At 37.1% G+C, this 72089-nt stretch overlaps 5 protein-coding genes and 1 pseudogene across 5 annotated transcripts; 5 read left to right on the top strand and 1 right to left on the bottom strand.

Moving 5' to 3' along the window:
* Positions 1-27969: 27969 nt before the first annotated feature.
* On the top strand, positions 27970-33205 carry LOC104219497 (chorismate mutase 1, chloroplastic). Its single transcript, XM_009770195.2, has 6 exons — positions 27970-28238; positions 30272-30494; positions 30570-30656; positions 31062-31205; positions 32415-32507; positions 32622-33205. The coding sequence occupies exons 1-6, from the start codon at positions 28066-28068 to the stop codon at positions 32856-32858; spliced, it is 957 nt and encodes a 318-aa protein (XP_009768497.1). The 5' UTR covers positions 27970-28065; the 3' UTR covers positions 32859-33205.
* A 6379-nt stretch (positions 33206-39584) lies between these two features.
* On the top strand, positions 39585-42239 carry LOC104219506 (early nodulin-like protein 17). Its single transcript, XM_009770204.2, has 2 exons — positions 39585-40077; positions 41607-42239. The coding sequence occupies exons 1-2, from the start codon at positions 39888-39890 to the stop codon at positions 41945-41947; spliced, it is 531 nt and encodes a 176-aa protein (XP_009768506.1). The 5' UTR covers positions 39585-39887; the 3' UTR covers positions 41948-42239.
* Positions 42240-43651: 1412 nt separating this feature from the next.
* LOC104219515 (early nodulin-like protein 20) lies at positions 43652-46105 on the top strand. Its single transcript, XM_009770212.2, has 2 exons — positions 43652-43928; positions 45494-46105. The coding sequence occupies exons 1-2, from the start codon at positions 43760-43762 to the stop codon at positions 45841-45843; spliced, it is 519 nt and encodes a 172-aa protein (XP_009768514.1). The 5' UTR covers positions 43652-43759; the 3' UTR covers positions 45844-46105.
* Positions 46106-51424: 5319 nt separating this feature from the next.
* On the bottom strand, positions 51425-52203 carry LOC138882371 (uncharacterized; annotated as a pseudogene).
* Positions 52204-57482: 5279 nt separating this feature from the next.
* On the top strand, positions 57483-62259 carry LOC104219523 (uncharacterized). The gene is made up of 7 exons (XM_009770220.2): positions 57483-57824; positions 57962-58056; positions 59050-59167; positions 59299-59417; positions 60575-60761; positions 60893-61036; positions 61629-62259. The coding sequence occupies exons 1-7, from the start codon at positions 57498-57500 to the stop codon at positions 61917-61919; spliced, it is 1281 nt and encodes a 426-aa protein (XP_009768522.1). The 5' UTR covers positions 57483-57497; the 3' UTR covers positions 61920-62259.
* Positions 62260-65894: 3635 nt separating this feature from the next.
* Positions 65895-70142, top strand: LOC104219535 (probable WRKY transcription factor 3). The gene is made up of 4 exons (XM_009770231.2): positions 65895-66381; positions 67187-67908; positions 68017-68169; positions 69496-70142. The coding sequence occupies exons 1-4, from the start codon at positions 66010-66012 to the stop codon at positions 69641-69643; spliced, it is 1395 nt and encodes a 464-aa protein (XP_009768533.1). The 5' UTR covers positions 65895-66009; the 3' UTR covers positions 69644-70142.
* The last annotated feature ends 1947 nt before the right edge of the window (positions 70143-72089 follow it).

Below are 72089 nucleotides of genomic sequence, written 5' to 3'. Positions count from 1 at the left end.
TATGCTTATACATCTTTTTCATTCTTATATGCTTGCTTTTAATCTAATAGGCCTAATTACTTGGTTAATTTATTTTAAGAAGATAGATAGGCATTCGAGTTTATAAGAAAGGAATTATTATACAAGCCAATTCAACAAAATTACCTTATATGCAACTTAGTTATATGTTGTAAACCTTCATAATATTTTAAACATCGTAACAAGCTATACCATGTCACCTTTCACCAAAGTTTATACACACATCTATTATCTTATCGACATCATCATCTTGACCTTATGTAACAAAAAATATCACTACTATAGTTATCTTGGCCCTTCTACATCACTTCTTACTTAACCAACAACAAAATTTAAATAATGAACAACATTCATACCATATTCCCTACTTCGACAATTTAATATGATTAAACTAATGAGATAATGAGCTAATGTTATTACAAATCTTTATACGAACTTTCGAAGTAAGACAATTAGCTCATAGCTATCAAATTGAATTCACTACTAATTAACTAACATAAAATAAAAAAAAATAAAAAAACGAGATTTAAATTGATGAATTTGGACAGATAAAAACAGAATTTCAATTCAATCTTCATTTATCCACCATATTGAATCTCTTTCCAACATAGAATTTAAAAGGATATATATACCTGAAAATGAAGGTAGAAGAAGTAAGTTTCAGCAGTTGCAGCAGGCAGTTGCAGCAGTAACAAAAACAGCGAAATACCAGTATTCCCTCAAATTTGAGCAATAAGAGGATCCGAAGAAAACAGATACACAGTACAGCTATTTTTAAAGCTGGACACTTCAAATATTAATTGAATCAATGGAACCAAGTAAGGTTGAACAAATTCAACAAAAGAAACAATATTTCAAATTTCAATTCCTTTTCAGTTTCAAAATCCCATTTTTTCTGATTTTTGTTTTTCTGTTGTTGTATATCTGTGTGTGTGTGTGTGAATGCTCTTTTGTTCCTTTTCTGTTTCTTTTTCCTCTTTTAAAATCTCTCAAACTCTCCTCTTCTGAAAACTGATCCTAAAATCTGAAACTCCCTCTCAATTTTCCTAAAATTTCTTCAAAAGGAACTCTTAAACTTTCTTCCAGTTTTTTCTGAAAATTCCTCAAAGACTCTCCTAAATTCTGCATGCAAAACTCTCTCTTAAAATTCTCTCTTCCTCACTCAAAAATTCTCTTTTTTTTCTCACTCAAAAATTTTGCCCTCTTTAACTGTCTGTCCAGCTCCTGTATTTATACAGGGCTGGTCCTAGGCAATTTAAGTGCTTCTTGGACCCCCTTCTTCTTTTTTAAAAAAAACAGAAAATCCCATTATGTAAAACCTTTTCCCTGATTTTCAGCAGCCCATTATCCCTTGTTCCCCATTAGTATTATTAACTAATAGCAACTAACATTACATTATAATATACTAGTACTAACACCCTTGTTTTTACTGTTTCATTCCCATAAGTGCCCCTGAAGTCCTAATGTTATTACTGAAAAATCAGAACCTTCAGCAAAACATATTCTAAAATCTGTACAGACTCAGTTATCTTTCTGATTTACAGCTAAATCAATCCTATTAACCTCCTAAACACAATTGTATTTGACCAACTTTTGTAAACTGGAATTCAAACTGGACATTACAACACTGAATTCAGAACTAACATCATAACAGCATATTTCTGAAATTATCAAAATCATTCAGACTGGACTTAACATTAAACCAAAATCAAACACACACAGGATCATTGTCAATGCTGACAATGCCCTGAAACTTTTAATGTTCAGACAATAACATATACAACATACATTTGAATTCACTGATTCACAGACAATCATGATTTAATTGACGAGCATTAATCAATTGACTATTTACAACATTTGTCAATAACTAGTCTAAAATAGAAGCAGACTGTTTTAGTCAACATTTTCAGAAATGAAAAAATTCGTAATATAACTAATCGACGAACTTAATCGAGTCGATTACACATATTGTAAATAACCGCAACCAACAGAAACAATTTACATTCGGATCAAATAGACAGAAATGACAGAATTGATGAAAAATTAACAAGCTATTAATACGGACAACAATACACGTAGAATACACAAAAATAAATAGAAAAATACCTCTGAACTTTAATTAAATTCTGACTCGAACTCAACTTGGACTTCGGATTTTTTTGTTTGAAATCAAACTAACCTTAGTCGAAGTATTTTCCACTGAAAATACTTCGAATAAGGTCGATTAAACCTCAATCTTCATCATAATCTGAACCGAATCCGGAAGTTTGGTATTTTTTAGGGTTCTTAAAAACTCGATTTGGGATTTAACCATTTCTGGTCAGATTCGAGAAGAACCAAAGATATTCTAGGCACGAGGGAGGCCAGGAGGGTAACTGGTGTGAGTTTGAAACAGATCTGGGTAAATTTTTGTTTGGTCCGAATCTTCAAAAGAAGATTCGAGAAGTTCCGAACGGATTCGAACCTAACAACCAACAGATCCATACTTAGGATGACTAGGGGAAGCCATGGTGTTAATTTGGGGCTGATTGGTTTAGATCAAGTTTTCAGGCCAACCTTCGATTTAAGATTCGAAGAGTTGTGGCCTGATTCGAAGGAAACTAAGGTTGGATTAGTGTAGGGGAGGTTCAGGAGGTCCTAGGGTGTTAAGTTGGTGACCGGCGGCGTTGATGCCGCCGGGTTTCAGGCGAAGGGGAATAGGGACGGCTAGGGTTAGGGGTCTGTTTGGAACGATGATGAACAAGAGCGGAGAGGGGGGTGTTCAGTTAGGGGCTGGGTAAGGTTTGGGATTTATATAGGGGTAGGGTGGATTAGTATCGTCCGTTGGATCAATTAGAATGGAGGGCTAGGATCTATTCACTTAACCAAACGATGTCGTTTGGTTTAAGTTGGGGGACGGGTTGAACCGGGTCAATGGATCGGGTAAGGGTCTTGGGTTCGGGTGATGAGATCTTGGCCGTTGGTTGGATTTAATCCAACGGCCCTTGATGAGAGATGACCAAACGACGTCGTTTGGTTCTGGCTTTGAATTGGACCGGACAGGGCTGTTTTGGATGGGGCTGTGAAAGGGATTCAATTGATTTGGGCCTGGATTTTAATCCAGGTCCAAATCTTATAACTTGTATGCAATTTTTTTTATTTTCTGATTTTATTAAAAAAAAATCCTAATAAAAAAAATCAAAATTACAATAATATTAACTATAATATAATTTTAACTTCTCAAAAATATATTAATCAATCTACAATAATTATTTAACACATAGACAAAACATCAATCAAACAATGAAACATTTGAAATAGAATTAATGCATATTTTTGTGATTTTATTTAAATTAACTTAATTAAATGCGTACTTAAATCCTAGATATACATGAGACATGTACTTTTATTTTTATTTTGTTTAATTATAACAAAACAAACATTTTACGGACATAAACAAATATTTAACACCACGCAAAAATTCAGAAATTACACAGTAAAAGAAATTTATTTTATTTTTTGATTTATTTTGGAGTAGTTTTTCGTAAGGCAAAAATTACGTGCTCACAGCTGCCCCTCTTTGTGCGGAAACTTGAAGAGTTTTCGTACAAAGATAAAGTGAGCGGACACGAGCGATTTCTTGCCCGTTCGAATACTCCGTGGGAAGCATTTTTTGAAAGATTTGACCGAACCTCTGCTTCAAAGGTTTTCCTACATATCCTTGGCTATAAAGGAATCAGGTCAATGTAGTTCGGGAATTTTTGGTAGCTGGGACTACCATGGGACTGTGATGTTACTGCTGCTCTGTGCTGTTTTTACTGCTTGCTGACCTCCTTATTACACCTTACTTTAAAGGAAATACAAAAAGCTAAATTAGACTATGGTACATGAATTATAAAAATCTTATCTAGATCATGCCCTTGCGTTTCTTGTTGTCTTGATATCTTGGTGACTCTTGGGCATTTGGCTTATTCCGTATTCCTTTTGGAACTCTTGTTGTTTCTTGCTGGGGATTCTGTTGGACTTCTCTGCTTTATTGATTCTAAGTGTGCTCCTTTATCATATGAGCGGGCTTTTGATTTCAACACTTCAATTGTATTCCCTCGTTCTTCAGGTGGGTGTCTTGACTGCTTTAATTCTTTCTTCATCCTCATTCTCCAGGTGGACGCCTGACTTCTTTAATTCTCATCCTCATTCTCCAGGTGGACGCCTGATTTCTTTAATTCTCATCCTCATTCTCCAGGTGGACGCCTGACTTCTTCAATTCTCATCCTCATTCTCCAGGTGGACGCCTGATTTCTTCAATTCTTTGTCCTCATTCTCCAGGTGGACGCCTGATTTCTTTAATTCTCATCCTCATTCTCCAGGTGGACGCCTGATTTCTTCTTTTCTCATTCTTATTCTCCAGGTGGACGCCTGATTTCTTCAATTCTTTGTCCTCATTCTCCATATGGATGCCTGACTTCTTTAATTCTCATCCTCATTCTCCAGGTGGATGCCTGATTTCTTCAATTCTTTGTCCTCATTCTCCAGGTGGATGCCTGACTTCTTCTTTTCTCATCCTCATTCTCCAGGTGGACGCCTGATTTCTTCAATTCTTTGTCCTCATTCTCCAGGTGGATGCCTGACTTCTACTTTTTCTTTATCCTCATTCTCCAGGTGGACGCCTGATTTCTTCAATCCTTTGTCCTTATTCTCCAGGTGGACGCCTGACTTCTTCAATTCTTTGTCCTCATTCTCCAGGTGGATGCCTGACTTCTACTTTTTCTTTATCCTCATTCTCCAGGTGGACGCCTGATTTCTTCAATCCTTTGTCCTTATTCTCCAGGTGGACGCCTGACTTCTTCTTTTCTCATCCTCATTCTCCAGGTGGACGCCTGACTTCTTTTAATTTTCGTCCTCATTCTCCAGGTGGACGCCTGACTTCTTCTTTTCTTTACCAGGTATTTCCAGACACAAATATTGTATTTGCCCCTGTTTTAAATCAAAGAAAACTTCGTTAGTTTAAAGCAGGGTGGCTGGTTGTGGTATTCTTGCCGATGGTGATGTTTCTCTTCGTCTTTCTTTATTGCCTTGGAATGATTGAAAAGACTGTTTTGTCTTTATAATTGATCCTTGACTATAGGATTTCCCTCTGTGTGTTTTCCTTCAAAATCTTTCAACTGTAATCATATGCTTCTTTTGACTTTGCTGATCCTCTTTTGATTTCATCTTTCTTACACCCGTACTTTTATCTCCCACCTTTCGTGGCCGTATTTTGTGGCCTTGGATCTTGGTAGTATACCTTGACATTTTTTCTTATTTGTTTAGAATAAAATTTATCTCAAAGCTTAGAGAAAGTAATATTATTAGTAGCGAAATACGCTGATTTCGACAATTATAGAATGAAAAGAAAAATCCAATTTTTGGATGACTGTGGGAAAAGGAATAAAGGACTTATCTGATTAGAATTACTGGTACCAATGATCAGGGTATGCATTTCGGATTAATCAACCCAGTCTTTCAATCAATCTCCTTTCAATTGTCTCAAAGAGTTTTCATTGATCAATATTCCTCATTTTTCACTTCTCCACTTCCCTTTCGCCTTATGGTGCCTGCGAAAGTTTTCACCAATAAGACTCTCTCATTTTACTTTTCTCTCAACTTCCGTCGCCTTATGGTGCCCGTGCGGGTTTTCACCTATAAGACTCTCTCATTTTTACTTTTCTCTCCACTTCCGTCGCCTTATGGTGCCCGTGTGGGTTTTCACCTATAAGACTCTCTCATTTTTACTTTCTTTCCACTTCCGTCGCCTTATGGTGCCCGTGTGGGTTTTCACCTATAAGACTCTCTCATTTTTACTTTCTTTCCTTGTTTGTACCACTTCATTTGCTTGCATCAGCATTTTTCTAAGATTGATCGAAAGGTCTTTTTGGTATAAGGTTAGGAATGGAAAAGGTATTAAAAGCTAAATAGCTGTGGTATGGGTTTAAAATTACAACTCTTGGAATCTTTTCTTATTTCCAATACAATTCCTGCCCTAGTCTCTTGATTGGGGTCTCTTGATATTTCTTTTCCGTGCACATTGTACATGTTGTGCACCCTATGACCGAGCCGTGAGGCGCCTACGTATCCTTCTTTGAGGAATCAGGTCAAACGTAGTTCATTACATAATAATGAAGATTTTGATCTTTCTTTCTTTTTTTTTTTTTATTGATTCCAAGAGAGGTTAGGAAAGAAACAAGTATGGCTCAAAGGGGAAGCAAATGGTATAGTGTTTGGACAGCAGAATAAATTGCCTTTGTCATTTCAATCTTTGAAATAGTGCTAAATACAAACATTCAAAAGTTATGCATAATATCTCTTTACCGCGTCAGAATTGATCGCCATATCTATGCATTTGCCTTCAATATCTGTTAAACATAGTGCACCATTCGATAATACTCTGGTCACAATGAATGGTCCTTGCCAATTCGGAGCAAATTTGCCTTTTGCTTCAACCTGATGTGGAAGAATGCGTTTCAGCACATGCTGACCTACTTCGAACTTCCGGGGACGCACCTTTTTGTTGTATGCTCTTTCTATTCTTCTTTGATATAATTGACCATGGCATACTGCGGTCAATCGTTTTTCATCAATCAAATTTAACTGTTCTAGACGGGTTTTGACCCATTCATCATCATCAATCTTTGCTTCGGCAATGATCCGAAGGGAAGGAATCTCAATTTCTGCAGGAATTACTGCTTCGGTGCCGTATACCAACAAATAAGGAGTTGCTCCTACTGAAGTGCGAACAGTAGTGCGGTATCCCAATAATGCAAAGGGTAATTTTTCATGCCATTGTTTTGAACCTTCTACCATTTTCCGCAGTATCTTCTTTATGTTTTTGTTGGCTGCTTCTACTGCTCCATTCGCCTTGGGCCGATATGGGGTAGAGTTACGATGTGTAATCTTAAACTGTTGACATACTTCTTTCATTAAGTTGTTGTTAAGATTAGCACCGTTATCTGTGATGATCACCTTCGGGATTCCGAATCGACATATGATATTTGAGTGGACAAAATCGACCACAGCTTTCTTGGTTACTGATTTGAATGTCTTGGCCTCAACCCATTTGGTAAAATAATCAATAGCTACCAGAATGAATCTGTGTCCATTGGATGCTGCCGGTTCAATTGGTCCGATCACATCCATGCCCCAAGCAACGAAAGGCCATGGTGCCGACATTGTGTGCAACTCGGATGGTGGAGAATGAATCAAATCTCCGTGTATTTGGCATTGATGACACTTGCGTACAAAACTGATACAATCTCTCTCCATGGTAAGCCAATAGTAACCAGCTCGGAGGATTTTCTTTGCCAACACATATCCACTCATGTGGGGTCCGCAAACTCCTGAATGTACTTCAGACATGACAGTTGTAGCTTGTCTGGCATCTATGCATCTTAACAATCCAAGATCTGGTGTTCTTTTATACAAAACTCCTCCGCTCAAGAAGAATCCATTTGCTAATCGCCTAATGGTCCTCTTTTGATCTCTTGTGGCTTGTGCGGGATATATTCCCATTCTGATATACTCCTTGATGTCGTGGAACCATGGTTCACCATCAAATTCTTCTTCAACCATATTGCAATAAGCGTGTTGATCGTGGACTTGAATATGTATCGGATCTACATAAGCTTTGTCCGGATGGTGCAACATTGATGCCAGGGTAGCCAATGCATCGGCTACCTCATTATGGATTCTTGGAATATGTCGGAATTCCACTGATTGAAACCGCTGACAAAGATCATGTAGACATTGTCGGTATGGTATGAGCTTCAAGTCTCGGGTTTCCCATTCTCCTTGAATTTGATGTACCAAAAGATCCGAATCTCCCATGACTAAGATTTCTCGGATACCCATGTCTGCAGCTAGCCTTAACCCCAAAATGCAAGCTTCATATTCAGCCATATTATTGGTGCAATAAAATCGCAATTGAGCCGTAACAGGATAGTGACGCCCTGTTTCAGAAATGATTACAGCTCCTATTCCGACTCCTTTCATGTTGGCGGCTCCATCAAAGAAAAGTTTCCAGCCAGGTTTTTCGATTTGTTCCACCTCGTCGATATGCATTGTTTCTTCATCAGGAAAATAAGTCTTCAACGGCTCATATTCCTCATCGACCGGGTTTTCGGCTAAATGATCGGCCAGTGCTTGAGCCTTCATTGCAGTTCTAGTCACATAGATGATGTCGAATTCCGTGAGCAATATCTGCCACTTTGCAAGTCTTCCCGTTGGCATAGGCTTTTGAAAAATGTATTTCAAGGGATCCAAACGAGAAATGAGGTAAGTAGTGTAGGATGACAAATAGTGTTTCAATTTTTGAGCTACCCATGTTAGGGCGCAACATGTCTTTTCCAGATGAGTATACTTAACCTCATAAGCTGTGAACTTCTTGCTAAGGTAGTAGATGGCCTGTTCTTTTCTGCCAGTGAGGTCATGCTGCCCCAATACACAACCAAATGAATTTTCCAAAACCGTCAAGTAAAGAATCAAAGGTCTTCCTGGCTCTGGCGGGACCAACACGGGTGGGTTTGATAAGTACCCTTTTATTTTATCGAACGCTTCCTGACACTCATCGGTCCATTTGACTGCAGCATCCTTTTTTAACAATTTGAAAATTGGCTCGCAGGTTGTTGTGAGCTGAGCAATAAACCTGCTGATATAATTTAACCTTCCCAACAAACTCATTACTTCAGTTTTGTTTCTTGGGGGTGGCAGTTCTTGGATGGCTTTGATCTTTGACGGATCTAGCTCAATGCCTCGTCGACTGACTATGAATCCCAGCAACTTTCCGGATGGAACTCCAAATGCGCACTTGGCAGGGTTAAGCTTGAGGTTGTACCTGCGAAGTCTTAAGAAGAACTTCCTCAAATCCTCAACGTGGTCGGCCTGATGCTTTGATTTTATGATCACATCGTCCACGTATACCTCAATCTCCTTGTGTATCATATCATGAAACACTGTGGTCATTGCTCTCATATAGGTTGCTCCGGCGTTTTTTAAACCGAATGGCATTACCCGGTAGCAATAAGTTCCCCATGGTGTGATGAATGCCGTCTTTTCTGCATCTTCTTCATCCATTAGAATTTGATGATATCCGGCATAACAATCCACGAAAGACCCTATATCATGCTTGGCACAATTGTCGATCAAAATATGGATATTGGGTAATGGGAAATTATCCTTTGGACTTGCTTTGTTGAGATTGCGATAGTCGACGCATACTCTAATTTTGCCGTCTTTCTTTGGTACAGGAACGATATTAGCCAACCAAACAGGATATCGAGTGACTCGAATGACCTTTGCTTCCAATTGTTTGGTGATTTCTTCCTTAATTCTCATACTCATCTCAGGCTTGAATTTTCTCAGCCTCTGCTTGACAGGAGGCACTGTTGGATCGGTGGGCAATTTGTGGACCACTAAATCAGTGCTCAAGCCCGGCATGTCGTCATACGACCATGCAAAAACATCTTTGAATTCTATGAGTGCTTTAATTAACTCCTCTCGGATCTTTGGCTCCAGATGGACACTTATTTTAGTTTCTCGGATATTACTCGTGTCCCCTATATTGATGTCCTCGGTATCACTCAAGTTAGGTTTGATTTTTTCCTCAAAGTGAATTAACTCTTTACTAATCTCTTCAAAAACCTCATCTTCATCATATTCTGATTCATAATCACAATATATTTCTTGAATTATTATTTCGGAACCAGATTGATTTTTAAGACTGGGCTGAGGATTCCTCATGCATGCCATATCACTAGAGCCAGCGTAAAAGGAACTGTATAGGAAAGAAGAAAAAGAAAAGAAAACTATCAGGAACGATAATAAAAAGGAAACTGCTTTTTATTGGATGATGAAAGATAACAAGGTTTGCACACTTCAAACAAACTGTAAGATAAACTTTGGGATTACAACCTTGAAATAACCCAAACAAACTGAAAGAAAATCAAAATAAACTACCAAGACTCCTTTCGAATTGGGAGAGGAGTGGCTTTCCAATTATTGAGCTTTGTTTCTGGTCCAACGAATTGAACTTCTGCGTTGCTACACCCTTCTCCGTCTTCCAGCATATTTACATCACTAAACAATTTCTCGAACCTTTCAATTAATTCCTCCTCAGGATTGACCTGGGATTTAGGAATTGTTGTTATCGGGCGATTTTTAGCACCGGTCTTGACAAAAGACTTCGACAGCTGTGGTACTGGTTTTGGAAGAACCCATGCTTGGTGTTTCAACTTCCTGGCCCTTATCACGTCATTGGCGGTAGGTGTGAACCCTAAACCGAATGTTCCCCAGTTCTCGGGGAGAGATACTGGTTGTACAATTCCTTGCAGAGATAAGCCCAGACCTTTGCCGGGTATAAAGCCATTCTTCAGCATTTCATAAGCTACCATGACTGATGCAGAGGATATCTTTGGATTCGAAAGGTGTTTCCCCTCTGGAACTTTCTCTACCGACACTGTGTCTGACACTTGGTATACCCATGGTCCTTGATCAATTTCTGCTCCCTCGACTGGTACAATGGTACTGTTGTGAGCATTTAAATTTTCTTCCCCATGCACGACTATTTCTTGATGGTCCCATTCAAACTTGACAACCTGATGTAATGTTGACGGGACTACTTTAGCAGCATGGATCCATGGTCGACCCAACAACAAGTTGTAAGAAACAGTCATGTCCAAAACTTGGAATTCCATTGTGAATTCAACTGGCCCTATAGTTAGTTCCAACACTATGTCGCCAAATGAATCTCTACTTCCACCGTCAAATCCTCGTACGCAGATACTGTTCTTTTGAATCCTCTCCTCTTTAATTTTTAATTTGTTTAAAGTGGAGAGAGGGCATATGTTTGCACTGGACCCATTGTCGACCAATACCCGGGTTACTACGGAGTTTTCACATTTCACGGTGAGGTAAAGAGCTCTGTTGTGCTCGGTACCTTCCACAGGTAATTCATCATCAGCAAATGTAATCCTGTTCGTCTCAAAGATTCTGTTGGCTATTTTGCCCAAATGATTTACAGAGATCTTTTCAGGAACATGAGCTTCATTCAGGATTTTCATCAATGCCAGACGGTGTTCCTCTGAATGGATCAGTAATGACAACAATGAAATTTGAGCGGGGGTCTTCTTTAATTGATCCACAACAGAATAATCATGGAGCTTCATTTTTCTTAAAAACTCCTCCGCCTCTTCTTCCGTCACAGCTTTCTTCGTGGGCATTGGATTGTTTTTAGTTTTTCTCAGCTCTTCGGGAGTAAAACATCTTCCCGAACGAGTCAAGCCTTGTACCTCACACACTTCTTCCTTGATTTCTTTGCCTTTGTACATTACGGTCACCCGTTCATAGTTCCATGGGATGGCTTTGTTGTTGATGATTGGCAGCTGAATTACAGGTGCAATAATAACTCGATCTGTACGTGCTCCTTCCACAATTACGACGGGTTTGTTAGCAACCCCTGGTACTATCACCTTTGTCCTCTCTTGTTTTGCGGCAACTTTGTTCGATGATCCCTCATCGACTATCATAGACGGTTCACCACCATTCTTGTTATGCTTAGATACCGGCTTCTCCTCCATTAACTGCTTATCTGGCTTGGTTTCATGAGACTTGATCATCATGACAGTTTGTGACGGCTTCTTTGTCTCCCCATCAGCTTGTATGATTTCTATCATATTAGCCTCTTGATGGGCTGGCATTGGATTTCTATTGATATTTGGAGCTTCGGGGGTTTGAACCTCGATTTTATTAGTGTCAATCAGCTCTTGTATTGCATTTTTCAAATGCCAACATTTCTCCGTATCATGGCCTGGTGTACCGGAGCAATATTCACAGCTAATGGTGTAATCCAGATTCTTTGGTGGAGGATTGGGTAGCTTGGATTGTATTGGTCTCAACATGTCTAACTGTCTCAGCCTGTGGAACAGACTAGTGTAAGACTCTCCCAATGGAGTGTAAGTTTTCTTTTTCTGTTCCCTTTCTCCCCTGAATGCTGGTCTAGGCCTGAAACCTGGTCCGGGATAAGCTCGGGGGTAGGTATTTGGTGTGACAGGAGCACGCCAATTGGTGTGAACAGGTGGCTGATTGTATGCTTGAGCGTGGTTAATGGCGAAATGAGGCTCTGAAGGGTGATAGTAATGTTGGGATGAATCATGGTGGTAAGCTGATTGGCGAGGTCGTTGCTGATTATAGTAAAGCGGTGAACCCCTGGGTCCTGGCCAAATTCCTGAATCAACTACGGTTGCTTCCTCCCTCTTCTTTCTTCCGATTCCTCCTACCCCGCCTTGAATAGCTTGAGTAGTTGCCTTAATTGCTGAATAGCTCATGATTTTGTTTGTCTTGAGGCCTTCTTCTACCATACCTCCCATTTTCACTACCTCGTTGAATGATTTTCCAACCGCTGAAACCAAGTGGGCGTAGTAAGTTGGTTCCAAGGCTTGGAGGAAGTAGTCTACCATTTCGCTCTCCTTCATAGGAGGATCCACTCTTGCTGCCTGTTCTCTCCACCGAAAACCATACTCTCTGAAACTTTCATTGTGTTTCTTCTCAAATTTGGTCAAAGATAATCGATCTGGGATGATTTCCAGATTGTATTGGAAATGGTATGCGAATGCCTGTGCCAGGTCATCCCAGGTGTACCATCTTCCATGGTCTTGGCGTGTATACCACTCCAAAGCTGATCCGCTTAGACTTTGACTGAAGTAAGCCATCAATAATTCATCCTTTCCCCCAGCTCCTCGCATCTTGCTACAGAAACCCCTTAAGTGGGCTACTGGGTCGCCGTGCCCGCTGTATAGGTCAAATTTGGGCATCTTGAAGCCAAATGGCAATTGTACATTAGGGAATAAGCATAAATCTTTGTAGGCTACACTGACTTGCCCACCTAATCCTCGCATGTCTCGGAACGACTGTTCTAGACTTTTGACCTTCCTGAACATCTCTTCTTGTTCAGCATTTTTGGCTGGCTTGTCAATTTCGGTTGGGAGATCAAACCGAGGAGCAGGTGAATTGATTTCGGAGGCTTTGAAGGTGGGCTCCGGGGGGTAATATTGGTTGTCTTGGGCCTGAAATGTAGGCTCACTAGGAGATTTGTGAAATGTAGCAGGGGGAGGTGCTACAAAAACAGGAGTCATAGGTGGAGGAAGGTACGGAACTGGTTTTGGAGGTGGAGACTGTGGTGTCTGAGAGGTGGTGCCTCGGTAGTGCTGATAAATGGGGAAACTCGGGGATAATTCAGTGGTGATATTATCCTGAGTTTGGATTATTGATGGAGCAGGGTTATTTGGGTAAGATGGGGGCAACTGTCCTGTAGACCAAGCTTGGTACATTTCTGCCATTTGCTGCTTGAGCTTAAGCATTTCTTCTTTCATTTTCCCGACATCCATCTCTTCTATCTCCATACTTGTGTCAACATCTGGGATAGACATACTTTCGGGTATTGGTCCTTTTGATCTTGTGTGATAGTGATAATATGCCAGTATACTCTTTAGAGAAACTAACTGGTTGAATTCTGAAAATGAACAAACTTGTTAGTTTTGAGAGTTTAACACATATATAATCACACGTTGAGATGCAATGCTCCTAGACAAATAATCCCTTTCTATTATGCATTCGCTCGGTTGCTTGTATCGTCCCAGCTTTATTGAAATTGAAAAATTGTCATTCGCTTTTATTTACTATAGATATCTTTATCGTGGTGGTCGACTCTTAGAGATTGCCTATGTATTATGTCAAACATGAATCAGACCTTGCGTAGTTCGGACCAAAGTCAATCATGTTTATTTATTACACAAAGATGGAATTACATTCGAAAACTTTAAGAAAATAGCTTGAAATACACACACTTAAATCAGAATAAAAGATACAATTCATAACATCTCACAAAATGCCCCACTTTCCACTTTTGTTCTCTAATATTGGATTATCTGCTCAATGTGGGGCTTGACCTGGATGGCCTCCCAGCGTACGATACATCCTTTCCAACTCCATTGCTAGATGACGAGCAAAAGTGGGCGCATGCTCTGTAAACCTTTCATAATCCATTCCTTGGCAGTTTACATAACTTTGAGATGTGAAGACTGCCAAGTCGTGGATTTGTGCCCTGAAACCTTGGAGACGTTGGTCTTGGTCTTGCAATTGCTGCTGACGAGTGGTGGCTATGTCTCTGACACGGTTTTCACGATCTAAAGCTGATTCTAATAGAGCTCGGAGTCTGGCCTGCTCTAATCTTGCTTGTGATCTTTCCCTGTCGAGGTCTGCTTGTTGGTATTCTCTGTTGCATCTTCTTGCCTCTTCTAGTTGTGCACGAAGCTGGTCTTCTGATCGCATCCAATAGTCTTTTTCCTTCTTGAATTGAGCCTTGTCTTTTTCGGATTGCCTATCCTGGCGTTCCTTGTTAGATCTGGCTTCTTCATTTAATTGTTGGATCCTTTCTTTTGCTTTGCTCAATGCCCTTTCGTTTTCTGCAAGAATGGAGTCAAAATCTTGCATTTTTTCGAAGAGATTGGCGATGGTTTTTTGATCTTTCCAGCTTCTCTTTGGCGTTTCAGAGACTCTTTTCATTTTTTGGAATCGAGCATGAAGATTTTCATTCTCACAAGCTAGACTTTTTTTCTCGCCTTTGGCTTCTTGTTCTTGCAAATCTTTCTCCAAACTGAGGCTTCTTAGATTTTCTTTTAGGGCATGGATAGTGGCTTTGTACCCTTTTTCTTTTTCTCCCCAGATTAACCGTTCTTGGAATTTTATCATTGAAATTTTGAACATGGGGTCTTTTTGTTGGCCTTTTTAGCTCAGGTTCTGGTACATCATCCACGCGGGACCGCTTTTCGAACCACCTTGCATATCCAGGATTTATCTCACCCTTGGTAGCGTCTAGGACTTGAGTATCACTTTTCAAGTATCGGCACCCATTCCACATCTGCTGAAGTAGAGCTTCGGGAATAGTGGCTTCTGGGTGTAATTCGATTACTTGCATACTCAAATCTTCCTCATCAGGAACTATTTGATATCTCCCTAGTTGTCTTAGGACTCTTAGTGGTGCATATGGCTGAATGCTTCTCAATCCCAATAGTAGTAGATAACTATTTGAGGTTGACATATGTATTACTTCTCTCATCGGGAGCCATCCCAGAGTCCATTCAATTTGATTTGCCGTTAAAGCCTTTAGATGAGATACCCATGCTTCTATCCCTTCTGGAGCTTGGTAATTTTTTGTTCTTTCCTCATAGCTCTCGATGCAATTAGCTCTGTTCGACCCATACTGTATGATCTTGGGTTGTTGTTGGAGATGTTCAATCACCCACATTTGCAACAAAATTTTGCATCCTTCGAAAACCTTCGCCCCTGATTTGCATAAAGTCAAAGCCCGATAAATATCTGACAGAATGATGGGGACAAGGGTGTGATTTTCTTTAGTGGTGAGGATTTGCACAATTTTTGCGGTGCGAATATCAATTGTTCGCTCTTTATTTGGGAAGACCATGACTCCTAGAAAAGCCACCATGAAAGCAAATCGTCGGTGTATCTGCCAAGTGTCTTTGTTTTGCTTATTAGTAAGGCCTTTCTCATGAATTTCGAACCCATCTGACTTTCCAAATCTGGAATACAAAAAGTTGAAGGAACAACATCCATTGATGACATTGCTTTTCCTGATTTGACTGCTGATGTTCAGAAGACCGAAGAATCGATGTATTGAAGGAGCCTTTGTGAATATCAAGCTTTGATTTCTTAAACTTCCGTCAAAACCAACATAGCCAGCTACCTCCTCTAATGTAGGAGTAAGCTCGAAGTCAGAGAAACGGAAAACATTGTGAACAGGGTCCCAGAAAGTTACTAATGCCGTAATCAGATCATCCCGAGGCTCAACTTTCATAATGTCCGTGAGATTTCCCAAATGCTTGACGACCCATTTTTGACTGTCTTCGCCCAAATCATACCACCACATTTGAAGCTGACATAGAAATTCCTCCGTACTTGTGGATGAGGGGCTTTGTGTGGTGCTCATTTTGTATCTGAAATTTAATTTTAATAAAGTCAAAATTTATACTAAAATCATTTTCGAAATTTTTTCTTTTATTTTTTTTAAAAAATTAAAACTATATTTTTTCGAAAATTTTAAGGCAACCCATTTTATTCCTTGCTTCTTACCATGATTTTATTTAAACTGGTCAACAAGCATGTTCGAGGCAAATGAATGCACAAGTAGCAAGTAGGATGCATCATGATGGTCTTTTAATTTTTTTGGGTTCACCTGTCCTAGACAGACCCAACCCCTGTGTTGAGTCTCCAAGGGCAAATGCATATGATGCAAATATTCGTTCCTACTAGGGATCCGGTACATGGCTGAGTTATTCTAAGTGTAAAACCTTAGGTTGATTGTTCTAAACCTGGCTTACCCAAACGGACAGTTTGAGCCGAAGCGGGGGCAACGTACCGGGAGCACGAAAGTCTGCCCGGCCTAGTTACTTGTCCCAACTCCGTCTTATTTGGTATGACTTTAACAGAAAGGTGGGTCACGCGCACGTGTACACCATAAATTCAGAAGACTCAGAAAGAAGGGGGTTTCGTAGCAGTTGTATATATGCACAATTCAAATAATATTAAAGCGGTAAAAAAAACATTTAGCATATTAGCATATAAACAGTTGAAAATTATATAGTAAGTAAAGCCAATAAAAACAGATATTTTAAGCTCGAATTCTTTAAACCCTGAACCTATGGTTCTGGGTTAAAATAACATGCAAGTCCCCAGCAGAGTCGCCAGAGCTGTCGCACCTCCCTTTTCCCGCGCCCGCGGGGCGCGTGTGGAGTTTTCTCCAATTAAAGGACAGTCGAAACGGGATTTGTTTATTTGTTTCAGAGTCGCCACCTGGGAATTTTGAGGCGTCCCAAGTCACCAATTATAATCCCTGAATCGAGGAGAATATGACTCTGTTTATTTTTCTGCGAACCAAAAATCCTGAGTAAGGAATTCTGTTAATCCGGAAGAAGGTGTTAGGCATTTCCGAATTCCGTGGTTCTAGCACGGTCGCTTAACTGTTTTTATTATTGGCTTAATCATCTTGATTTTATTAAATATATTGATGTTATCTGATTTTACTACCGCTTATACTTATCGTGATTAAGGACCCTTCTTCGAATCGAATTACGCGTACGTATATTCGTGTTACAAATTTAAAAATGCGGAATTGTGTCACGCGTACGTGTACACAATAATTTTTTGATAATATTTTAAGCAATCATTTCTCCGAGATTGTTTTGAATCAAGAATATTTATTTTTCTTGAATAGCGAACCGTACATCTCGGTTTTTTTATGAAATTGATTTAACGCCTTTAGAAAAATCCTTTTATTAAATATTCATTCGAAATTGCGCGTACGCATAATCCGAATTTTTGCTTTTAAAAATATAATCAGGGTACGCGAACGTATCCCTAATCGCGCGACATATTTATAATGATATTATGGAATTTTCACATATAACATGTTTATCCAAGACTATTCAAGTTCAAAAGAACAGAATAAAAACATGATTAGTACTATTTTTAAACATATATGACATATATATATATATATGCCAAAGAATAAATTGCATATGAAACTGAAAATAAATGATTCATAAAGGAAGGAAATATTTTCCGAGAATTTTCATTATTTATTCAATGCAAATTCTACTTCTAATTATCATTGATATGAAGTGTGGCAATTTATGCTTATACATCTTTTTCATTCTTATATGCTTGCTTTTAATCTAATAGGCCTAATTACTTGGTTAATTTATTTTAAGAAGATAGATAGGCATTCGAGTTTATAAGAAAGGAATTATTATACAAGCCAATTCAACAAAATTACCTTATATGCAACTTAGTTATATGTTGTAAACCTTCATAATATTTTAAACATCGTAACAAGCTATACCATGTCACCTTTCACCAAAGTTTATACACACATCTATTATCTTATCGACATCATCATCTTGACCTTATGTAACAAAAAATATCACTACTATAGTTATCTTGGCCCTTCTACATCACTTCTTACTTAACCAACAACAAAATTTAAATAATGAACAACATTCATACCATATTCCCTACTTCGACAATTTAATATGATTAAACTAATGAGATAATGAGCTAATGTTATTACAAATCTTTATACGAACTTTCGAAGTAAGACAATTAGCTCATAGCTATCAAATTGAATTCACTACTAATTAACTAACATAAAATAAATAAAAAAAACGAGATTTAAATTGATGAATTTGGACAGATAAAAACAGAATTTCAATTCAATCTTCATTTATCCACCATATTGAATCTCTTTCCAACATAGAATTTAAAAGGATATATATACCTGAAAATGAAGGTAGAAGAAGTAAGTTTCAGCAGTTGCAGCAGTAACAAAAACAGCGAAATACCAGTATTCCCTCAAATTTGAGCAATAAGAGGATCCGAAGAAAACAGATACACAGTACAACTATTTTTAAAGCTGGACACTTCAAATATTAATTGAATCAATGGAACCAAGTAAGGTTGAACAAATTCAACAAAAGAAACAATATTTTAAATTTCAATTCCTTTTCAGTTTCAAAATCCCATTTTTTCTGATTTCTGTTTTTCTGCCGTTGTATATCTGTGTGTGTGTGTGAATGCTCTTTTGTTCCTTTTCTGTTTCTTTTTCCTCTTTTAAAATCTCTCAAACTCTCCTCTTCTGAAAACTGATCCTAAAATCTGAAACTCCCTCTCAATTTTCCTAAAATTTCTTCAAAAGGAACTCTTAAACTTTCTTCCAGTTTTTTCTGAAAATTCCTCAAAGACTCTCCTAAATTCTGCATGCAAAACTCTCTCTTAAAATTCTCTCTTCCTCACTCAAAAATTCTCTTTTTTTTCTCACTCAAAAATTTTGCCCTCTTTAACTGTCTGTCCAGCTCCTGTATTTATACAGGGCTGGTCCTAGGCAATTTAAGTGCTTCTTGGACCCCCTTCTTCTTTTTTTAAAAAAACAGAAAATCCCATTATGTAAAACCTTTTCCCTGATTTTCAGCAGCCCATTATCCCTTGTTCCCCATTAGTATTATTAACTAATAGCAACTAACATTACATTATAATATACTAGTACTAACACCCTGTTTTTACTGTTTCATTCCCATAAGTGCCCCTGAAGTCCTAATGTTATTACTGAAAAATCAGAACCTTCAGCAAAACATATTCTAAAATCTGTACAGACTCAGTTATCTTTCTGATTTACAGCTAAATCAATCCTATTAACCTCCTAAACACAATTGTATTTGACCAACTTTTGTAAACTGGAATTCAAACTGGACATTACAACACTGAATTCAGAACTAACATCATAACAGCATATTTCTGAAATTATCAAAATCATTCAGACTGGACTTAACATTAAACCAAAATCAAACACACACAGGATCATTGTCAATGCTGACAATGCCCTGAAACTTTTAATGTTCAGACAATAACATATACAACATACATTTGAATTCACTGATTCACAGACAATCATGATTTAATTGACGAGCATTAATCAATTGACTATTTACAACATTTGTCAATAACTAGTCTAAAATAGAAGCAGACTGTTTTAGTCAACATTTTCAGAAATGAAAAAATTCGTAATATAACTAATCGACGAACTTAATCGAGTCGATTACACATATTGTAAATAACCGCAACCAACAGAAACAATTTACATTCGGATCAAATAGACAGAAATGACAGAATTGATGAAAAATTAACAAGCTATTAATACGGACAACAATACACGTAGAATACACAAAAATAAATAGAAAAATACCTCTGAACTTTAATTAAATTCTGACTCGAACTCAACTTGGATTTCGGATTTTTTTGTTTGAAATCAAACTGACCTTAGTCGAAGTATTTTCCACTGAAAATACTTCGACTAAGGTCGATTAAACCTCAATCTTCATCATAATCTGAACCGAATCCGGAAGTTTGGTATTTTTTAGGTTTCTTAAAAACTCGATTTGGGATTTAACCATTTCTGGTCAGATTCGAGAAGAACCAAAAATATTCTAGGCACGAGGGAGGCCAGGAGGGTAACTGGTGTGAGTTTGAAACAGATCTGGGTAACTTTTTGTTTGGTCCGAATCTTCAAAAGAAGATTCGAGAAGTTCCGAACGGATTCGAACCTAACAACCAACAGATCCATACTTAGGATGACTAGGGGAAGCCATGGTGTTAATTTGGGGCTGATTGGTTTAGATCAAGTTTTCAGGCCAACCTTCGATTTAAGATTCGAAGAGTTGTGGCCTGATTCGAAGGAAACTAAGGTTGGATTAGTGTAGGGGAGGTTCAGGAGGTCCTAGGGTGTTAAGTTGGTGACCGACGGCGTTGATGCCGCCAGGTTTCAGGCGAAGGGGAATAGGGGCGGCTAGGGTTAGGGGTCTGTTTGGAACGATGATGAACAGGAGCGGAGAGGGGGGTGTTCAGTTAGGGGCTGGGTAAGGTTTGGGATTTATATAGGGGTAGGGTGGATTAGTATCGTCCGTTGGATCAATTAGAATGGAGGGCTAGGATCTATTCACTTAACCAAACGATGTCGTTTGGTTTAAGTTGGGGGACGGGTTGAACCGGGTCAATGGATCGGGTAAGGGTCTTGGGTTCGGGTGATGAGATCTTGGCCGTTGGTTGGATTTAATCCAACGGCCCTTGATGAGAGATGACCAAACGACGTCGTTTGGTTCTGGCTTTGAATTGGACCGGACAGGGCTGTTTTGGATGGGGCTGTGAAAGGGATTCAATTGATTTGGGCCTGGATTTTAATCCAGGTCCAAATCTTATAACTTGTATGCAATTTTTTTTATTTTCTGATTTTATTAAAAAAAATCCTAATAAAAAAAATCAAAATTACAATAATATTAACTATAATATAATTTTAACTTCTCAAAAATATATTAATCAATCTACAATAATTATTTAACACATAGACAAAACATCAATCAAACAATGAAACATTTGAAATAGAATTAATGCATATTTTTGTGATTTTATTTAAATTAACTTAATTAAATGCGTACTTAAATCCTAGATATACATGAGACATGTACTTTTATTTTTATTTTGTTTAATTATAACAAAACAAACATTTTACGGACATAAACAAATATTTAACACCACGCAAAAATTCAGAAATTACACAGTAAAAGAAATTCATTTTATTTTTTGATTTATTTTGGAGTAGTTTTTCGTAAGGCAAAAATTACGTGCTCACAACACACACACACACACACACAACCCCGTCGCTTCCGCTGCTTTCAAACCAGCCATGAACGACCTCCAATAACATCATCCCCCAACCCCCAGCACGTCCAGTAAAGACCCTACTGATCCGTCCAGCATCTACCCCACGACCTGAAACAGTAGTCCCCCAGCTTCATCTCCTCGTCGTCAACCCGTCGTCTCCAAACATCCCTGCTGCTTCATCTTCTCGACGACCATGGTTGCTACTGCCTGTCCAGTTGAGCAGCATTTGTTGATGTTGCTTCGTTCTTCTTCTTGTCGAAACAAACGAACCAGCACCGTCACTGCTGCGTTCCTATTCGTCGAGTTATTTTCCGGGCAGATTCGAGTTATGTTGGTTTCAAAGTTTTCGGGCAGATTTGTTTCCGTTCGAGTTCGTCGTTGTTCCGATCCGGTTAGTTGGTTTAAGTTTCAGTTCTGTCCGTATCTTGTTTGATATTTTCGGATTTGAAATCAGTATATGTTTGATTCATTTCTTGATTATTTCTTAAGTTTGTTTTTATGCATTTGTTCTTGTTTAGTTTTAATATGGAAGTGTGTTGGTTATAATGTTGTTAGATTTAATTTGAAGATCAATTGATTTTTTGAGTTTAGTGTTCTTGTTTGTTATTGTTGTTGAATCTGAAAGTAGGTTTGTTGTTAAAAGAAAAAAAATAAAATAAAAATATTGTTCAGTCAAAGTAATTCCAGTTTGTTTCTTTGCTGTTCATCATTTAGTTTGAATTTGTTGTTTGAATTTGTTTAGGAATTGGTTATAACTGTTGTATTTTGGTTAGAATTGATTAGGCGGATTGGATATAGCTGATGGGTTAGAATGGTAAATTGCAGTATTTTCAGGGGTAAAATGGTAATTTCAATAAGTTCGGAGGGGTATTTTTGGAATTGAAAATTTGAACAATTATTTAATCTGAGTGCTCCGTCCACTAGGCATTAATAATATTATAATAGTACATGGTGGGGGACAAGACATAATGGAGTGGGAATAATGCATTTGTTTAATATAGTGGGGGACAAGACATAATGGAGTGAGAATAATGTATTTGTTTAATATAGTGGGGGACAAGACATAATGGAGTGGGAATAATGTATTTGTTTAATATAGTGGAGGACAAAACATGTAGGCATGGGGAACAAGGGAATTAAATAAGAAAAACATTAAGTAGTGGGGGCAAGACATGGAATTATGGGAATATTTCGGGTTAGTGGTTCAAGACAAGAGTCTTGGTTATAAATAGAATCATTTTACACATTGTAAAGGGGAGACTTTGAAGAAGATAGAGGAAAGAGTTGAGAGAGTTGACTGAATTTTGAGAAATCAGAATTTGAGATTAAAAGAGAAAAACAAGCTGAACTTTTACTTGAATAATTTCAGGCTGCTTTTCCTTTAGTGTTATTTAAAAATCAGTAAACTACTGCATCTTGTATCCGTTTCTCTTCTGCTTTAACTGCGATTGCATTCTGGTAATGCTGGTTTTCAATCTGTTACTGGGTTATTCCACTGGTCGTTACTGGTTTTGTTGTGTTGCTGAACCTGTTTGTTGCTGTGTATTTACGCTACTGCTGCTTCCACTGATCTTCATCTTCTTTCCTTGCTTTCCAAATACGAGGTACACAAACTGATACACTGGTACATCTTGTAAGCTACTCGAAGCATGAATGTAAAAAGTGGGAAAGATTTGAAGCTGTAGTTTAATGTAGTCTTTTCTTTCTTTTACGGTCTGTATTTAGAACATTCTATGCGCTGCCCATGTAAACTTTTTAAACGACTCACTTTCGAAACTCAACTGTAATAACTCGTGAGCATGTAAATAAGTTAGAACTCTTTTTCTTTCATTATAGATACGAACGGAATAGAAAACATAGTCACTATAGGTCGATCCTTTTAAAATAAAAATGAGGCGTGCCTTGCCAAACAAAAATACAAATTGCGGGGCTATCAATAATTGTTCATAATAAAATACTTAGAATTTGGGATGGACTGTTTAGTGAATTTCATTGCCTTCCCCAAAGATAATAACGCGTTAGACTCTTTAGGCGCGATTTAATTAAATTACATTCTTAAATTCGGGTGCGCATTTATATGACCCAAATCCAAATCTCAACGGAGTCGGAATGTATTAACAACCACGAGCACATTGATTGTGACGTGGTTCGAAATGCATTTTCTCGACGTTGCAATTCCATAATAAATAAATAATAATAAAAGCGGTTTAAACCTAATAAAAGCATACAAGTTATAACATGTATTAAAATCAGATATTTAGCCATTATAACAATTTAAGCGACCGTGCTAGAACCACGGGATTCGGAGATGCCTAACACCTTCCCTCGGGTCAACAGAATTCCTTACTTAGAATTTCTGGTTCTCATACTTCATTTGGAAAGTCGAATATTTTCCTCGAATTGGGATTCAAGATAAACCGGTGACTTGGGACACCAAAAGTCAAACCTTTCCCAAGTGGCGATCTGAATTAAATAAATAATTCCATTTCGAATATTGTCACTTAAATTGGAAAAACTCTCTCACGCATTTATCCTTCGGGGTAGGCGCGCAAAAAGGAGGTGTGACACCTATTGTTATACGTGCGAGGCACGTACATAAAGACTAGTACTATTAAAAAGAATGAAAAAATGTGGAGATATGTGATAGCCACAAGTGAAAATTGCTCCTCTATCCCGCTTAATATAGGCCATTGAATTTCAGAATTGGTTATAAACTGAACGTGGATGTTCAAGGCAGGAAAGCAAGAATGTTGATAGAAACGTGAGAAAGGTCGAACATGCACAAAAATGTTGCAGAAGGAAATACTTAGTGTACAGTGTATTGGTCAAAATCTGACCGTCACGATCGAACTGATCAACATCCCACCTAAGGGACCGAGCAGTGAAAGATAACATAGCCCACTCTACAACCTTTTCCCGACATCCGTCAAGCCGGAAGGAGCAGCACTTAAAGGGACGGCCAAGACACATTGGAGGCAGGCAGACGTCGGTCCAAGCAAAGGGCAAGGGTGCCTCGACTATATATAGTAAGGGAAAGCTTTCAATAAATGGGCGGCTCCTCCTATCTCTCTCTGAAGCTAAAAAGCTCTCTTCTTGTATTCTTGAGAGAGAAGAAGTGATCTCTAGGAAAATATGTAAAGCTGTCTCCCCATTGATCGATGGAAGATACAATATTGAATCTCAATAAGATCATTTATATTTCTTTTATCTTACATGCGATCCATACTGCTAGTTCTTTGATCTGGAATTAATTATGTCTGACTAAGATTTACCCCATCATCTTCTTTGATTAATTTGCCCAAAAAGGTTTCGATATCTTTTGAGTCAAACATACCAGGCATCCACTAGGAAATCTTTTGCTCCTGACTTGCTTTTCAATATCAAGTAAATGGTTATCTATAAAGGTAGGAGTCCAAATGCTGATGCTGCATCACAATGAGAGCACTTTTTCGTGCCAAGAGTTTTGATTCTTTCTTGGGACTGTTGTTTCCTCAACTAAATCCATTTCTTTTGTTGTCCTGTGCTAGGATCTTTATGAGTAAGTTTTGCATTATTATTACATCTTTTGAACAGGAAAGTTACGAGAAGGAGAGACCTAATACTATGCGCATAGTTTTTAATCCTTTCGGTCAAGGAGGAAACCTGAAATTTTCTTGGTAAGAGGAGACTGATTATTGGGAGGGGAAGTTATCTTTTAACTTAGAGCAGCAATAATGATAACTTTTAATTTGGGGTCACTGTTTATGGCATTGACTAATCTGGTTTCAACTAATATCGACTATGACCTTTCTTCCATCAAATGTGAAGAATCCCATATTTGTAATATGTAAATCGAGTTTTCTTTAATCAGAAAATTTGCATCAGTTATATGCTTGATTGATTTTAGATCATACGGAATTTTTAAGAATTATGTCACTTTTACTGGAGGAATTTTGATTAACGGATACTATAAACATAGTTCATCGTATGCTTATAGTAAATAACATAGTTGTATATAATTTGAGAATTTTTAGCACGAATTATGTGATTTTTCTCCTCCAGGAAAGCCACCTACCACATGAGTCCTGCCCTTGCCAGTGGGTACTTCTGTATTAACGAAAAGTTTATGCGTCGTGAAATTAGTGTCATAAGTTTCTTGACACATCACGAAACTTTCTCTTTTTCTTTGTTAAAGAGGAAGATGAAAATGAAACGAAAGCTCCTTGCACCAATCCTAGTCATGAGAAGAATTTATTAGTTCTCGATTAAGTACAAAACCGCCATATTTTTTATTCTTAATCCTCACTTTTTCTTTTTCAAGAAAAAAGCAAGGAATAAAAAGAAATGAGGTTATTTATATCAGAAGAAAATGTAATATTCGCATACGTACTGACCACCAAAGCTATCCCATCCTCGTCGGAATACACCACTGACCTAGTCACGTTTCCAAAGACTTTAGATTCTTCATAAAAGCACTTCAAATCCTCAATAATTTCCTCTAAGAAAAACGAAAAGTAAACTGATCAAGTTTTGAACTTTCTGTTTAACCTCAAAACCTTTTACGATTAAAACAACTAATTATAATGATAAGGTCAATCTTAATCAAGCATAATAAACCTTTCATTCATGAATAGAGGGAGAAAAACAAAAAAGCCCCCCCCCCCCCCGCCCCTTTCTTTGAGAATTCATCCCCTATATATAGTTTTGAGACCATGGCTATCTTCTTCAGTCGGTATGCCTTCACTAGGGCTGTGCACGGATCAGATTGGATCGGATTTAGTCTATTTCGGATTCGGATTTCGGATTTCGGATTCTGAAAAGGGCAATCCGAATTAACATTGGATTGGATCGGATTTTAAACTTTGGATCGGATAATTTTTCGGATTGTCGGATCGGATTGTCACAAAAAATTTCAACAATTTAAAGTTCATTCGGTGTCTCTATCTCATCTTCCATCTACCAAAACAAACAAAAAAATCAAAATAAAATCAAAAGTTGAAGAATAGAACATGAAATAGACATAAAAGACAGAAGAGAAGAGAAGAGAGGCGGAAGAAAGAGACATAAAATCAAAGTAAAATCGGAAGTTTGAGTCATTGAGACTCTTTTAGTCTTCACTAAAGAGAAGAGAGGTGCAAGAGAGGCGGAAAAATCTAAGTGAGTGAGGGGGTGTGTGAAAAATGAATAAGCATAACCCTAAAATTTTAGTGTGTATTTATATAGGTACATATAATTTCGGATATCGGATCGGATCGGATTAAAATCATACCAATCCGAATCCAATCCGAAAATCCGAAATTTCATAAAACACAATCCGTATTCAATCCGAAAATCCGAAATTTGAAATCCGAAAATCCGAAATAGAGTGGATCGGATCGGATTTCGGATATCCGATCCAAATGCACAGCCCTAGCCTTCACGCTATGGCCTTTTTATCGTTACTTAAGTATTGTCTTTTAACTTACTGTGTACTGTAGGTACCTAGGCCGGAGTAGGTCATGATAATCCTCGCTATCCCGCCCCTTAGGCTGAGTTTTAGCTGGGTCGGCTACTGTGGACAAATTTTGACCTATACACTTTTTATTTCCTGTTCCGTCCTTGTTATCCATTAATTACTAATTAAACAAAGTTGAATAGTTCATAAAGCACTGACCTTTGGGGTGAGGAGGCAGAACAAACAAACAATAATTACCTCAAATTGGATCGATTGTATGAATTCTTATTGGTCATTGTCGGTTCGTATAAGTTTCGTCTCTATTTAATATTATATCAAAACAAATATTAAAAATAGGACGAATTTGTGAGCTAAGTAGTACTAGTAGGTGCTGAATTTCCAAATTGTGAGCTGTTACTTATGACTTTTCCAATTTAGGACCTTCTTGTCTAAGTTTTCAAAATTTGTTTATTTTGATGATATATAGGAGACCATCTCATCCTAATTTTCTTATGTTGGATAATTTTTTCTCTAAAATTTAATCTAATTCTACTGCTAATTAGGATAATATATTTTTTTCTAAGAACTTGACCAAAATCTTTAATTCTTTAAAATAAATATTTTTCTAAAAAAAAAAAAAAACACACTTCTAATTTTTCGCTTGGCCTAATAAACTATTAGAAAAAGTTTAAAAAATCAATCTGTAAAAAATAATTTACTTTTTCTAACAACAACAACAACAATCTAGTGGGATCCCATTAGTGGGGTCTGAGGAGAGTAGATTGTATGCAAATCTTACCCCTACTTTCAAGATAGTAGAAATACTGTTTTCGATAGACTCTACGCTTGCAAAAGATAAAAAGAAGAATAACAACAAGCATATCAATCAGAAAATCTGAGTAAAAATACACAATTAACAGTAAGTACTGTAATTAGAAAGCTTGAAGGAAAGCAACAACCAGACGTCAAGGGATAGACTCCTGTTTTTCTAACATCGGAGCAAAATGTTGTTCAAAAACTAAAATAATATCAGCTTAAATTTTTCCAAAACCTACCAAAAATTTGCAGAACCTTTTTTTTAAAAGGCTGATATTTATTTATTTATTTTTGGAAAAAACTTAATTCAAAACACCAAACCAAGTAGTAGGAGGATATAGCGTGAGACACCTACCACCACACCAAACCCATTGGACCCCACAATCCTACGTACAGCCAAATAAAACTCACCTAACACTCACAATTCAAAAGGGGTCTTTTAACTACGTACTTTACTTGCCTTAACCAGACGCCATTCGCAGCCAAATCCACCTATCTCTCCTCTTTCTTCATTTCCACTCTTTGTAATGGAAGCCCAATTGTTAAAACTCCCTTCTCCTTCCTTAACAAGTACCAATTCTTCAAAACACAGTACCCTTTTACCCCGTCAAAAATGGTCAAATTTTTGTAAGTTTCAATTACCCAATTCAACTAGTACCATTACTATTCGTCCCCTTCAAGCTTCTGCTACTTCTCTTGGGTAAAAAAGCTACAATCTTTACTCCTTTAACTTCCTTTTTCTACTTTTATTTTTGAAGCATCATGTGCACTTTATAGGGGAATGCGTTCTTGAAATATTTAAATCTTTATTAGCTCTGCATGTGTTTAGGTTAATGCCTCAGTGAATTTAATTTCTGGGTTCTGCTTTTTGCAAGCTTCCCATATGAAATCACCTTGATGAAGCTTCAATTTTTTTTTCTTAACTTCCAATTCTACTTTGTTATTTGAAGGATCATGTACAATTTAGAGGAACACGTTCTTGAAAAATTCAATGTTTAAATGCTCTGCAATGCGTTTAGGTTAATGCCACAGTGAATTTATGTTCTGGGTTCTGCTATTTTTGCATGCTTTCTATCAAATTTACCTAGATGTTTGCGTAGTTTTGTAAGGCTATTTCACATTAGGGTGTTGAAATTTGCTTAACAGTGGAATCTAAACTTTTATGCTACTGAATTGGGATATTCACTTCCTTTTTCCCTTCTTAGGTTACGCTTTGCGCTGACATCTTTGTTTCGTCCATGTGTTAGTTCCATTAAAATTCGTGAGTTTTGGCGCACTATGCCAATTGTCTCGTGAGTTATTCTTAAATTTTGATTTTGAAGTGTTTATAATCACGTTTATGGTTGCTCAATCAAAAATTTCCCTTATCGGTTTGATTTGACCAGCATTTCTACTATTGCCATGGTTTTGCTGCAATTGGTAGCAATGGTTTTAATTGATCCACTTTCCCCGACATGACCTGGATCAATAGAGAAATCCCAATTCATTGAGCCTTCTTAATAATTTATGTTATCTACATTAGCAATGCAAGAAAAGTCCCCAGTGAATGTGAAGCTTTTGAATCATTATCAGGCTTATCCCGTGATGTAGTCAACCGTTTCCCAGTCTTCCTCCTTTGTTGTGTGTTTTCTTGGAAAATACATAGCATGCTGGAGACATGGCGCAAACTTGTGTGCCTAATTGTTGGAGCCTTTGGGCCACATAGTTGTAAACATTAGAATTATTAGACATCTAAATGGAGTTCAACCTTCGGATCACTAAGTTTTTCCAATAATAGGTTGTTAAAAACATAAATAATAAAGGAGGAAGATGAAAATGATATTGAATGTGGCAGATAAGCTGGATATCTAAGGAACATAAGATCAAGTTGCCTCCAGGCATAAAAGTCATACTGTCTATTAGGGAAATTGAAACAATCAGGCATCTCAAATTGATAAAAGTCAGGCTTTTATTAAGAAGATATTCCTTTCATCCGAGTGTCAAGGCTTGCAAGTAGTAGAGTGGATTATGCGATAAGTAAAAGGACTTTCAAGCACCTTCAAAAGATTTAATGAAAAATTGCATCCAAAGGCAGAGGCGAAGCCAGGATTTGAAGTTTATGGGTTCAAAAATTTAATTATTTTGAGCTACTGGGTTCTAAATCAACAATTTATAAATATTTAATTGATTTTTTAACACAAATGCAGGGTTTGAACCAAAATTACTGGGTTAACCCGTAACTTATACATTGGCTCCGCCCCTGTCCAAAGGTGTGTCCTATTGGTCAATGAAATGGGCTGAGAACATAAGCTCCAGGTTCAAATCCCACCATAGGCAAAAAACTAGATGATTTCTTCCAATCTGTTCAAGTCTTGGTGGACAGAGTTACCTGGTACCTGTTAGTTGCTGGTGGGAGGTAGCAGGTATCCTGTAGAATTAGACTAAGTCCACGCAAGTTGGCTCAGACAACACGGTTATTAAAAAAAAGATTTAATGAAGAAATCCCCTTTAAGCTAAATGAAAATATTGTAGCATATTTGAGGACAACAGTGAAAATCTTCGTTCTGCTCATCTCTAGGTTGCACTGTGCTGAATGAGATTGTGGCATTGTGTCTTGCATCTTTAAGAAATGTCTTTTTGTAGTGTGGTGAGATGGACATGGGTGGGCATTACCTAATTTCATATTAAACAGCTCTAATGCTTTGCTTACAACTCAGGAAATAAGTATTGTGATGTGTCTTGCTTTGTTTCCAGACTTGGGCCAAAGAAGAGAATAGATGAGACGGAGAGTTACACTCTTGATGGTATAAGGAACTCTTTAATTCGACAAGAAGATAGCATAATATTCAGCCTTGTGGAGAGAGCTCAGTACTGTTACAATGCGGAGACATATGATCCTGATGTTTTTTTGATGGATGGGTTTCATGGCTCTTTGGTTGAATATATTGTCAAAGAAACTGAAAAGCTTCATGCTAAGGTATTCTCATTCTAAGCATGCATGTATAGGAGTGTCTCTTTTCTTTGCATATTTTTCTGATTGATAGCTTTATAGGTTGGAAGATATAAAAGCCCTGATGAGCACCCATTCTTCCCAAAAGAATTACCCGAGCCAATGTTGCCACCCATGCAGTTCCCAAAGGTGCAGTATTCGTCACAATCTGATGTGCTGTTTTTTTCGATATGGAATTTGATAATTCATATACACATTTCTGTTTTCTATATTGTAATCATCAGATATTAGATATCTAGAATGATGCACTGGATGCTAATTTATGCTGTGAAAAGCTAGAGAAATTTCTTTCCTATCTACGCATGTACAGACTGCAGGGACATACCCAGAAATGGATGCTTCCTCTGCCCTCTGTGTAGGCTGTGTTGGTTCCTGTTAATTGGAAGGACCTATACAGTTGTCCTAGACTTAGGATTTTTTTTGTTTCGAATGTAGGATCATAAGTTGTGTATTGTTTCCTTACCCTTTTCATCAATTTACTGCTCTTATTTAGGCCATCCTCTCATGAGTAAAACATTTTATTTATTTGTAAAGGTTCTGCATTCAGTTGCTGATTCAATAAATATCAATGTCAAAATATGGGAAATGTATTTCAAGAATCTCCTCCCAAGATTAGTAAAGGAAGGCGACGATGGTAATTTTGGATCTACAGCAGTTTGTGACACTATTTGCTTGCAGGTATGTGTTATTAAGCTCTGTCTCATTAGAGCTAGCTTGAGATTAGGCACTGGAAATTATATTGCTTTCCGTGGCTATTCTTGTTGACATTTTATATATTTGCAAATCCTTCTGTCCCCTAACTGGCCTCGATCTTTGCTTTATCGAGTCCTTTCCTTAGACCAAAAACATCAGCATAACTCTGTGAAATCTTCTGTCCAAATAGCCAGTGTCTTTTAGGGCAATAGGAACTATGCTGTTAGAAGATGAACTCAAGGCCTTGAAATAAGTGTCACCGTGGTAGAAGAATGATCATTCCGATTCCAAACAATATCTCAAAATTTAATGCTGATTTGATGATAGGATTCCAGATAGATTGTGAATAGCTTTTCATATCCCCTCCCATCGACAATGTGTTTCACTTTAGTTCCCGTTTTATACCATATTTCTCTGTTACAAGTGAACTGCCACAGCAATGTTCTGAGCAATCTGTGCATCTAAATGGTTAGAGCTTTCTTGCCCTGTCCTCATGTGCAAGATCATCTGTTAGAATGAGTAGAACCAGCCACATCACAAAGCTCCTTTTTTGGGGGGGTTGTTGTGGGGGTGGGGGGTGGGGGACTGGGGAGTATGTTTGGGTGCATCTCGAGATTTCATCGAGTACTTGCATCCTCCCACCAGTACAAGTATTGGGTAACTTTGAGCAACAACACTTAGGTAGATGAAAAGAGATCACCGAGCTATTTTGCCTCTGCTGGAATCCGAGTCCCATTGTCCCATGTTTGTCATTCCAGCTTCATCGACCGCTGGGCCATACCTTTGAGTGCACCATATCTGGGAGCAGCAGTTCATATTTTTGATTTATTGTCTGATTAGGGTGCAACTAGCTGGAAAATCAAACTATACCTTCTGGGTTAGCTTTATTGGACTTATATTTCTAAGCTTAAGCTCAATCTAGTTGAATTTCCTCTATTGTACTCAGAATTTAATAGGAATAATATGCTCAAGCTTTGCTTGCCATGCCAAGACCACCACAGAGTTTCAATCCTCTAAAGGTCTTGATTATTTTTTATTCTTTTTGTGATATAGATTTCAAATAAGACTTAACATATTTAGGACTGTTTTGGATTATCAAAATCATTTTTCCCTATTTAAGCAAGTGATTAGTTGAGAATTAAGTAAAATAATCAATTATTTAGAATTTACTGATTGCTGGAACCCTATATGCAGGCCCTGTCGAAGAGAATTCATTATGGGAAATTTGTCGCTGAAGCAAAATTTCGAGCCTCACCAGATGTCTATAAGGCTGCCATAAGAGCACAAGTAATCCATTTCCTAATATGCTCACTTATGCTTAATTTCTCTGCTTCGTGAATTGTGTTAAAAATACGCAAAGAGCACTTATATTGTTATTTTGTGATGGCTATCATTCTCCAGGACAGAAACGGACTGATGGATTTGTTAACCTACCCTACTGTTGAAGAGGCTATCACGAGGAGGGTAGAAATGAAAACCAGAACTTACGGACAAGAATTTAACATCAATGGACCGGAAAATGGAGGTGACCCAGTGTACAAAATAAAACCAAGCCTAGTTGCTGAATTGTACGGCGACTGGATCATGCCATTGACAAAGGAAGTTCAAGTTGAGTATCTCCTGAGAAGACTGGATTAGAAAGAAAAAGAAAACATCTGATGGAAGTCATGTAACTTATACTAGTATTGAATTATATGCACAAATATTATATTGTTCCACCAGAGATGGACATCTGTCGATGCAGATGCCGATAAATATGTGGTGGTTTTCGGATTTGGGACTCGGTTTCTTACAGTGATTTCTTGCATTGTAAATGAACATTGATCTGGGAAAGACTACACTGTGATTCTTTGCCTAAGAATATGTCGATAACTTGTTGTAATTTATGATTTATAGTCCTTGAAAACGTAGAAGAGAGATGTAATTTTGCGATATGAACGTTATAAGCTGGTCTTTTCCAATGAATTCCCATGTTGTTTCTGTCAGTGCTTTTGCACACTCTACTTTTCCAGATGTGTTTAAAGGTTTCAAATTCTTTTTGACTGCTACCTGAGAAACCGTTCTGTTTTGACCAAAGCCTTGCTGCTATTTTCGTCTTGTGACTTTATAAGTCTCCAAAAGCCAATAAGAGTTTGCATCCATCACTAGCAGTCCGGAGGTGTCAAATTAAAAAAAAAAGAAGAAAAAAACAGTCAGGTGCACTAAGCTTCCCTTATGTGCGGGATCCGGGGAAGGGTCCGACTTTAAGGGTCTAGTTCGAACCCGTGATCTCCTGGTCACATGGCAGTAACTTTATCAGTTACGCGAATGATGACCTACCTGAAGTGTCAAATTTAGTTTTTGTTTTAAAAAGTAACTGAATTTACCTATTTGAACATGAATATAGTGTCAATTTAAACCGTCAAAAAATTTGAGTTATTTTGAACTACGCGAATAAGCCCAATCAATAAAAAAATACTCTTTGTTTACTTTTATTTGTTTAGCATAATAAAAATGTATTTTCACTTTTACTTGTCTTTAGCAAATCAAGAGAAATTTAATCTTTTTCCGTTTTAACCTTATCATTACCTATTCATTTGCCAAGACTTTTTAAAATACTATCATTACTATGAGTATTATAGTAAAATATGTACTTTATTTATTATTTCTTAATGGGAGTGCAAAGTCTATTGTAAACCAGTAAAAATGAACTGAGGAAGAAATGAAACGCTTACTTATTTCTGGGTTTAACTTCTATAGCATCAGACAAAACGCTTCTCCAACTAGAAAAATACTAGTATATCTTTACATTTCTTTTTTTATTTTCTTTCGAGAAAAGTTTGAAACGTTATTTTACTGATGTATTTCTAATATTTTATTTTTGATATGCATGTGCATTGAGCGCGTCATTCTTTCTGTTTCAATTATATACTTGTACATTTAATCATAAAAAATAATTCTGGTTGGGGGTGGTTGCAAATGCAAGCCATAAATCTCGGGCCAGAAATGCCAAGCTGGATATGTTTGTTGAGAAATTTTGATTTTTACAGAGCAGGAATCAATCTCAAACGTATCAGCAACGCTAAAATTTAGAAAGATATAGGCTGTACGCCAAAATATTTAAATTTTATCCAATTTTCGACCAGCAAATGCTTTTAATTTCTGTGGACCGATTAATTTTCTATTTGACGCTTTTTTTTTTGGGAAGGAGAAAAAAGCCACATTTGCAATTTGTAACATTTAATGGGATAGAGACTGATATAGAGACCGAAACATCTGCAAAGAACAATCTAGGTTCTAAATACTTTAATAATGAGTTAAATTTTATCTGCTGATAATATAAGATTTTAATACTACTCATTTTTCTAAAAAGTCAACCGTAGATGAATCTCAACAGTAAGTTTGCGTTGGCAATTTAAAAAATAAATATTTAATATGTCATAACATGTTAACTTATACTAATATTAAAATTTTATATTTTCATTGAATAGGAGTATAATTTAATCTCATATATATTATTTTTTAGTTATTGGAAAATTTAAATACAACAACAACAACAACAACAACAACCCAGTGGAATCGCACAAGTGGGATCTGGGGAGGGTAATATGTACGCAGACCTTACCTCTACCCCGAGGGACAGAGAGGCTGTTTCCAGGAGACCCTCGGCTCAAGAAGGCAACAAGAGACACTATATTAGTACTATCAATAGACTCATAATAAAATAACATAAAATACCATAAAATCCATAACATAACATAAATACCATAAAATAACAAAGTAACAGCAATATAAGATATATAGGAAATACGAGAAAGATGTAAGGTATACTAATAAACAACAGATAAAGCCCATCATTAGTAGCTGATCAATAGCATCCTAAGACTAATTCCTAACTGACTAGTCTCACTCTAGTGCGCTGTAAAAAAATAATAATCACAATTTCCCCTAACCTACAACCTTAATGCTCGATCTCCATAATTCCCTGTTTAGGGCCATGTCCTCAGTAATCCTACGTCGCGTCATATCCTGCCTGATCACCTCTCCCCAATACTTCTTAGGTCTCCCTCTACCTCTCCTCGTACTCACCACAGCTAGTCGCTCACACCTTCTCACCGGTGCATCAGTGTTCCTCCTCTGAATGTGCCCGAACCATCTGAGTCTTGCTTCCCGCATCTTGTCCTCCATGGGGGCCACACCCACCTTCTCTCGAATATCTTCATTTCTAATCTTATCCTTCCTTGTATGCCCGCACATCCACCTCAACATCCTCATCTCTGCAACTTTCATCCTCTGGATGTGTGAGATCTTCACCGGCCAACACTCGGTCCCATACAACATAGCAGGCCTAACCACTGCCCTATAAAATTTACCTTTCAGTAACAGTGGCACTTTCTTGTCACACAGGACTCCCGTCGCTAACCTCCATTTCATCCACCCCACCCCTATACGGTGTGTGACATCCTCGTCGATCTCCCCGGACCCCTGAATAAACGACCCCAGGTACTTGAAACTACCCCTCTTAGGGATGACTTGAGAATCAAGCCTCACTTCCACTCCCGCTTCCGTCGGCTCTGCCCCAAATTTGCACTCAAGGTATTCCGTCTTCGTCCTGCTCAACCTGAAACCTTTGGACTCAAGGGTATGTCTCCAAACCTCTAACCTCTCGCTGACGCCGCGTCGTGTCTCGTCGATTAGGACTATGTCATCAGCAAATAGCATGCACCATGGCACCTCCCCTTGAATATGATACGTTATAACATCCATCACCAGGGCAAATAGGAAAGGGCTGAACGCAGACCCTTGGTGCAACCCCGTAATAACCGGAAAATAATCGGAATCGCCTCCTGCTGTCCTAACCCGAGTCTTAGCTCCATCATACATGTCCTTAATCGCCCTAATGTAGGCAACCGGGACTCCTTTAGCCTCTAAGCATCTCCATAAGACCTCCCTAGGAACCCTGTCGTACGCTTTCTCTAGATCGATAAACACCATGTGGAGATCCTTCTTCTTATCCTTGTATTGTTCCACCATCCTCCTAATAAGATGGATAGCTTCTATAGTAGATCGCCCCGACATGAACCCGAACTGGTTGTCTGAAATAGACACCGTCCTTCGCACTCTTATTTCTACCACTCTCTCCCAGACTTTTATGGTATGACTTAGTAATTTAATACCCCTATAGTTGTTACAGATCTGGATATCGCCTTTGTTCTTATACAACGGGACCATTGTACTCCACTTCCACTCTTCGAGCATCCTATTAGTCTTGAATATAACATTAAGCAACTTAGTAAGCCATTCCAAGCCTGCTCTACCCACACACCTCCAAAGCTCAACCGGAATTTCATCTGGTCCGGTAGCTCTGCCCCTTCTCATCTTACTTATTGCCTCCATGACCTCATCGACCTCAATGTCCCTACAATCATTTAGTTCATGGGGGCTGTCGGCATTCCTCAATTCACCTAGTAAAATATCCTGATCCCCTTCCTCATTTAGAAGTTTATGAAAGTAGGTCTGCCATCTCCTCTTAATCTGGTCATCCCCCAACAAAACTTTGCCGTCATCATCTTTTATGCACATCACTTGGTCCAGAGCTTGAGTCGTCCTCTCTCTCACCTTAGCGAGTCAGAGTAACTTCTTCTCCCCGTCTTTGTTCCCTAGTTCCTCATACAAACGAGCAAAAGTTGCCGTCTTAGCCTCCGTCACTGCCATCTTTGCCTCCTTCCTAGCTACCTTATATCTCGCAATGTTCGCTCTCTTCTCCTCCTCGCCAGTGCTCCCCACTAACCGCAGGTAAGCCACCTTCTTCGCTTCCACTTTACCTTGTACAACTGCATTCCACCACCAGTCTCCTTTGTGGCCACCGGTGCGGCCTGAAGATACCCCTAACACCTCTCTCGCCGCCTTCCTTATATAGTCTGCGTCGTCGACCACATAGTGTTTGCGTCCCCACTACTTCTCCAAGCTCCCATTGTCGGCAACCATCCTTCCAACTCTTGGGCTGAAACCTTAGTCAAGGCGCCCCACCTAATCCTCGGGCGGCCTCGTACTAACCTCTGCTTCCTTCTTATCATAATACTAATGTCCATCACCAAAAGCCTATGTTGTGTTGCAAGGGTCTCACCTGGGATAACTTTGCAATCCTCGCACAACCTTCTGTCGCATCTCCTGAGGAGGAGATAGTCAATTTGAGTCTTCGCCCCCGAAATTTGGTAAGTAACCAAATGCTCCTCCCGCTTCGGAAAACTCGAGTTTGCAATCACTAGATCGAATGCCTTGGCAAAATCCAGCAGTGAGGTGCCCTCTCCGTTCCGTTCCCCGAAACGAAAGCCGCCATGCACCTCAGTATAACCACCTGCAGACGACCCAATATGACCATTGAAATCCCCTCCTATGAATAACCTCTCGGAAGGCGGAATACTACGAATAATGTCATCCAACCCTTCCCAAAAGCGCCTTTTAATCTCCTCATCACAACCTACTTGCAGTGCGTACGCGCTAACGACGTTTAAAGTACACTCACCCACCACCAATTTAATAGTCATTAGTCTATCATTCACACGCCTGACCTCTGCCACCGACTCCCTAAGATGGCTATCTACCAGGATACCCACTCCATTCTTACCCCCCACGACTCCAGAGTACCACAACTTATACCCATCCGCATTTCTCGCCCTCGATCCGACCCACCTAGTCTCCTGGACACACGCTATATTAATCTTCCTCATCTGAAGGATCTTCGCCAACTCTATAGACTTACTCGTTAGCGAACCTATGTTCCATGACCCGATTCTCAACCTATAGGCTCATTTGCCCCCTCTACCTCCCCTGCCTCCCGACCCACCCCCTGACCCCGGCCCCACTCTTTGCCCCACACTCTGCCCCACCTGAGGACATGCCTTTAATCTATCATCCCAGACTGCTGCCACTACACCTACGACTAATCTACAGAAGACTCGCTAGTGCACAACAGACAACGAATCAAACTAGAAGGAAACAAGTGACTACCGGTACACCTATTGAATGATCTAACTATTGTGAACTAAAATAACATCAATTTAGCTAACACCAAAAGGAAAACAGTAGAACGAGAGGTACCAATTCCCGAGAACCAAACCTGTGTTGATTTGCAGCCCTCGATGTACTTGCAAGCTCACGCACCGCTTCCCACCGCCCTTTGCTCGCGCTCGTCCAGGTTGCTTTCCTTTGCTGGTGCTCGTGCGCCCAACTTGTCTCCAACAACTTTGAAAATTTAAATAAATTTCTTAAAATCTTTCATAAGCCACACAGCTAAAATTTGTTAAGAGAAGTGACTCCATTCTACTAAGCGCATCTTCCCAAATTAACTATGATTTAATTTCATCTACCGATAGTTCATATGTATAGTACGGTAACTTATTATTTGCGACAAGCTAGTTATCCATTTTCCATTTATTTCATCTATTGCTAGTTTATATTGAGAATTTTTCATAAATCACTATAATTTAGAGCCTAATAACTATAGTTTGTCTAATTATCCTTTGTAGCTACTGTTCAATTGTTACTATGTTGTATCACTTGTAGTCAAACGCGCAATGAATACAACATGTGTCAACTGTATTCGTTTGCGCAACGAATACATGTATCAACTGTATTCGTTCACGCAATTATATTCATTCGTGCAATGAATACGATATATATCAACTGTAACCAAGTTGAAATACAAGGGTGTATACAAAGGATGATAAGTACAATGTAAATATTTAATGTGTCACGTAATTTTCCCGTTTATATATTCAGTACAGTAACTTATTATTGCAACAAGTTAGTTATCTATTTTTTTTATTTAATTTCATCTACCGGTAGTTTATATGTTCAAAAATACGGTAACTTATTATTGCAACAAGCTAGTTATTCACTTTTTAATTTTGATATCTCAAGCTTGGGGTGCGGTCTTTCTTCGTGTATCTTACGTAAATGCGGGATATTTTATGTAGCGAGCTATCCTTTAAACTTGGTCGCAACTCGCAATTAATGTTTAATCGACCTTATTTGTATAAATGTGGGGTACACGGTTCGTTGGTAGTAGATTTTATGACTATCCGTTGTTTTCTTTCATTGTTGATCTTCTTACTATCTTGTTGTTTTTATTCTGCTTTATATGACTTTTTGGTACTGTCATTTCTTGTCTATATTTTTATTAATGTGGTGCTTATACTTTCCTGAGGGTCTATTAGAAACAACCTCTCTATCCTTACAAGACAAGGGTAAAATTTGCGTACATACTAGCCTCTCCAGACCTGAGAATACGAATAATACTAGATATATTGTTGTGGCTGGGATAAACGGTTCAAATTTTTATTTAAAGGGTTTAGTAATAATGGATAACATGCAGTTGGAAGGTAGAAAGTAAGGCGTATCCTACGGATTCCACTAACAAATGAGCTGTAAGTTTGAACATTGCCTTGGACTTTGTATATTGTTACTCCACTTCATTAATTAATCCCATGTTCTCTTATAGTATTATTTTATTACTAAAAGATAAATAAGATAAACCTATACGACAGTTAAATAGAGATTTACATTTTACAGTTACAGTGAATTTCTACTTTCCACTATAAATAAAGTCTTCAATATTTCCCAAAAAGACACTTAAAAATACAGCTTAGCTAATAAACTCTAGAGAGTGCGAATACTACTGTAGAAATGGAGGTGGTGGGAAGGAGGAGCTTCGGTTGGCCGACAATGGCGGTGCTGCTAACTTGCGCCTTGTTGGTGATGTTACCCGAAGTCTACTCGGTTCGTTACATTGTGGGATCGAGAATGGGTTGGACTAGCAATGTCAATTACACTAATTGGGCGAAGGACAAACATTTCTACAACGGCGACTGGCTTTGTATGCACTTTTTTCCCTTGGATCTACTCCTTTTTTAGCTCCTTTTTCTTATATCTTTGTTCTTAGCTCGCTTCTAATAATTTTTCCTTAATTAGCAATTAGTAGAGCTAGAGGTGGATCTTTTTAAATATAGGAAGTGCTTCTTTGGTTCGAATTTAGTATAAATTTCTGTTTTTAGTAATTTTATGATGAGAATTTTGTTTCTCCAATTGGAGCTTGGACCTTTACTTTTCTCTTGAAGCTCTTTAACTTTTACCCCTATTACGCTTATTTTCTCGGTGTATTATTTGTTAGTTGTTACCCTAAGAAGAATTAGCAACCTCTTTTGTCGTTCAGATCTACGGTTTTAGCTCGCATTTTGAATGCCTTTTACTCTCTTTTTTAAACCTAATTTGAATGATAAGAGTTTCCAGCTGGGCATTCTCTGAGAAATTTTGAAGCTTTCCTTTTTTGTAACTGTTATTGGCACTGGATAACGCAGCTTCTTCCGCTATAAGCACTGTATTTATCATAGAGACAATGGTGTTTTAATTGTATTGCTGTTGCCCTTTCTTTAGTGGGGTTAGTTTAGAATCTAAATTGCACGATATCCCTACAGTTTTGCAATTAAAGAAAGCATCCAGCTCAAGTTACTTGGTATTCTTTGATATAGTTGCAATATCATTAGAATTCCCATTCGACTCGTGGTTTTTGATATCCTTGGTTTTGTGTAACTGTTGAGATAGCTTAGCAACTTCACCTCTGATCTCAAACTTTTTCTCTTTTCTAAATTGCATTAGCACATACAGATAGGTTGTTGTGCAAGCCATAGCGTTGAAAACTTGTTTTGAGCATTAGATGTCTGTAAAATTCAATCTTTATACTCAAGCTTCAGTCTAACTGTCTTGGTTGGTTGTGAGGTTCAAGTAACTACTGATGCTCACATTTTAATTTTTTAAGCCAATTTACAACAATTAAGTGCTTGAGATAATGAGTTTTGGTAGGACAACAACAACGACCCCAGTAAAATCCCACTAGTGGGGTATGAGGAGGGTGGTAGGACATTACCTCTAAATCTAGAGAGGAATATGTCAGTGGACAAGACAATAATTCCAGCCACATGCTTAGATGTCACCCTCATGCCTGATCCTGTCCAGAATCATCCAGTTGTTTGTAGGGACAAAGTTGTTTGTGACATTGTTGGTTACCAGCTAATTCTGGACAAGCACACGAAGTTTCCTAATCTAATTTGGCAAGTAACGTGTAATTTGGCAAGTCACAATACTTCTCGTGTCGCTTTGAAACAGCTTCAACTATATACATATATGTATTTATGCATATACATGTATGTATTTATGCATATACATGTATGGTGTTTGCTGAGTTCTATGTTTATCTCGTTGCATAATTAACTGCAAGACACATTACAAGTTAGCACCAATGACTATCTACATAGTCATGCCATATGCATATGAAACTTTGTTTTCTCGAATACAGAGATATCTGCAGCTACTCATTGCTGTTCATTAACTCTTTCTCTGCTATCCCAGATTTTGTGTATGACAGGAACCAGGCGAGTGTGCTTGAGCTAAACAAGACCAACTACGAGAACTGCATTACAGATCACCCTCTCCACAATTACACCACTGGAGCAGGAAGGGACGTGGTTCCACTTAATGTGACGAAGACCTACTATTTCGCTAGTAGTGGAGGATTATGCTACGGAGGCATGAAAGTGGCTATTCATGTGGAAAAAGCACCTCCACCACCAAAAGCTGCTCCAGTACGTAGCGGTTCGACAAATGTGCTCACCTCTTTTACAGGGCAAATACTGATACCAGCTCTTTTTGCAACTTCTGCTGTGTGGAATGCATTTCTTCTACTCTGGTAGGATGGTCAATTGTCCAAAAACGTTGGATGGTTAAGACAATTAGTTAAACCAAAATGTCAAGAAAGTGTTTTAGCTTTGTCTTGCGTGTGTTTGTATTTTCTTTTTTCTTGAAAGTTACCATTTTTCTTTTCGCTACTGCCATCATCATTTGACCTGAAAATCAATTTTTTATTTCAGATCAAATTGGTGGGGTTCATTTGAAAATTTGTTTATTTATGTTTTACATAAACAACTGTACCAAATATTTCATCGGAGAAATTGATTGCGTGGATCACGGAGGTCTTTCATGTTACTGTTCTTGAGTGAAATGCATTGGTCTCTTAATCCGTGTTAATTGTAGTACCTCTCTTAATCAATTTATCCATCATTAATTTGTTGTAAGTTGCTGTCTCGATTGTTTGAGGCTCGAATTCCGATAGCCAGCTCCCCCCCCCCCCTCCTCCCTCTCTCTACAAAGAGATACAGTATTTCCCAAGTCATCCAAATTTCAAATTTATTTAAAAGGTCTCATTTTCAAATGTAGTGAATCTTTACATGGTGGTCCTCAGCAATGTTGTAAAAAGTTTGTTTTTTTATAAGAGTTCACATGATAGATTCTGGTCATTTTGCTGTCTATCTATAAGAGGGAAATAAGGAGCGTGGGTTGGGTTAATGGATTCATTATCAAATCCTCTCTGGCGAGGCCAATGGTGGACCCCAAGGCATGTGACTTGATGATTTTGTACAAGTAAAATTACCTTGTCTTAACAGCTGGTTTCGAATATACTACGTATGGTTGTGTGTGAGCCCACCGGCCCTCCCCCGCCCCCGGGGGGGTGGCGTGCAATTGAAGAGGCGCTAGAAAATGTTTGAATTATTTGTAATGTCTTAATAAAATGTTAGTAATATGATCAAAACCAATTACTGTAGTTTAGGTTCTCCATTACAATTTCGATTGAAATTATTCATGAGATCTTGAGCGCACATACGTCGTTGCTATTAACCAAGGCAATTAAGCTGTCACAGAACCTTATTGTGTTAGGACTTGGGAGTAAAGACCCGAATTTTGATGCTCGTCAAGCTTGTAAGTCTTTTATGAATATTGTAGAAAACCTAGATGTTAGAACTCTTCGCATATTGAATAAGAGGATCCCAATACGAACCTTAATATTACGAGTTCAAACTTCAAAGTTTCGGTGATCCCAAAGTTTATCCATTGCGTGTCGTTCCACCACTAGCTCAGAAAGTCATTAGGTACAAATTTATTCATAGCGTTTGTTAATATCAAATCAATAAATACATGACACATATCTTCACAATCATGGTTATCACTAAATCGTAGCTAAATAATATACATTATCCCCTTAACTTATTGCTTAATCGTGGTAAAGTTTTACACAATCTGATGTAAATATGCAAAAACATGAACAAATGACCAGGGTGAGGCACATGCCACAAGAGAGAAATGCTTCAAAAAGTCCCAAATGGACGAACAGATCAAAAAGGAGACAACTAGGAACTTTTTTACCCATTTATTTCTTGTGCATATACCCTAATCAGTCCGGAAAATGATCAAACTGCTCATTTGGTTTGCATGTAGACTCACGCAGTCCTGTATGTCTGTATCCCCACTTTCAACATGCAGTAGTGCAGGTTCCTAACACAAATCTCCTGCTATACATGAGAAATATATATATTGGTTTATAGCAATATATTGTTGCTACATTCTCTTGCCAAGATATTGGTCATTTTCTTTTCTATTTGCCCCTTAATCAAATTCCGGCTTCACAATCCACCAAAGAAGAGAGAAAACTAGTCCTAACATTTGAGACAATGATAACAGAGGGCGTGATACTGCTGGTAAGGGTGACGATGTTATTGGGGATGATAAAGTCAGTGGCCAGTGGACTCGATAAGGTGGGCGGCAAGTATGGCTGGACTCAGAACGTTAACTACACTGATTGGGCTGTTCATCGCCATTTTTACGTGGGCGATTGGCTTTGTGAGTGACCTTTAACCTTAGCTTCCTCGTCACACACTCAACTCAATTATATTTTATTTGGATGTAACTTATACTCCCTTCGGTCCGAAATAAGTGATTTTTTTGGCTTTTTTCTTATGATCCAAAATAAGTGATTTTTTCAGATTTAAAGAATTAATTAATTTTTTTTCTATATTGCCCTTGGAGTAATTAATGTTGGCGTATGTGTTAGGAGTGTTTATTAAAGAGATAGTAAATATTAATATGGTCAATTTCATTACTAATTAATGTTAAAAGATGAATTTCTTAATATGTGTGAAATTAACCAAAAAATCACTTATTTTGGACCGGAGGGAGTATATCATAATAGTGTACTGAATTTTTTCACTATGTTATATTAGCATGTTTTGACAAATAACTTGTCTTATTTTTCAGATTATTAATATTATTTTTAATGAAAAGTTATTATTCGTTATCTTTTAGGTTATAAGTTGATAGTAGAAAGAAAAAAAAATTATATTGTGAAGCTAAACTCCTTCGTTATAATTTTGTTTGATATCTTTCACTGGTCTCAAAAGAAAAAAAAATCTAGTTTGACAATGTTGGCACAAAATCTAATATAGGTGAAATTTATTTTGCAAATTACAATTTGGAGATTCAAAAACTAAAAGGGTATTATTAGAACATAAGTTAAGATTTTCCTTGTGTTAGGAAGGCGAAATAATTACATCTTGAATTGCATTTAAATATTGAGAGGAAGAATTTAATGTAAACTAATGGCGGATTCAAAATTAAAATTTATGGGTTAAGGTTTTGAGTTTTATGGGTTCAAAAAACATAATTTTATATTATACTAGTACCACTTTTCAGGATTTTTCACAGACTATAATATCAATGATATAGGTAGAAAATGGTCGATTGAATTGAATCACTTCTATTACTATAGGTCCACCTATAACGTTACTCCCCCAGTCCAAAATAAGTGATTTTTTGGTTGTTTTAACACATATTAAGAAATTCACTTTTTAACATTAATTAGTAATGAAATTGACCATATTAACCTTTATTATCTCTTCACATTAACACTCCTAACACATACTCCAACATTAATTACTTCAAGGGCAATGTAGGCAAAAATAATTAATTAATTCTTGAAATCTGGAAAAATCACTTATTTTGGACCACAAGAAAAAAGCCAAAAAATCACTTATTTTGGACCGGAGAGAGTAACATTTAAAAGTTTCTTCTGTTTTTTTATTTTCCTCATTAACACAGGGTTGGATCCGGCCCTCTAGCATCGGGTTCAACTGAACCCAGTATTTTCATTGCGGAATATAAATTTATGTGTAAAAAATTATTAAAATTACAATAAATAGTAAATATGAACCTATAACTTTAAAAATATAATGGTGTAATGCTAAAAACCTTAATGGTTGAACCGATAGAATTTAAATCATGGATCTGCCTCTGCATTAAAAGATATAAGCTTGATTAATAACTCCCAAATGTTTGAAGAACAGACGTAAAATTAGACAATTTCTGAGAATTAAAATGTTTTTTGAAGCTAATTGTGGGTTTCATTTCAGATTTTGTATTTGACAAGCATCTTTACAGCGTGCTGGAGGTGAACCAAACCAACTACGAGCAGTGCATTGATCATGACTTTATAACAAACATTACAAGGGGTGGGCGAGATGTTTATCAGCTAACTCAGGCAAGACCTTATTACTTTATCAGCAGTGGAGGTTACTGTTTCCATGGAATGAAATTATCTATAAATGTTGAACAACAACCTTCGCCAGCTTCTCCTGCACCTTCTTCAGCCAAAATTAATGCTTCTCCACCACAGATTGGCAAACATTTTATTACACCAGCTGTTGCCTTTGTGGTTACTCTTGTTTGGGTACTCTTGTTTGCTCGTGCTAGATCGTCATGACTTTGTTGAACCAGTGATGTATGCAAGATTTTATCCAAACACAGTCAGTCTATTGCCACAATTCGACTTGTAAGTGTCTAGGACTATGTATGATATATGGTTTAGGACTTTACTTCATGTCTCAAATTAATAGTTATAATGTATTATTTTCAAGCAATGTATTTTAGGAAATTATACAAATTGTCTTTTAGGAAACATATATCCGCACATATATAAGAAAAAAGCATATTATAAAGTGGTGTTGAGCGACACCCCGTTCAAATGGTATGTACCACAATAGTTATTTACAGAGTGTCCTAGATTTTGTGTTCAATTTAGAGTTCATAAAATTGTTATTTATAAGTTTATTGATGCAAGCATTTTGGTCATGTTGTTGAATATGGCAAACTATCCCACATCGGTTGGGACTTAATTTGGGGGAGAATTTCACCCTATAAAAAAGGCCTAATGTTTAGGATTTAAACACACCTCTCATTTGCCTTCTTATCTTCTTAAGGTATTTGTATCTTCTCTCTTTAGTATTATTTCACTTGTAATTTTGGAGTAGAATAAAATATTGGTTGTGTCCGAGGAAGTAGGCAAAATTGGCCGAACCTCGAAAATTCTGGTGTTCCTTTTATTGTTGCTTTATTGTCTTATTTATTATTTGGTGGCTGTCATATTTTTTGGTATAGTAGCTGTGACTCATTCACACTATATACATTTGTCTTCCGCAACAATTGGTATCAGAGCCAAAGTACTGTCTAAGTATGCTCTGTGGTTGCAGCATAGTCTGATCTTCCACATCAGAAAAGATTTATCTTGGTAACTGAGTCAAGGTTCTGTCTAAGTATGCTTTGTGGTTGCAGCTTAGTCTGATCTTCCACACCAGAAAGGACATAATCTTGATTTGTGTCGTCAACTATTAAATAATATTTGTGTCAAAGATGAGAGACAATAAACAAGAAGAATATACATCAAGTGTCAACAATACATCATCATTGACATCTTCGCTTATGACAAGAATTGTGTCAAATGCAAAATTTGCGGTAGAAATTTTTGACGGGTCAGGACATTTTGGGATGTGGCAAGGCGAGGTTCTAAATGTCCTTTTTCAACAAGGGCTAGATCTTTCCATTGAAGAAAAAAGACCAGATGTTATTGGAGAAGAAGATTGGAGAATTATCAATCGTGTTGCTTGCGGTACCATTCGATCCTACCTTGCTAGAGAGCAGAAATATCCATACACAAAGGAAACTTCTGCAAGTAAATTATGGAAAATACTGGAGGATAAATTTTTGAAGAAATACAGTCAAAATAAATTGTACATGAAGAAGAAACTGTTTCGCTTCACCTATGTTCCTGGTACCACGATGAATGAACATATCACTAGTTTCAATAAGTTGGTCACAACTTTGCAAAATATGGATGCAACTTTTGATGATGGTAACTTGGCCTTGATGTTGTTGGGGTCACTTTTTGATGAGTACGAACACCTTGAAACTACTCATACTCCATGGAAATGACGAAATTTCTCTCAGAGAAGTTTGTTCGGCTTTGTACAGCTATGAACAAAGAAAGGGAGAAAAACAGAAGGGCGGAGAAGGAGAAACACTGGTTGTGAGGGGTCGTCCTCAAAATCAAAAGAGGACAAGGAATGGAAGATCCAAGTCAAGATCTAGACCTAGCAAAGATGAATGTGCCTTTTGTCGAAAAAAGGGGCACTGGAAGAAAGACTGTCCGAAGTTGGATAATAAGGCCAAACATAACAATGGAAAGGCTATTATGGATTCAAATATAGCTGATTGTGATGATTCAAACTTCTCATTAGTTACAACAGAGTCATCAACATCATCAGACATATGGTTGATGGACTCAGCTTGTAGCTATCATATGTGTCATAACAGGGAATGGTTCGTGGATTTTCAAGAAGGAGAATATGGAGTCATCCACACAGCGGACAACATCTCTCTTACCTCATATGGAATTAGTTCAATACGATTACAGAACCATGATGGAATGATCAGAACATTAACAGATGTTCGATATGTACCGGATTTGAAGAAGAATCTCATCTCTGTGGGAGCCCTAGAATCAAAAGGGTTCAAAATCACTGCAGAAAATGGAGTAATGAAAGTATGTTCCGGTGCACTAGTGGTAATGAAGGCCAATCGGAAAAACAATAACATGTACCGTTATCGCGGTAGTACAGTTATTGGGACAGCGGCAGTAACATCCAATGACGAAAAAGAGGCAGAAGCAACCAGGCTATGGCATATGCGCTTGGGACATGCTGGAGGAAATCCTTGAAAACTCTATCAGATCAAGGATTGTTAAAGGGAGTAAAGGTTTGCAACTTGGAGTTTTGCGAGCATTGTGTCAAAGGGAAACAGACAAGGGTTTAGTTTGGTACATCGATCCATAATACTAAAGACATTTTGGATTATGTACACTCTGATGTTTGGGGTCCTTCCAAAACACATTCATTGGGTGGAAAGCACTATTTTGTAACCTTTGTTGATGATTTTTTTCGAAGAGTGTGGGTGTATACAATGAAGAGCAAAGATGAAGTATTGGAAATTTTTCTCAAATGGAAGACGATGGTGGAGAATCAAACAGGCTGGAAGATCAAGTGTATTCGCACGGACAATGGAGGTGAATACAAAAATGATCATTTCAATAAGGTCTGTGAAAATGATGGCATCATCCGACACTTCACTGTCAGACATACACCATAACAGAATGGAATGGTAGAACGTATAAACCGGACCTTACTGGAGAAGGTACGGTGTATGTTGTTCAATGCTGGCTTGGACAAAGAATTTTGGGCTGAGGTAATTACATATGCATGCCACCTCATTAATCGTTTACTATCTGCTGCTATTGATGGCAAGACACCATTTGAAAAATGGTACGAAAAACCTGCTGTAGATTATGACTCTTTGCACGTGTTTGACTCAACTGCATATTATCATGTGACAACGTCAAAATTGGATCCAAGGGCAAAGAAGGCTATTTTTATGGGGATTACTTCTGGAGTCAAAGGATATCGCTTATGGTGTCCTATGACAAAGAAAGTAATATTCAGCATGGATGTTACCTTTGATGAATCTGCTATGGTAAATAAGGTAACAGAAGATACCAAACAAAATGAGGGTGCTTCTAAGCAGGTGGAGTTTGAGGAAAAATTTATTTTTCCTACACAAGAAGCAGAGGATGAAACAAATGAAGATTATCCTCTGGAAGAAGAGCCAGAAGAGAGGGAGATTCCAACTCAGGAACCTCAACAACAACTTGAATCAATTGCAACTAACAGGCCAAAAAGGACAATAACAAAACCTGTTCGTCTTATAGCGACGGTTGCTTGTGCCACCTCAATTGTAGCTGATGATGTTCCTACCACTTATAAAGACACTATCCAAAGTTCAGAAGAAGATAAGTGGAGGATTGCTATGAATGATGAAATACAGTTCCTTCATCAGAATCATACATGGAGACTGCCCAATCTCCCGAAGGGAAGAAAGCAATTGGGTGCAAATGGGTATTTGCAAAGAAAGAAGGATTTCCTAACCAAGAAAATGTTCGCTACAAAGCAAGATTGGTGGCCAAAAAATATGCTCAAAAGAAGGGAATTGATTACAATGAAATATTTTCTCCAGTTGTAAAACATTCCTCCATTAAAATTATGTTGGTTTTGGTAGCATAGTTGGATTTGGAACTAGTTCAGATGGATGTATAAACTGCATTTTTACATGGAAACTTGGAGGAGGAAATCTACATGACTCAGCCAGAAAGATTCAAAGTTGCTGGAAAAGGAAATATGGTATGCAAACTTGAAAAATTATTGTACGGATTGAAACAATCTTCTAGATAATGGTACAAGCGATTTGATAAGTTTATGTTGTAGCAAGGGTACAAGAGAAGCAAATACGATCATTTTGTGTATTTGCGCAAGCTTGAAGATGGTTCCTTTGTATATCTTCTCCTATATGTTGATGATATGTTGATAGCTTCCAAGAATTCGGAAGAAATTGATAAGTTGAAGATTCAACTGAAGAAGAAGTTCGAGATGAAGGATCTAGGTGAGTCAAAGAAAATTCTTGGCATGAAGATAATAAGAGATAGACGTTCATATCTCAAAAGGAATATTTGAAGAGAGTACTGGTTATGTGTTTACTTTTGCAAAGGCATCAGTTAGATGGAAGTCTACTTTGCAGTCAATAGTTGCTTTGTCTACAACAGAGTCAGAGTACATGACTATTACAGAGGTTGTGAAGGAGGCAATTTGGCTTCAGGGGTTGCTAAAAGAGTTTGGCATTGGACAAAAAAGTATCACAATTTTTTGTGATAGTTAAAATGTTATTCAATTAGCGAAGAACCAAGTTTATCATACAAGGACGAAGCACATTGATGTTCGATATCATTTCGTACGAGAAACTATAGAAGAAGGTGGAGTCACGGTGAAGAAAATTCATACTACGGAGAATCCTGCTAATATGCTGAAAAAAGTGGTGACTGCGGTCAAGTTTCAACATTGTTTGGATTTGATCAACATTGTTGAACACTGAATATTGAAGATGAAGACACAACCAAAATTTGTTATCGAGAAAAAATTGAAGATGTGGAATTTTGCCAAGGTGGAGATTTGTTGAATATGGCAAACTATCCCACATCAGTGGAGGACTTAATTTGGGGGAGAATTTCACCCTATAAAAGAAGGCCTAATGTTTAGGATTTAAACACACCTCTCATTTGCCTTCTTATCTTCTTAAGGCATTTGTATCTTCTCTCTTTAGTATTATTTCACTCGTATTTTTGGATTGGAATAAAATATTGGTTGTGTTCGAGAAAGTAGGCAAAATTGGCCGAACCTCGTAAATTCTAGTGTTCCTTTTATTGTTGTTTTATTGTCTTATTTATTATTTGGTGGTTGTCATAATTTTTGGTATAGTAGTTGTGACTCATTCACACTATATACATTTGGCTTCCGCAACACATGTAACTCTGATTATGTGTTAACTGCGTTGGAGATTTTATCTTGATATATTAGCCTTATTCTTTTGCCAATTCTTCTAGCTAGTTTAGCCTAAGAACAACATAGCATCTTGAGACTAAGAGGAAAAAGCGAATGAGGCTCTGGTTTTCTCTCTATTCTTCCAAATCATGCAGAAGAATAAAGAGAAAATAGAAAACTACTCTGTTTCATTGGAAAGGCAAATATAGTAATTGGAATTATTTACCAAACATATTTGTTTAGAGGGGAGCATTGGTATAACTGGTAAAGTTTCTGCCATGTGACCAGGAGGTCATGAGATTCTAGCCGTGGAAAAGGCCTCTTGCATAAATGCAAGGTAAGACTGCATACAATAGACCTTTGTGATCTGGCCTTTCCCGGGTTCCGCGCATAACGAGAGCTTAGTGCATCAGGCTGCCCTTTTATTTGTTTAGAATCTTTATTGATACAACAATCACTAGCAGTAGTCTGAGATTCAAAACTAATCAGATCTTGTGAGATAAAAAAAATCCTATACTACTAAAATGCAGTGAAATACTTCTGACAATAATCAAAAAACGTTTGATAGTCCTACTACTGCTACTACTACTACTTCCTGGTAGAAAGTTTACTGTGTATAGTAACTGCTTGAGAAATTAAGCTAGCAGTATCACCAACATTTTCAGGAATCAACAATACAGTTCCCACCTTATTTATCTTCTCAAACACTTCAACATACTGCTCAGCAATCCTCAAACTAGTAGCATCAGCACCTCCATTTTCAAGAATTGCTCTTGACACCTCAGAAATTGCTCGTGCCGTTGCTTGAGCATTAGCGAAAATCGCATCAGCTTCACCTTTAGCCCTATTTACTTGATCTTTTTTAGCATCTTCAGATTCCAATATCACAACCATTTTCTTCCCATATGCAACATTAACATCCGCTTGTCGTTGCCCTTTAGAAACTAGTACTTGAGCCCTTTTCTTCCTCTCTACTTCAGCTTGCTTTTCCATAACAACTTTAACACCTTTTGGTGGTGTTATATCTTTGATCTCATACCTTAAACACTCAATTCCCCAATCAGTACGTAATGGCCGGTCATTAATAGCCTTAAGTATGTTTCTATTCAACTCAACGTGTTCTTCAAAAGTCTTATCAAGTGTAATTTTGATATCAGAATCGTCTGCTCCTTTAACGAGTGTACGTATTGGACCTTATCGACGAATGGGATCAAATAATTAAGTCCTAGATTCAGTGTTGTCGTATACTGACCTAAGCGTTCGATTACACAGGCTGTCTGTTGGGGAACAAAGTGGATGTCGAAGTTTATGGGTGTCCGGAGTTTGTAATTAATATCAGTGCTGAAGTTGTGGAAATTGGAGGACATAGTTAAAGGGATTATGGTATGAGAATTGTTGTGTAATTGTTGCATGGGTTTAAATACAAAAGAAGAAGAAGAAGAAGAAGTTGAGAGGTTTCTGTTAAACTGCATGGATTTTCCAAAAGTTTTGAGTGTTTTCATGTTGTTGAGAAAACTTCCTTTGAAGAAAATCATCGTCACAATTGTCTCTTGAATTTTACCCCTACATAGATTGTGTGTTATGACGAGGAAGAGACAAACCCGAAAATAAAGAAGATAAAGAATATCAAATTTTAACGAGGAAAACCCTTCAAATCGAAGGTAAAAACCACGGGATCCCAAAGATCCAAAAAGCTCCACTATAACAATAAGAGGGTTACAAAAGTTCTCCAAATTGGATACACAATAAGTGCCAAACACGGAGCAACAACTGTAACAAGAGCAACAACTAATCAATTGAAGATAAAGGAGAATCCACAAAAATGAATCTGCTGTTCGAGGCTCGAAATCAGATTCTACCAGCCTCCAAATCCGATCTCCACCATTAAAATCCAAGAACAAGATGTTACGAACACTCAGTAAAAATTTCAGCCCGATCCAACGGTTAACAAATCAAAAAAGTGATTTGAATGTTGGCTGTTCGGAATAAAAATCTGCAGCAAAACAAATATTTTTCTTCTCTCTTCTCTCTTGACGAAAGCTCTCTCAAAAACCACTCTTATGTGCTTAATTCTTTTAGAGACTTGTGTCAATGAGCATAGAATAATTCTCCAAGGTTGTCCTATTTATAGATCATGAGTGGTGCTTTCTCTTAAAGCCAAAACCCACTCAAAATAGGAATAAACCGTATCCAATTCCAAATAGGAATGAAAACCAAAAGAGAATAGGATTAGGTCATTGAGCCTTTGGCTGGAAAACATGGGCATGAGCCCAAAAAACTCCCCCTCCAGCCAAGGGGCCAAATGTGTCTTTAAGTAGAGGAACTATTGACAGGCTTCATGCCTGCCAATTTTCTACAAAATTCATGTTTATCTGCAACCATCACCTTTGTCAGCATATCCGAAGGATTTTCAACAGTGTGTATCTTCTCAACCTCAAATAATTTCTCTTCAACAACTATTCTTATCCAATGATACTTTCTATTTATATGTTTAGTCTTAGAATTAAAAGTGGAGTGCTTGGTGAGATAGATAGCACTCTGATTATCACAAAATAAGATGTACCCTAGCTGTTCAAAGCCAAGATCATTAATTAACTCCTTCATCCATAATAGTTCTTTGGCACCTTCTGTGACAATAATATATTCGGCTTCTGTGGTGGATAAAGTTATGCACTTCTGTAATCTAGATTGCCAAGAAACAACCCCCTCTGCAAAAGCGATCAAATAAGAGGAAATGGATCTTGAATTATCAAGATTGCCTCCTAAATCAGAGTCTGTGTAACAAACAAGTTCAAGCTTGCCATTGCCAAAGCACAACTTCAAATCTGCAGTACCTTTCAAATACCTTAATATCTATTTTACTGCATCCCAATGTTCTTTTCCATGATTAGAAAGGAATCTACTAACAGTACCAACGGCATGTGCAATATCTGGTCTAGTGCAAACCATAGCATACATCAAGCTACCAACGACAGAAGAGTAAGGAATACGAGACATCTCCTTTTTCTCTTCATCAGTAGATGGACTCTGACTAATACTCAATTTGAAGTGTTTAGCAAGAGGAGTACTAACCACTTTTGCATCTGTCATATTAAATCTCTTGAGTACCTTCTCAATGTATTGCTTTTGGGACATAAATAACTCCTTTCTATCTCTGTGTCGGTGGATTTGAATGCCCAAGATTTTATTTGTCGGCCCCAAGTCCTTCATCGCAAATGATTTGCTCAACTGCTTCTTAAGGACTGCAATTCTAGATTTATTCTTGCCAACAATAAGCATATCATCCACATAAAGCAATAAAATAATAAAATCATCATCAGAGAACTTTTGGAAGAATACACAGTGGTCTGAAGAAGTTTTCTTGTACCCTTGTTCTTCTATGATAGATTCAAACTTCAAATACCATTGCCTTGGAGCTTGTTTCAATCCATACAGGCTCTTTTTCAATTTGCAGACATAATTTCTTTTTCCCTTAGTTACAAAACCCTCAGGTTGCTCCATATAAATCTCCTCATCTAAATCACCATGAAAAAAAGCAGTCTTGACATCCATCTGCTCAACCTCTAAATCTAGACTTGCAGCTAAGCCTAGAACCACACGAATAGAAGACATCTTCACAACAGGGGAGAAAATTTCATCAAAGTCAACTCCCTTCTTCTGGCCAAAACCTTTAACAACTAACCTCGCCTTGTATCTAGGCGCAGAGGTATGGTTATCTTGCTTTATTCTGAAAATCCATTTGTTAGATAAAACTCTCTTACCTTTCGGCAATTTCACTAACTCATATGTGCCATTCTCATGGAGTGACTTCATCTCATCTTCCATAGCTTCGATCCACTGATCTTTGTGAGTATCTTGCATGACTTCATCATAATTCTCAAGTTCTTCCATGTCAGTCAAAAGTACATACTCATCAGGAGGATAACACATGGATTTTTGCTTCTCCCTTGTAGATCTTCTAAGAGAGGTTTCAGGAGCATTCGAAGTAGTTACCTGTGTAGGAATTGGTTGCTGATCAACCACAACTTCATCAACTGGAGCATCCATAACATCTACACCATGATAATCATTTTGATCTTAATCACTATCTCCATCATTGTTTTGGGTTCCTTCATGTGCAATAGGTGCTTTAGCAATTGAAACTGGATTAATATCAACTAAGCTCTCATTACTCTGAGAATCTATCTTCTCAGCTTTGTCAATATCTTCAATAGTTTGGTCTTCAAAGAATATTGTATCACGACTTCTACTAATTTTATTGTCAACTGGATCATAAAAACGATACCCAAACTCATCTTGACCATAACCGTTAAAGATGCACTGCTTAGTTTTGACATCCAGTTTCGATCTCTCATCTTTAGGAACATGCACACAAGCTTTACACCCAAAAACTCTCAGGTGATCATAAGAAACATCTTTGGCAAACCAAACTCTGCCTGGGACATCACCATCCAAAGCAACTGCAGGAGACAAATTGATAACATAGGCAATAGTGTTAAGTGCTTCCACGCAAAATGTATTTGGAAGTTTAGCCTCTGAAAGTAAGCATCTAACTCTCTCAACTAGAGTTCTATTCATCCTTTCTGCCAAACCAATCAATTGAGTATTAGTCAGAGTCCATCTATTGATGAAGAGAGAAAGGAGATGTCTCGTATTCCTTACTCTTCTACCGTTGGTAGCTTGATGTATGTTATGGTTTGCACTAGACCAGATATTGCACATGCCGTTGGTACTGTTAGTAGATTCCTTTCTAATCATGAAAAAGAACGTTGGTACTGTTATATAGTGGATTGCTCATCTCCGCGGTGGACGTAGGTTAGTTGATCAAACCACGTTAAATGTTTGTGTCTCTTTTGGTATATTTCTCATTTGTTTTATGATTTATCGTCGCTCAAGGTTTGCTTTGCTAGCTTCCGTATGACACCTGATTTTTACGGTCCTAACACTATGGTTATGTACTCTCTCTATTGACTGCGGTTTTGTGCAAGAAGTATAGTAGGTGTCTCTATTGTTTGAGGAACAAGTTATTCTGGTTTCTTGTAGGGAAAGTCAATTCTGTTTTTTTCTTTTTCTACAAGAAATATTGAAAAAAAATAAGGAAAAAGATTCACTGTGGATTAATTATCTAAAACATTAGTTTAGAGGAATGGAATCTCGAAATCATATAGTAACTATTTCCATATAAGTAAAAAATTATCCCGAAGTTTATCTTATTAATTTCGACAATCTCTGGCATAATAATTTCTCACATAAGAAGTTGATTAGTAGGTTAACAATTTTTTCTATGTTGTTTCAATCCAGCTAAACAATTAGTTAATAGTACACATAATTATCCTTGTTCGTTATTTTCCTCTAATAGCCATGGGTTCAGAGCCAGTGGGGAAACATGATTTTTGATGAAGAGTATAATGTTGAACCCTCTTCTGTCCACCTAATTCCGCCGTGTATTAGTTGAGTATTGGCAAATGAATCATTAAACATAAATTGATACAGAGAGAAACTATACGTTGCTATTAATTCAGAGTACATTTTTTCGGTGTGATAAAAGAAGGGAACTGCAATTTTAACACTAAAAAAAGAAAAAAAGGAAAAAGGAGTCAAACTTGGATAAAAAGAAAGGCGAAATGGCTTCCTAGCCACTTAAACTTATCGGGTTTTTTAAAGTCGATACATAAACTTATAACTTTCCCATTTGAACACTCGAACTCGTTTTTTCCATAACTAGTAAACACATCTGACCATTGACCATGTGCGCGTGTATTACACATACACATACGTGTCCATCCTGTCAGCAAATGACCAATGGATGTCTTACATGTAAGGGCGCGAAAAGTCAAGAAACAACTCATTCTCTTTGACTGCTTTAGCGTTCTGCTTCATCAACCATTTCAAGCTAATTCCAACACCCCTAGCAACAGAAGAACGCCTATCTCTGTTACGCCTATCTCTGCTCCTTTTTCTTCCCTACGACATAGTGATGAACGACAAAGAAGCAGATCAATTACAATGCAGTAGAAACATACCAAAATGAGTCAAACGGGAAAACAGTTTTAAAGATAAATTAATATCTTCTGACAATACCAACATACACCTAGATTTTGAATGCAATTCTTTTAGCAACATCTCTCTTGAAGATGAAAACACAAACCCGGAAAATCACCCAAACTTCATCCCCATCTCAGCACAAGACGAAGAAAGACTATACCAACCATGACAACAATCCATCATCATCAAGCTGCTTGGGAAGAAGTTAGGGTACATCCAACTAAGGGACAAGCTTCATCGATTATAGAGATCATCGGAAGCTCTAAATTTAATAGATCTAGGTAATGATTTCTATCTCATTTTCACCATTTTTACGGTCTGAAAAATAAAAAAATTTGAAAATGGAGCTTCAGATTTTTAAAAATGGAGGAAGGGGGTATTTTGTATTGTTGGGCATTGGGAAGGGGGTTTTTACGCTCCTGTGCATCGTGTTCCTCACGCGGGCTGCTGATTAGGACCAACTGACGCCACATGGGCATGATCATGGGCATGTGTTTATTTATCGGCTTTAAAAAACCCGACAAGTAGTATCTTTGTGCTGAAATCTCTAAACGGTTCTTAGGGTCGGGTCGGGTACTAAAAGAGGAGCTAGATAATGGGATAAGATAATTCACATATGGTGGCACTAACAGGAAGAACCGTCCCAATTCCCTCCATGGCAACGGCTATGTCCGCCATTTTTGTGCCTCCAGCTTCGCCCACTTCACTCGCTTCCTCCAATACGCCTAAAATATACCTAAGTACATGGAATGACAAATTTGTTATTCCGAAATTTTTTACATTCCGGTCTCCGAAGAACCAGTCGAGGAAACCGCCGTCATGCTCCAGTACCAATGGCGCGGCGGTCCAAAGTAATCGCAACACAACCGAACTACCAATAAGTGTCGACGCTCTTCAGCGTTTCATTCGCCTCAATTTGGGCAACTGGACCGGCTCTTTCCATGTCAGCATTAACTCTTTTCAGCTTACTCTCTTGAAGAAAATTGATAAATACTTTTTTTAACGGTCTTTATGCTCGATGCGCCCCTACTTGAAGTTACGTGCCCTTTCATTCCTTAATCTGCTTGATTTATTTTGCAGCAATTTGATGGTCACGGCAATTTGATGCATAAAATTACAACGAAGCTTGCGGTGGGCTCTTATGGTGAAGATGAACTGATGAGTTTACTACAAACGTGAGTTCCTATTTTTCAATCTTCACTTTTTTTATGGTAGATAACTGTTGTAGCGAGCTAATAGCAGTTCAATGTATCTCCACCTTGCTATGTTTCCAATGAAAAGTAGAACGTAATCAGAGGCAGATCCAGTGTTTGAACTTTATGAGTTTGGGATTCTTGGACACTGATCTGAAGTGCTAATAACTGGGTCCAAAATTTTATATTTGCACATATTTAGTTGATTTCTTAACACATATATAGGGTGTAGGCCAAAGCTACTAGCTTACACTGTGGATCCGCCCCTGAATGTAATTGCTAGAAAGAATTACATTGGAACTTAGATTAAGAGTCCTATGACTAATGTGCGTAAAGTATATATATTCTTTGAGAATAATCCAGTCTAGTTCCTTTTTAATTAGGGCATTGCTAGTAATTATGTAGTTAGCATTTGACCTAAAAATAAGGTTGTCTATTAGTCACCCAAATAAAACCTTTTCCTACTCTTTGAGATTAAGATATTAGTTGAACATTGCGATCGAGGAGAAATTTTTCTTTAGGAGTTTCTGTAAGCTAAACAAATTACGATATTTACACCTCATGTTACACACGATATAGTTAACCCTATGTAGGTGAACTTTAGCATATAGAAATCCATGTGCATTTCTCTTTTCTCTTGAATTTTGATAAAAAAATTTCATTCAGTGGTTTTCTCCCCGCACAAAATAAAAAATAAAAAATCATTCAGTGGTATTCTTATCTATAAGTGCAAGTAGCTTTTACGATCAAAAAGCTCAATCTTTAACTGGTTCAAATATAGTAAGGAAGCCAAGAGTTCCACATGCTTTTCCAACTCATGAGCCCCTTCACTTTCTTGTTGCTTGCCTTTTCATCAGCATACAATTAGTTAACAGCGGACACTGGTGTAGGGGGATCCAATAATCTTGAGTACTATAATGTCTGTGCACTGTATGGTTTGGGAGACAAGTAGACTAATCGGCTTCGAATTTTTAGGTTATACATCAAACAACCTGCATCTACCACTTCATTTTCTGGTGATGATTATGAACCAGAGTGGTTTGAATACAAAATCAAAGAGACCAATATGTTTACCGTGGACAAATATCAACAGGTGAGCTTCACTAAGACAGAGAACTAATTTACATCCACCCACTGGTCATACTTAATTCAGACTGTTATCTGCAATTTTCTTTTCTTTTCAGATTTTATTGCATTTGAGGTACCACTAAAAGTAGTTTGCAGATTGGCTTCTTCCCCAAGGAGAAGGCGTATGCACTAAGATATCAGACTGCTGGCATGTTAGAGACAGTGTTAAGACAGGGAGTGCTTGGTGAAGATGATATTGGAGAAGAATCACCAAGGTAACTGTTTCGCAAATGGAGATGACTCAACGGATAAGTTAAAATATCAGTTCTGGTGAAATCAGTGGGTGAAATTATGCACATATTTTGCTTCTAGCTTTATTTTGGAAATGATACCCTGTGTGGTCTACATGTTGTTGCTTCTAACTTTTCTTGAAGATGCCACTCATCGGATAAGCTAAAATATAAAATTCTATGAAACCAGTGGTTGAATTTATGCATGTATTTTGCTTCTAGTTTTATTTTGGAACTTATACCCATTACCCAGTATGGCCTGAGTGTTGCTGCTTCTGGCTTATCTTGGATATTTTCGCCTTGTCTATTTTGTGTCCTGATCGGTTTTTATTCCTTGTGGGAAAAAACCAATTCCTCCGTTTATGGTATCTACTGAATTCTAGTAGACAACTTTTTCATGTTTGCCAAATAATTATTGCTATTGAATCATCACACCTATTATTTTGTTCAACATAACAGACAAATGTATCATAATATTGTTGAAAAATACGACATTCTCGTGCAAGTCGAGCGAGGGCATTTCAAGGCATGTGTAGATATGTAACTGACTGTTAAATAATAGGCATGTATTTGCCTATTATGTTTTAGCCTTATATTTATATGTAATCATTAAGTTGTTTGTATAGTGGTTTAGCTTAATTATATGTTGATTAGATGAAAAATGTTGCGGATAGTTTAATCTTCACAAAGAGGACGGAAACATTAACTTATTCATACCTTTACATGCAGTATGTTGGTTGAAGGCTTTTTTTTTTTTTTTTCCGTGAGGGGGGAGGGGGGGAGTTGTGTATGTGGATATAGATGTGCTCGGTGCTTCCTGTGTTTGTCCTATTTTTTGACCCGTAGTCAAAATATGCCTGATCTTTTTGGAACATGCTTCCTTGCATTCTATTATTTGAATGCACAAAGGAACACAAGTTAGAGTGAATATATAGGACCTCTCATAAACTTTATCAAACTTATTGCCTGTCACTTTCATGTTAGTAATTGTAGGCCATCTTTAATATCCAATTGCAAAGGTTGAGGACACTGGGATCTTTTTCGCATAAAGGACTGATACATATTCTTTATTAGCTTTATCTTTTGGTTCCGATTTGGCTATGAATGTCTTACATTCTATAATTACTTCTTTTCCTTCGCAGAAATCTGAAGCTCCCCTCTAAACGACCTTCTATTGTATGTGAAAATTGTCTTTATTCACTGGAGAAAGATAAGCGAGTGAGAGCCTTTCATATAATGGACCCAAAAGGGATTCTGGAAATGCTTCTAGTTTTCCTTGAAGAAAGAGGCAACGGAGAGGTCATTCCTCCCTCCTTTGACAATTTGAAGGTACTTTTGACTTAAAGGGGAAGGGTTCCCCTCCTATTTCTCCATGATTGCCTAAACGTAGTTTGATGTTAGTTACCAGAACCAAATATCGTTCTTATGCCTTGCCTTTGCATCCCATGTTCATCTTGTAGGAGGATTCTGAAAGGATTATGCCTCATCTTGGAACTTGGAAAGGTCATTCTCTAACAAAGCGTACTGGTGTTTATGGAGCAACAATTACTGAAGCAGAAACTACTGCTGTTCTTGAAATGAACAAGGATGGCCAGCTAGTTCAGGTTTGTTAGCTCCTTGCAATGAGTTCCTTATATGCAAAGGTTAGAGTAATCGTCACCAAACTGCCAATATCCATGAAATGATTCACACTGCCCATTTCCCCTTGGAACACGAATGGAGCCTCTCTCTCCCCCCTCGCCTTCTTTGAAAATACAAATTCAAAACAGTTAAATGATACGAGGAATATGCTTTCTGACCAGATGCTCTGCTCTATATGAAGCACATATCTTGGTAGATTGGAATTATCACCACAAGTTTAGCTCAAATATGGAGGGCAGAACATCATTGATGTCATTTTGTTGTTGCTCCTGAAGGAGGATAAATAACACTAACTAATGCTTCTCAACTCTCTCATAATTTTTGGTTTTCAATCCTTAAGCAAAAAACTATACATCTCTTTTTGGAGTCTCTCAAGTTATTTGTCCAAAAAAATAAGGAGGGTGGGGAAAGTTCTCATCTTTTTCATTTGCTTTGATTATTTATGTCTACTTTAGGCTTTTGGTGTCTGAAATGAATAACTTTGGTCTTTGTTTCATTTAGTGCTTACCTTTTTACTGCCAATTAATTTTCCTTTTATTTCCTTCTTGAATCAAGGATATCACGTCTACCTCTGGTGCAAGTAATGTTACAACCAATGTACATTGGACCGGTACCATATCCGAAAACCTAGTGACATTCGACGGTGGTTTCCAGCTTACTTTGTTACCTGGGGGCATTTACATGGGATACCCGTCCGATGTGGCCAACAGTGTGCAAGAATCCAAGTCATTTCATCTGGAGTTATGTTGGCTTGAATCGCCTGGCAAGAGACAAAGACTTATTCGCACTTACGATGTAGAGGGCCTGGCTGTTTCATCTACATATTTCATTGAGTCCAAAATCTGAGTTGCTTTTCCTGATTCAAAGAGAGTTGCTTCAGGCAGCATATTTTGCTCCTACATTAATCTTTCTTCTGGATACAATTCACCATTATAGTATCAATTGCTTCTTTATATAGAAGATACAATAGAAGATAAGAGTAATTGTGTCGCGTTATTTTTATCTATTGGTGCTGACAAATGCTCTACCCAATGTATATAGAATTCCCCAAGAACTTAAGCAATAGGGGGTTCAATGAACTTTTTTGCGTCGTGGAAAACGAAGAATTGCATTCACTATTTGTAAAGATATCCATTTTGCATTCACTATTTGTAAAGATATCCATTTTGCATTCACTATTTGTAAAGATTTCCAGTGGAAGCCATTTCCGTTTAACCTCGAAAATCTGTTGTACAGTCAATTGCAATATTCTACTCCCCGGTACACAATAAGTGACTAATTTGCCTTGGGCGCACTCATTAAGGAAATACTAAATTCTATACAAAAATAGTTAGTGTGACTAAAGTACCCTTAATTAAATGTTGTAGCATAGTTATAGTAGCACTTCTATTCCCAAATGTGAGGAGTAAATGACTTTTAGGGATAAGTACATAAGGGTAATTTTGGAAAAACAAATTAAATTTTTTCTTGATTGTATAAATGTATACTTATTTTGGACCAAAATAAAAAAATAAATTGGTCAATTATTGTGGATCGGAGAAAGTATCTCACAATCTGCATTCTTTTTCCCTATCTCTTCCACCTATAGTAAACTTCCGAACTTCCATCCTTTTTGTCAAGAGTGCCAAATGCAAATGGAAGGGCATTGATGTGTAACTTTGTTCATTTGGATTGTAAAATTTAAGGTCATTTTACTTTTACTTTTTCCGGTTCATAATAAGTGACGTTTTGGTACTTTTATTTTAGTCTAAAATAATGTCTTTTTACATAATTAAGAAAGAATTAATTTTATTTTTCCAAAATTTGCCCTTATTTATATATCTCAATGTATCAATGTAACAAATAATTAAAGGTAATTTAGTAAATACATTTTTTTAGGAGTTCGTATTTTTTAAGGGGTGTGACAAAGGCTAAAAAGTCAACTATTATGGACCAGGACGTACTAGATTTGGCTTGTCAAGTGGTGCTATTGGCAATTGAGACTTTAAGGACCTTTAAGGACACGTTTAAGGACCTGTTTGGCCGTAGATTTTGCCAAAATAAACTTGATGTTTGGCCATAGATTTTGTCTATATTTTAGTAAAATCCCCAATCCCAAAACCAGCTCAATAGGTAGTTTTGGACTAAAATCTTTACAAACACTAATAATATACATGTTTTTTCGAAATAAATTTGAAAAATATATTTTGAAAACGTATGTCCAAACATATTTTTATCATCAAATTAAAATTCACCCAAATTAAATTTTTCAAAATAAATTTGAGAACCTACTCTAGGGTGAAAGGTGCTTGATGGTGAAATGACTCCTCAAGTTGGCAACTTGCCTCTTGTCAAAAACAATGCTTATTTGAGTTGTTGGAGCAAGGACAAACTATCACTTTATTTTTATTGAACTGCAACTTGCTTGAATCTTTTTGCCTTATTTATTGCAGTTGGGCCACGTGTACGTTATTTGACCCCTCGAATTTATATCGTAGCTAGAGTAACGTATAACCGACATGTTTTCCTTTTTTGTTTCATAAAATTATCAGAGAGAAAAAATTATAGTAATTCTTTTTTAACGAATTTCATGATATTCATATCTCAGATTTTCTTTTGAATCAGCCGACTCTCATCTAATTTTCCAATTCTTACTCCCCAAATAGAAATCATTTGCTTTTTCTTAACAAATTAACTTCTAAGCACGAACAATATCAAATATTTTTTAATTGTTAGGTTACTTAAAAGCTAATTACATGTACTATTAGACAGCAAACATTGTATGTAACCTATAAAAGATGGTAAATGATTTATTACAACAAATACAATCATGTTTTTGGTATAAAAATTGTTTAAGCTTTTTTGCATATATAAGATAAATTCTTGTCTAAATAAAATATTTTAGTAATAATTAATCTACTTCTCCCAAGTGGCAGTTGGTAGGTAAACAATTCATTGTATATACACTGCTGTAGAGTAGATGTGTAGGGAGTACTCTTTATTTGGACTCCTTTTTGCCCACTAGCCTGACATTCTTATCCGTTTATTGACAACTTGCAAAACACTTCATTAATTAATTTATTCTTCTCCTCTAATATACTATCTAAAATCTTAGTGGACGTTTAGACATAAGAATTGTAAAATTTTAAAAAAAAATTAAGTGAAAATGATATTTGAAAATTAGAGTTGTGTTTGGACATGAATATAATTTTGAGTTGTTTTTGATGTTTTGTGAGTGATTTGAGTGAAAATTTTGAAAAATAACTTTTTGGAGTTTTTTAAATTTATGAAAAATTCAAAAATACATCTTCAAGTGAAAATTGAAGATTTTATAACCAAATGCCGATTTCGAACAAAAAAAGTAAATTTCTTTTTATGTCCAAACGTGCTCTTAGTCTAGTGAACAATTCAAAGAATTTACTTTAATACTCTATATTTCTCAATAAAATGCTTCCTTTATGTTTTCTGGCTAAATTTTAATTATTATAGATTTGGCTAAAAACTTTTTAAACCAATAAATCTAGAATTGTAGTTAACCTATGTAAGATAGTAAATCCTGCGCTACTAATAGTTGTGCCAACTCCCACCAATCGAAAATAAGCTAGTCTGCCAAACACTTCTATTAGGAACAATTTGGACAAATAAACAGTTTTTCAAGAATTATTGGAAGGATTTGTGAAAAAAAAAAATCGGGATTGTTATAGTTTTCTTCCTTTTATATTCTTTTAAAAGAAATTTCATGAGTGTTTGTGAGTAGAAAAAGAACTTCATTAGTTTTTTTCCTTTCAAATTTCCTTACTTCATTATATATATATTTTTAAATCATCCTTAACCAGTTCTTAAATTTAAGACCCGACAATGCAATCGCAAACCTTTGATAGTGAATATTTTTACTTAAGAAAAAATAAATGTATATTATTTTTTTTCGGATTTTTTTTAGAAAAACTCGCGGTCGCTACCCTTCGAGACGCACTGGATAGTCTACTCATTGTGCAATGTAAATCGAACCAGTCATATGCAAGGAGCTCTGAATAAGAAGGCGAGTGCTGAGGGGAATCGATCCCATGTGGGCAACCCCTCACCCAACCAATTTGTTATAAATTATCTTTTTAAGTACATTAAGAACCTGTTTGGCCATAGATTTTGCCAAAATATATTTGAGATTTTTTGGCAAATACATGTTCGGCCTTAGATATTATCTACATTTTGTCAAATTCCCAAAACCCAAAACTCAAATCCCAAAATAAGCTTTTGCCCCAAAATATCATTATTACATTATTTTATAATTGCCCTAAACTTTTGTATTTTGTAAAAGAGCCCACCATTTATTATTTTGTAATAATGTTGTTTCGTCTTCTCGGCCATCTGATAGTATATTATGTAGTTCATTATAAAAATGATCATTTTGTACCAAATTTATTTATGTTCAGGACTATAGTCTGCGCTAATATAATGAATCTTATTGATAAAGGTTTTGTTGGATATTTGTGATAGTTTTTAAAACTTGTGGGTATAAGTCATGTTTCATGTTTTTTTTTTAAAAAAAGTAAAATATATTTTGAAAACTTATGTCCAAATACATTTTTATTTTCAAATCAAACTTTATCCAAATCAAATTTATCAAAATAAATTTAGGAATGCATGGCCAAAGGCTAGCCAAGATAGTAGGGAGAAATAAGCAGCCAATCTAGTAGGATTTGTACAAGGTAGGAAATGCAGCGGGAAAAGAAAGGTACAATAAGCAAAGCAGGTCCCAGCAGTAATTACAGCATTGACGAATGACGACTGCAGTTCCCCCATCATATAGCCAATATATAAACGTCACAACCAAAATCCAAAAGCATAACAGAAAAAAACAACTCCAAATTATAATCTCTTTCTTCTTCACTGAAAATAAATAATTGCTCTCATCACACTTCTGTTTCAGCTGATAGACTTTTTTAGGTAAAGACTGAAAATGGGGGAAACAGGGGGAGCTTCAGCGATGTCGTTTCCAGCTTTAACAATCCCGCCTCGGCCCTCGTTCGAATCCTTTTTAAGTAACTTGCCTTCTTTTAGCCCAGGACCAATGTCCCTAGTTTCCAGTTTCTTCTCCGATCAGAGCCCTGATTCATCCGATTATCCTTCTTTCTCCCAGCTTCTTGCCGGAGCTATGGCTTCTCCACTTGCAAAGCAGGATAATTCTGGAGAAGGAAGTCAAAAGAACTCAGGGTATAAGCAGAATCGGCCCATGGGCCTTGTGCTGGCCCAATCTCCTTTGTTCATGATTCCGCCTGGTTTGAGTCCTTCTGGATTGCTTAATTCACCTGGGTTTCTTTCTCCACTACAGGTAATTATTCACTCAATTGTTCATTTTCACTTGCAAAAATAGCCAAAGATTTCGCCTTTTTCTGTTTTAGTTTAGTGCTGTTGATACTTCTGTAATTCAACTAATGCTATGCTAAGTCTGTCGTAATATCATACTTTTGTTACAGTCTACCACTGGAAAACTGCTTCCAGGCTGCAAAAAAAAGTTTCTTCCTTTGGCTGGATTTATACAACAACAGCCCAATATTATGACAAAGCGTAAATACCCAGTATTATGTCAAAGCGTGGGGTCTGGGAAAGATAGGGTGTAGGATAGATAGGTTGTTTTCAATAGGCCCTCGGCTCAGGAAAGCACAAGCGCCACATTAATAAAAATATAGACAAGAAGGGACAGTATCAAAAAGCCATATAAAAGCAGAATAAAAACAAAAGATAGTAAGATGATCAACAATGAAAGAAAACAACGGCTAGTCATAAAAACCTACCAACAGAAAGCAAGATTGTGTGCCAATACTACTGTTATGAAATGGAAGAAAGTATTCTTGAGATGCTCACACACACTTGATATAGTATTAGAGCAGGCAAAGGTCCTCGATTCAAGTCTTACCGTTATCACTTATCCATTTATCCAACAAAAATGAAGAAAATATTTTAGATTCCTAGCAGATTTTTCTTCATTGTTCGACACCTTTGAGGTGTCCCACTAATTGGTAGAGCCTGTGAATTATGATGCATCCAATGGTTGGTTACAGAAATAGTTAAACTAAAATGTAATATAATTTCAGTGGCATCCTGTGGTTACTTATGGTATTTCAATTTGTTTGCAGAGTCCTTTTGGAATGTCACATCAACAGGTTCTAGCACATGTTACAGCACAGGCTGCATTTTCTAATTCTTACATGCAAATGCAAGCCGAAGATCAATGTTCGTCTCAGGCGGCTTCAGCAGAAGCATTAGGACATGAGTTGACGACTGAGCTAGAGGAAACTTCTTTGCAGCTAAAAGAACCTTCACAAACTAGAATGGACAGCGAACCATCGGACAAGCCGGGTAAGAAATTTGAACTGCAAGAGTTTTCTCAATCTGAGAACAAGCCGTCTTTTGTTGCTTTCGAAAAACCAGCTTGTGATGGTTACAACTGGAGAAAATATGGCGAGAAGAAAGTAAAGGCTAGTGAATGCCCTCGGAGCTACTATAAGTGCACAAATCTCAAATGTCTAGTGAGGAAGAAAGTTGAGCGATCTGTTGATGGTCACATAACTGAGATCACATATAATGGCCGGCACAACCATGAACTTCCTCAACCAAACAAACAAAGGAAAGATGGTTCCGCTTTGGATGGTTCAGACTGCTCCGAAGTTCGACCTGACACCCGTACACATGATTGGCCAGTAAAGAATAATAGCTCAGATGGGTCTTCCCATACACGTTCTGACCAGGTTTCAAACCAAATGGTATCTGAACTTCTTGTGAAAAGCGAATGTGATGAAATCAAAAACATTTTAGTAGCAGTAGATGAGGGGCATGATGAACCAAATGCAAAGAGAATGTGAGTCCTCCTTTCATGAGTAAAGAATGCCTCATCCTTCTGTTATAAAACAAGAAGAAAAACTGTAGAGCAACAAAAATATGATCTAATTCAGTTACTGTGATGCAGGAAGACAGCAGTTGAGACACTAGCTTCATCACATGGCACAGTTGCCGAATCCAAGATTGTTCTGCAGACAAGAAGTGAAGTTGATTTCTTAGATGACGGGTACAAATGGCGAAAGTATGGGCAGAAGGTGGTAAAGGGGAATCAGCACCCAAGGTACTTATAGTCTACATATTTTCCGCTGCAAGATTTTTCTCAATCTTACGTTAGTCACTGTTCTGTCTATGAATCTTATATTGCATAATGTTTATTATACTAAAGAACTTGTGTGTGCTTGCTAATTTCCAGGAAATGATGCTAGCTTATCTCCTTGTCCTATTGAAATATGCCAAAACCCATAGTTTAGAAACATTGTCTATCAGGATTTTACAAACTACTATAGTTCTTAAATGGACACGTGTGAAGTCTGATAGAAGAGGAAACTTTACACTGCGCTTAACAATCAATCAGGCCATGTTTTCTGGCTCTGATTTATAGTAATTTTGTTGACGGGCATAAGACTAATGATGAACACTCTGGAACTGCAGATGCAAGTTGTAGGACTAACTTTTTTCAAATAATATAAAAAGGAAGACTGTAAAATATAGTTAACTTTGAAGTTGCGGGTCATCAATTTTTTTTGTTTCTTTTTAATTCCTGGATTTCATTCTTGTTAATATGATGTGATATTTTTGGTGACGTGTGGGCAAAGACAGTCATAGTCTTCTAAAGGTTTTATTTGCTACCTGATCACCAAATTAGATCACTTAGTTTCTGAGCTCATGTTTATGATAGGGGATAATAAACCACAAAAGATGGAGGGAGGGAGGGGGCGGGGTCTTCCTTTCTAAGCTACTTTTTGCTTTTGCTTGTGTCACTTTTCTTTTCTTTTCTTTTGCGTGTGTCCAAGTAGCTATGACAAAATTTCATCCTGATAAATCTGTTCAGCATCAAGAGAGACAAAATGTAAGTCTGGTTCAGCTGGAAAATAAATAGAAAAGTGATTCTCGGTTGTAGGCACATCTGGTATTCCCGCTCATGATCCTTTGTTAGTTTTGAACATGAAGAATTTGATGGTAACAATTCAGTAATGGCTTTTGTGATTATTAATTTGGCCTGTCAGATTTTGTTTTTGAAACCTCTTGGACAATGCAAGATATTGGATTATACCATACACTATATGATAGGGCAGTGGAAAAATTACAATGAGTAATTTTAAGTGAAAGCATGTGGCAGAGTTGAGAAAGTTTTATTTATGCATCTGATAATGCAGACAAGTGTTGTTTATGACTTCCTTTTGAGATTAGAACTAACTGCTAGAATCAGTTGCAATATCTAGTTTGAGCACTTGGTAGTTCTTTGTCTTTTCAGAATATGTTTTCACATGTTACTGTTGAACATTTCTAAAACATGTGTCTTTCCTGGAACTGGCCATTTATTTGATTTCTGTTATTTCTTGAGTTGAACAAATCATCCCCTTATGCATCCAAACTTGATATACAGGAGTTATTATCGGTGCACATATCCTGGATGCAATGTCCGCAAACAAGTAGAGAGGGCTTCAACTGATCCAAAATCTGTCATAACAACCTATGAAGGAAAACATAATCATGACATTCCCACTCTTAGGAATAGAAACAGCCAAAGATAGTACTCAGCATTGCAAGGTAAAAGATGGTTGGCTTCGAGGCCTTTAATTCACAAAGATATTGATTTTGAAACAACAATGAGATATCCATGTGTGAAAGGATTGCAGCATAAATTGCATTACCGAAAAAGGGTGAAAGGATACTAAGATTGCAGCATAAGTAGAGCATTACCAAAGGTAAAAGAGTGAAAGGATACAGGATTGAGCTGCTAACTTTTGTACCAAATAGTCGGTCTTTTCTTTCGAAAAACCTCATGCTTGGTACCCATGAATCTGTTGGTGGTTCTCAATAAATATTTGTAAATTCTATGCTACTTTCTGAAGTTATCTGATATATTGTTAAAGTAAAGAAGGTTGTAATAGCTTGTCCTTGCCATTTAAGCTTCTTCTGGTCAGCTTCAAACTCTAGACCAGCAGAGTACATAAAGCCTATTCAAGCAAAGTTGTCAACTTTTGATACCATATTTTTACCTTGTAAATTCAAACTTATATTTCGTTTGCATCTCTTGATCGATCTCCTTAAAGCTGAGTCTATTTTACTTTTCAGTTTATTTCGAAATGTTTTCCAACTAAGGATGAGAATTCATAGAACGAAGTGGATGCTACTATTAGCTATCACTTTATAGCTTGTTTGTTAGGGTTGTTGGCAGTTATGATAATTTTGAACTCTAACTACAAGAAATAAATTATGGGTCTCTTAGAGTTGCTGGCTTAACCTCTCAGAAGGACGATCTAAATTTCTATTTTTTTTTTTTTGATAACTCAGAAATCTGTCTGGTTCTTGATGGTTTGACCAAAGAAGCTGCAGAAAGAAAATATTTACTCATACCTAGTGTTTAGACCAGCTCAATAAATACACAACATGTATCTTAACATACACTTTTATGACTCAACTATAGTTAATTTCTCACCTTAATTTATCACTTAACCACTCGATAAATTCGGTTTGTCTATTGTGCAACTAGGTGGCACAGGATAATATATCCTCCGTCCTTAAACTTGGAAAACTTATAAGTATATGAGGCCACAGATCATGTCTACCTCTTTTACAAATTTGCCTTGATAGAGCACCCATAAGAAAAAGAAGAAAAAAAAACAAGTTGAAATTTAATATCTTTGATATATGCGACATTGTTATGTAGCTCATTAACTAAATGTCTAAATTCATACATTGGCGTTATGGTGCATATTATAAATCTCGTCCAATATTGCTATATAGCTCGTGATGTATGAATTTAGTTAATCAACGGGAATAATTGCTTGGAAGAGTGTTAGATCGGGTGAATGAGCCTTGTAAGTCGTAAGATCGTGGTATATTAATATACTATTATTTTAAAAGAGTTTAAGTTTTACGGGAAGTGAAGAATGCGTTACACAATAAGGTTAAATATATAACAACATAACTCTTTATTACAAATTTAATATTGCAATCCAGAAAATAAAATAATAATTTACTGTAACCAGCTAAAATAGTAGTAATTATATTCTGTGTTTCCGTCCAAGTCTGAACAATTATTGGTATCACTAGTAAGGGATAATCCATGATGCGCATGGGCACTATTACCAAAATGTTGGAGCCATAAAAATATGGGGAAAAGACAAGACTACCTATAAAAGTGAAATTATTTACCCTCCCCTACCCATTAAAGAATTCTACCCACTAAATAATTACAATTCCTATCCATTTAATAAATAAACGACAGTAACAAAATAACTACCCACGCTTTTAATGCCCTACGTATATAAACACAGAAGTTGCTCAAAATTTTAGAAAATTAGCGCACAAACGTGGAAAAACGCAGAAGCTCTTCAAAATTTCAGAAAATTAGCGCACAAAATTGGGATTTCCACTGATCGAAGAGTAGTAAGTGTGAAAAAACAGATCGAAGATGCTGATTCGGATTTTAATTTCGCTGTTCTCTTCAGATTTTGATTTTGCTGTTGGTTTGATTTTGATTTCGGAGCTAAACTTTTGAATTTTAGCTGAAAATTCTAATCTAAGTTTGGAGATCTGGAGATCTAGATGTTTGATTTCGCTGTTGTTTTGTTGAAATTTCGAACACTGTTGAAATTTGCATTGTTGAGATTCAATTTTGGACATAAAAGTGATTATAACTTTAGAATCATGGAAAATATTCCAATTCTGCTGCAACATAGTGGAGAATGGGATGATAACAATAATTTCATAAATTTTCATGTTGATGCAATTCTAATAAAGACCTATTGGAAATTTGAACAACTTCTCAGAGAAATTGCAAAGCAACTGCAAAAGGACAGTAAAACAATAGTTATTCAGTATGATATTGCTCAAGGATATCCACCAATTACAATTTGCAGCGATATGAGTGTTAGTGTTTATATGGAATTGAAAAAATCAAGTGCAGGGATGACAACACTTCCCCTATGTGTGTCGTTTGCTAATAACACTATAGCTGCAAGCACCTCCAGT

Source organism: Nicotiana sylvestris, chromosome 2 (genome assembly GCF_000393655.2).
Source record: "Nicotiana sylvestris chromosome 2, ASM39365v2, whole genome shotgun sequence".
NCBI classification, from domain to species: domain Eukaryota; kingdom Viridiplantae; phylum Streptophyta; class Magnoliopsida; order Solanales; family Solanaceae; genus Nicotiana; species Nicotiana sylvestris.
Note: the sequence above shows the minus strand (reverse complement) of the source record. Positions and strands in the feature narration are given on the sequence as shown.

Excerpts from the sequence above, each read along its gene's own strand:
- LOC104219497 (XM_009770195.2), top strand. The coding sequence starts at position 28,066 with ATGGAAGCCCAATTGTTAAAACTCCCTTCTCCTTCCTTAACAAGTACC. Across the intron at positions 28,239-30,271 it reads GCTTCTGCTACTTCTCTTGG|ACTTGGGCCAAAGAAGAGAA; the intron begins GTAAAAAAGCTA and ends CTTTGTTTCCAG. Across the intron at positions 31,206-32,414 it reads GTGACACTATTTGCTTGCAG|GCCCTGTCGAAGAGAATTCA; the intron begins GTATGTGTTATT and ends CCCTATATGCAG.
- LOC104219506 (XM_009770204.2), top strand. The coding sequence starts at position 39,888 with ATGGAGGTGGTGGGAAGGAGGAGCTTCGGTTGGCCGACAATGGCGGTG. Across the intron at positions 40,078-41,606 it reads CTACAACGGCGACTGGCTTT|ATTTTGTGTATGACAGGAAC; the intron begins GTATGCACTTTT and ends CTGCTATCCCAG.
- LOC104219515 (XM_009770212.2), top strand. The coding sequence starts at position 43,760 with ATGATAACAGAGGGCGTGATACTGCTGGTAAGGGTGACGATGTTATTG. Across the intron at positions 43,929-45,493 it reads TTACGTGGGCGATTGGCTTT|ATTTTGTATTTGACAAGCAT; the intron begins GTGAGTGACCTT and ends GTTTCATTTCAG.
- LOC104219523 (XM_009770220.2), top strand. The coding sequence starts at position 57,498 with ATGGTGGCACTAACAGGAAGAACCGTCCCAATTCCCTCCATGGCAACG. Across the intron at positions 59,418-60,574 it reads ATTGGAGAAGAATCACCAAG|AAATCTGAAGCTCCCCTCTA; the intron begins GTAACTGTTTCG and ends TTTCCTTCGCAG. Across the intron at positions 61,037-61,628 it reads AGGATGGCCAGCTAGTTCAG|GATATCACGTCTACCTCTGG; the intron begins GTTTGTTAGCTC and ends TCTTGAATCAAG.
- LOC104219535 (XM_009770231.2), top strand. The coding sequence starts at position 66,010 with ATGGGGGAAACAGGGGGAGCTTCAGCGATGTCGTTTCCAGCTTTAACA. Across the intron at positions 66,382-67,186 it reads GGTTTCTTTCTCCACTACAG|AGTCCTTTTGGAATGTCACA; the intron begins GTAATTATTCAC and ends ATTTGTTTGCAG. Across the intron at positions 67,909-68,016 it reads GAACCAAATGCAAAGAGAAT|GAAGACAGCAGTTGAGACAC; the intron begins GTGAGTCCTCCT and ends ACTGTGATGCAG.